Source organism: Oncorhynchus keta, chromosome 26 (genome assembly GCF_023373465.1).
Source record: "Oncorhynchus keta strain PuntledgeMale-10-30-2019 chromosome 26, Oket_V2, whole genome shotgun sequence".
NCBI lineage: Eukaryota > Metazoa > Chordata > Actinopteri > Salmoniformes > Salmonidae > Oncorhynchus > Oncorhynchus keta.
The window spans coordinates 38935340-39005931 of NC_068446.1; the positions used below are offsets into that span (position 1 = coordinate 38935340).

Here is a 70592-nt window from a genome sequence, read left to right on the forward strand (position 1 = left end):
TTTCCATTTTCAAAGTGTATGCAAATAGCTTATCGGCGGCGTGAACGAGGAGAGCAACACGACTCCCACGTGAAGTAGTACTTTCTAGCCATGCTGGGTTCCCTGTGTATTGGTGTGACAAACGGTGTGAGCCCAGGGGTGTATTCACTAGGAACCAAACGGAATGAACAGGGAGGGGGACCTACCTGAATTTATCCAATAGATACTTAGTTTTTGTTCCAAAACGGTCACTATTTTGCTATGGAAACCGTTTACCGTTTCAGAACCAAATAGGGCGAAACCAGAGTTTCTACTGAACAAATTCAGATGTGTCCTTCTCCGTTTTGTTTGCTTCCCCTTAAACGTTTTGCAACAGAATCAGCGGAATGAATACACATCTAGTCTCCTGTGGCAGAGGCATCCATTCCATGACCCGTAGGTCCACGGTAGCGTTTTGAAACCTGATTGGCTGAAGGCGTTATGCAACATCCAGGGACTAGCATTGGTGGTCATCTAAACATTTGTCATGATAAGACAAGGCATGGTTATTTCTGTATAATGAAAGGAGTGATTCGATTCTGCGTCCAGGGACATATTCTGGTTTGACATTGTAAGATGTCCGTCTTGTTTGGTAAATTATAAACTCTGTTGCTCTGCTGAAGATCAATATATGGTTCAGAGGTCAGATGAATGATATAACGTCATGATCATCAGTCATAAGGAGGAAACTGGGGCTACCTTCACCTGAAACGGTCTCTAAAATGGCCTGGAGAAAACTGCTGGAACTGCTGGGACCGCTAGAAAAGGTGGCTGTGAAGCCAGGAGACGGAAACTAGGGTCGTGTTCATTAGGACACACCGTAACAAAACTAAGCATTTCAGTGCCTCCCTGTTATTCCAGTTCTCTTTAAAAGCTTTCCACTGTTGAATTCACTAGACACAAAGCAGAAGCAAACAGGGGAGGTACTATTTGAATTTGTCCAATAAGAAAAACTTCATTTTCCGTTGCATTATGTTTTCATACGGTGTGCCCTAATGAATACGGCCCATGCCGTCTTGGAACTGTCAGGTACCTATCTTTTTCATTCAACTTGATCACTTTACAAGTCATAATGAACCATGTACATCATTAAGTTCCGGATTCCACAAAATAACTGTCAATGTCAGTTGTACAACTGATTTAATATCTCTGTAATAACAAACTTAAAAATTCCAGAGCACAATTACACTTCCACATGTGAGGGATACAACAAAATCCCATTCTTTAAAAATATAAAAATAAGACACTGGACACATGCTGTATGAAATGCAATAAATAGTTATAAAAATTAATGGGGAATAAAATGGGCTGTGTTTTAAAAGAGAGAATTTGAAAAACAGGAGTCCAGTCAAGATGGGCCATTTCTCCTCCATCTTCCTTCTAGTGTGACGCATGCATTATGATGCCTCAGAAACGGTGTGACCCAATGACTTTCTTGTGGGGGCCTTCTTCAAAAGGTTTCTGCTCCCAACTGAGGTTGAGCTACATTGCTACTGTTACAGCTAATGTCCGGTATCTGGTCTGCAAACGACTGTGTCATCCACTGGTCGTATGGCATGTGGTTCAATGGTGTAGCTTGGGCTTGGTCCTTACTGGGCATTGCTAAAAGGAGTATAAAAAACAAACAATTTATTCAGATGTAAAAATGGTATCCACGACTTCATCTAGATAAAGGGCTTCATCTGACTCTGGGTCAGTAGATAAAGGGCTTCATCTGACTCTGGGTCAGTAGATAAAGGGCTTCATCTGACTCTGGGTCAGTAGATAAAGGGCTTCATCTGACTCTGGGTCAGTAGATAAAGGGCTTCATCTGACTCTGGGGTCAGTAGATAAAGGGCTTCATCTGACTTCATCTGACTCTGGGTCAGTAGATAAATCTGACTCTGGGTCTTCATCTGACTCTGGGTCAGTAGATAATCTGACTCTGGGTCAGTTCATCTGACTCTGGGTCAGTAGATAAATCTGACTCTGGGTCTTCATCTGACTCTGGGTCAGTAGATAAGATTAAGGATTAAGGTCTTCATCTGACTCTGGGTCAGTGGGTCATCTGGGTCAGTAGATTAAGGTCATCTGGGTAGATAAGATTAAGGTCATCTGGGTCAGTAGATTAAGGTCATCTGACTCTGGGTCAGTAGATTAAGGTCATCTGACTCTGGGTCAGTAGATTAAGCTGACTCTGGGTCAGTAGATTAAGGTCATCTGACTCTGGGTCAGTAGTTAAGGTCATCTGACTCTGGGTCAGTAGATTAAGGTCATCTGACTCTGGGTCAGTAGATAAAGGGCTTCATCTGACTCTGGGTCAGTAGATAAAGGGCTTCATCTGACTCTGGGTCAGTAGATAAAGGGCTTCATCTGACTCTGGGTCAGTAGATTAAGGTCATCTGACTCTGGGTCAGTAGATTAAGGTCATCTGACTGGGTCAGTAGATTAAGGGCTTCATCTGACTCAGGGTTAGAAGGTAAAGGGCTTCATTGCCTAAATCCTGAAGTAACCCTTTAACAAACCAACAGCTGTATGAATAGTGATGACAAGTCATTCATCTTTAGGGTCTATTTTCCTATCAGCCGAGATGCACTAACGAAAGACGAAAAATAAACACTCTTCAGAAACTTGCTCTCACCGGTCTCTTTGGTGGAGGAAATGTTGCAGTAGCTTGTGCTTTGCCTTGCCTCCTCACGCTCCCCGTCGCAGGTCTCGTACGCAGGATCCACCTGCTCCTCCTTGATGGCCATCCTCTTAGCATCCTCTGTAGCAGTGGTACAGGAAATACAAGATTAGTGATCAACAACACTGCTCTTCAACACGATTGCCAATCTAGAGAGCACACCCTCATTTATCATTTGAACGTTCACCACATGACTGAATATAATTGGCGTAACATGAAGCGCCTGATGGCATCCTTATCAATGGCATTATATTCAGTATATATCAGAGATTCAGTTAACGGGTTTCTCATGTTCGTTCTGAAATAGCAGCGTGAACAAGACTTTGAAGTGTGGCAACGCTCAACTCCGACATGACCATTATTTTACCTTTGGCAAGTCCCAAGTCGAAGTGGTACTCAGTCTCTTGCACCTCGCGGACCACTGAGACCACACCTTTGATCTTGTCCCGTAGCTCCTTCAGCTTGATGTAGAAGTGAACCTTGTCCTGAGCGCGGGGGAACTGGGCACAGCGGGGGCTTGACGAAGGCATCAAGTAGCACACCTAGGATGTATGCAATGAGTGAAGACAATCGCAACGTTGCAGGTAGAAATGTTTGGAGACGACACGGCTCACAGCTCTACGTGACATAACGCTAAACTTGATCTACAATACATTTCTATCTGAATCTATAAAGATGTACCCTCTTAAACAGACCCCAAAACAACAGTAGGAACAGAAAATGAGAGAATGGATACAAACATGTGCGACTAGTTACTATACTGAACAAAAATATAAAAACGCAACATGCAACAATTTTAAAGATTAAGGAAATCTGTCAATTGAAATTCATTCATTAGGCCCTAATCTATGGATTTCACATGACTGGGAATACAGATATGCATCTGTTGGTCGAAGATACCTTGAAAGGGGGGGGGGGGTGGATCAGAAAACCAGTCAGTATCTGGTGTGACCACCATTTGCCTCATGCAGCGTGACATCTCCTTCAAAATAGAGTTGATCAGGCTGTTGATTGTGGATTGTGGAATGTTTTCCCACTCCTCTTCAATCGCTGTGCGAAGTTGCTGGATATTAGCAGGAACTGGATCACGCTGTCATACACATTGATCCAGAGCATCCCAAACGTGCTCAATGGGTGACATGTCTGGCGATTATGCAGACCATGGAAGAACTGCAACATTTTCAGCTTCTAAGAATTTTGTATAGATCCTTACGACATGGGGCCGTGCATAATTCAGTTTGTCAGGCAGGTTGGACACAAAGTTCTTGAGGTGAGCAAAGCTCTAGCGAACTCCATATTTCCTCGTCAGTATACGTGTCAAAGGGGTCAAGGTTTCATGCTGAAACATGAGGTGATGGCAGTGGATGAATGGCACGACAATCTCTGTGCATTCAAATTGCCATCGATAAAATCTAGTTGTGTTCGTTGTCAGTAGCTTATGCCTGCCCATACCATAACCTCACCATGGGGCACTCTGTTCACAATGTTGACATCAGCAAACTGCTCGCCCACCTGTCAGGTGGATGGATTATTTTGGCAAAGGAGAAATGCTCACTAACAGGGATGGAAACAAATTCGTGCACAACATTTTTAAGAAAGAAGCTTGTGTGTGGAACATTTCTGGGATCTTCTATTTCAGATCATGAAACATGGGACTAACACTTTCTTTACATGTTGCGTTTATATTTTGGTTCAGTGTATTTTGGTAAAACTACTTACTGTTTCGGTTTCTGGGATTTTGTACGGCTGTAAGCCAAACTCGAGTTTCTTTGCCTTCACTCCAAAGATCTCTTTGCTGAAAATTTCGTAAATACCTGCCGAAAAAGAGTAATTTAACCTTAATTCAACTAGGCAAGTCAGTTAAGAAAAAAATCTTATTTACAATGACGACCTACACCGGCCAAACCCAGACGACGCTGGGACAATTGTGCACCGGCTCTATGGGACTCCCAATCACGGCCGGTTGTGATACGGCCTGGATTTGAACCAGGGTGTCTGTAGTGACGCCTCTAGCACTGCGACGCAGTGCCTTAGACCGCTGTGATACAGCCTGGAATCGAACCAGACCGTAATGCAATGAATATCATCATTAAATTATGTGGGTCTAACTTTTGTCGAAATGACAAGTATTTCTGTTTTTATCTGTAAAAGACAAAACATAAACTATAATTGTAATTACTGATATCCTCTTTAAAAATGTGCTCACATTTTCCGTTGAAAGCTGCGATTAGTGGCTTGTATTTCTTCAGCTTCTCCACCAATTGCCGGCCTCCTTCACGAAACTCTTTGCTGTAGATATAGTAACAAAGTTAGCCTAGACAATGAACCAATAACCATGACAACTATGAACCAATAACCATGACGACAATTGTAACTAGAAAGAAAATGCATCATGGATGTTTAATGTTTTATTACTATAGGTTTGACACCTTGAGAGGTCTTTGCTTCCTGGCGTTGTCCTCTCCACCATGTTGGTAAAGCCAATGCCATACTTCTCCGGCAGGCTCAGATCGTGCATGTGGTTGAGCTGCTCATCAGTAAGACCAGAGAGGAACAGGCATTTCCCTAAGGTCCAAAACAAAAACAATGCTCAATCACTTTCATCATACTGTTACTAATAACGGGGGTTGTGTTCACTAGGCACGAAATGGAAGAAAGCGTTCTAAAACGAGTCAAAGAGAGGAGGTACCGTTTGAACTCGTCCAACAAGAATGGCTTGTTTTTTAATTTTCTTCCGCTGCACAATGTTTTGCTTTGTTGTGCCCTAATGAACATGACCCTAATCAGGCAGTCAGTATGTGGTATTACAGTACTCTGTATGTATGTATGGAAATTGAAGTGAGTGCTACATACAAAAATGGTTTCCTGGGTTTGGGTAATGTCGTCCCTTGTAGGCTGACAACAGTCCTGGATTGATACCAATCTGAGAAAGGGATCATAAATTATTATTGCAAAATGCTAGAGTCATTTTTGATTCGATTCAAATTCACAACACATACGTAGTACATGGGTTTAATCTAATGAAAAATTGTGTTTGATCCAATGGGCTATCATCATGGTAGAATGGTGTGTGTATTCCAGGAGCTATCATCATGGTAGAATGGTGTGTGTATTCCAGGAGCTATCATCAGGGTAGAATGGTGTGTGTATTCCAGGAGCTATCATCATGGTAGAATGGTGTGTGTATTCCAGGAGCTATCATCAGGGTAGAATGGTGTGTGTATTCCAGGAGCTATCATCAGGGTAGAATGGTGTGTGTATTCCAGGAGCTATCATCAGGGTAGAATGGTGTGTGTATTCCAGGAGCTATCATCAGGGTAGAATGGTGTGTGTATTCCAGGAGCTATCATCAGGGTAGAATGGTGTGTGTATTCCAGGGGCTATCATCAAATCAAATGTATTTATATAGAATGGTGTGTGTATTCCAGGAGCTATCATCAGGGTAGAATGGTGTGTATTCCAGGAGCTATCATCAGGGTAGAATGGTGTGTGTATTCCAGGGGCTATCATCAGGGTAAATGGTGTGTGTATTCCAGGAGCTATCAAGGGTAAATGGTGTATTCCAGGAGCATCATCATGGTAGAATGGTGTGTATATTCCAGGAGCTATCATCAGGGTAGAATGGTGTATTCCAGGGCTATCATTAAATGTATTTATATAGCCCTTCGTAGAATGGTGTATTCCCAGCCTAAAACCCCAAACAGCAAGCAATGCAGGTGTAGAAGCATCAGGGTAGATTGGTGTGTATATTCCAGGAGCTATCATTGGGGTAGAATGGTGTATTCCATGAGCTATCATTAGGGTAGAATGGTGTATTCCATGAGCTATCATCAGGGTAGAATGGTGTATTCCATGGGCTATCATCAGGGTAGAATGGTGTATTCCATGGGCTATCATTAGGGTATAATGGTGTATTCCATGGGCTATCATTAGGGTATAATGGTGTATTCCATGGGCTATCATTAGGGTATAATGGTGTATTCCATGGGCTATCATTAGGGTATAATGGTGTATTCCATGGGCTATCATCAGGGTAGAATGGTATATTCCATGGGCTATCATCAGGGTAGAATGGTATATTCCATGGGCTATCATTAGGGTAGAATGGTGTATTCCATGGGCTATCATCAGGGTAGAATGGTGTATTCCATGGGCTATCATCAGGGTAGAATGGTATATTCCATGGGCTATCATTAGGGTAGAATGGTATATTCCATGGGCTATCATTAGGGTAGAATGGTATATTCCATGGGCTATCATTAGGGTAGAATGGTATATTCCATGGGCTATCATTAGGGTAGAATGGTATATTCCATGGGCTATCATTAGGGTAGAATGGTATATTCCATGGGCTATCATTAGGGTAGAATGGTATATTCCATGGGCTATCATTAGGGTAGAATGGTATATTCCATGGGCTATCATCAGGGTAGAATGGTATATTCCATGGGCTATCATTAGGGTAGAATGGTATATTCCATGGGCTATCATTAGGGTAGAATGGTATATTCCATGGGCTATCATTAGGGTAGAATGGTATATTCCATGGGCTATCATTAGGGTAGAATGGTGTATTCCATGGGCTATCATTAGGGTAGAATGGTATATTCCATGGGCTATCATTAGGGTAGAATGGTATATTCCATGGGCTATCATTAGGGTAGAATGGTATATTCCATGGGCTATCATTAGGGTAGAATGGTATATTCCATGGGCTATCATTAGGGTAGAATGGTATATTCCATGGGCTATCATTAGGGTAGAATGGCCTATCATTAATAATGGTACAGATTTTTTTTTAATGGCCAAACTTTACATAAACAGCCCTACTCAACATCACCAGTCTGAAAATTTCACAAATTAAATTATGTTAAACTCACTATCAAAATGTCCAGGTTGTGGTCAATAATATCTGGCAGGGTTTTGGCCATAACCTCATCCACTGACATGCCATTGAAACGGTTAAGGGTCCTTTTGGCTTTCTTCAGGGCCTCTGCCTGATCGTAGTCCTCCTGCGGTTGGCCCTCCCCCGGCTTCTGTTTGGGAGGCCGACCTCTCTTTCTCTTCCCTGGCGTCGGAGCTAAAAGACAGAAAATTAACAAGTTTGCAGGGGAATCCATTTGAGACGAGGTGCAGAATCGCAACTCTTGATCACATGATGAGTGATTATCCGGGAAGCAAAAGGGGATTTATTTAAAAAAATCAGTGATCCTGTGCAGTCCGGCTGCATCGTAGTCAATCTCAGACACGCCCAATGATTCTGTGGAAGGTGCCAGACAAATATAATTGGATTGATTACTGGAACAGCACTAGGGTGAGGATAGATCAGTTCATGTTAACACCAGGGTGGTGGGGACTGGGGAAATGTGTACGCAGAGAAGAGAGCGCACAACAAATAGAGCTGTACAAATATTGACCACGCAAACATGTCAGACGGCATGGCTAAGTAAGGGGGGGAGGGGGAGGGTCATCACATACCTTGTGATGTATCCACAGGCTGATCGTGTTGGACGATTGGCTCTTGATGGAAGTCGTGATGGAAGTCCAGCTCTTGGTGGACAGGGAGGTCCTGGTGGACAGACAGCTCCGTCATGACCCGGTCCTCTCTGGATCCCTCCATGTAATGACCCATATGGCCCGTGTTATGGTACTGCATCACATGTTGAGCTTGGGGGTGCTGCTGGGTGGACTGGTACCTACAGGTCCATAAGACAAAAGAAACAGACTGGGGTGACACCATCTTCTTTTGTTTTCAAATGGGGTTTGTCCAGAGAGGTGACAAACCGGAAGACAAAGAAATGACTGAGGGTCCATAGAGAAACTGTTCATGCTCCTAGAATACATTTCACACACACATTGGTTTGATGTCTCATGTTTCCTGGTCAGAAAACATTTCATGGCCCAACTTTTGGATTTTTACATGGGTGCGTGTGCTATTAATGATCATGTTGTAAGGATGCATATGTTTTAACGTCTAGGATTACTTTAGTTAAATGTAAATGGCCTATCAATGACATGTCACCTCACTCTGCATCCATAGAGTAACTTCGCATATAAACTTCCAATTAGTTTTTTTCTTTGCAAATCATTATTTAATCATGTACATTGTACCATGTAGAAATGTCTGCCTTCATGCCAGTCTGTCTTCACAGGATCATAATTGTTTCTTAATTTAAAAAAGTACAGTGTTGAGGGGGGGGGGGCATGCTTTGTCTAATAATGACATTAATACATAGCCTGCTGTAGGCCATGGCGATAGAAACTGTTTTGACAGTTGTTGCAGAATTAGCTTTATTTAAAACATGTTGATTGACACACTGACACTCCACAACAATTGTATTTTATGCAAAAACCTCCCAACACCCAACGCGTTCGGAGGACAACTCACCACTGTTGGAGATAATCCGTAGGAACCGTCAGTGACGTATACTGCTTTTCTTCCATCTTTACGAGGATTTACTTAAATAAATTAACATTCATGTTGCTGTTAGCTACAGTGATATGCCCTTTTACACTGTAATTTACCACAGTATGAGTATTGGCAAAACTATCGGCCTTTAGATTTGGCAAACTGATTGTTATCACAACACCACAAAGACGTTTGGTGGTAAGAAGGGTTACAGACAACTAACATTCATTCTAGCTACTAAACAAGCTTGCTGGGAAATTGCAAGGGGAGTATATAAACGTGCTAATACAAGAGATGTTGACTAGCGACATACCTGTTATACATATGTTTAGAATTCCTTTTTCACAAAATGTACCGATTGAGGGCGATCAATGGACCCAAAACAAAGACCATTTAGGAACATTGGGGTGAAGCGTCTTTTCAGTTTATTGTTAGCTTTACCGTAACAAAAGTATTTGCGTTGTCGCCGCCTACTGGGTTGGAGTGTGGAGCTCACATCATTAATCCATTCAAAATTAAATCAAATTGTTTTGGTCGCGTACACATATTTTGCAGATGTTATCGCGGGTGTAGTGAAATGCTTGTGTTCAACAGTGCAGTAATGCCTAACAATACACCCGAATACCCCAAATAAATATAAAATAATTAAAATTAGAACGAGCAATGTCAGAGTCCGGACTATAAATATATATGTATATGATGGTGTGTATAGACATTATGGACAGTATATGAATAAAAACAATTGTGTACAGCAGCAGTTATAGGATGAGCCTTGACTAGAATACAGTACATACATATGAAGTTTATTATTATTATTAATATTGTTAAACCTTTATTTAACCAGGAAGGGCTCATTGAGATTTAAAATCTCTTTTTTTAAGAGTGTCCTGGCCAAGATCAGCAGCACCAAGTCATTACAAAAATTACAGACAAGCAACATGAAAAACTTCTGAACAATAAAAATGCCCAAATAAAAATGTAGTAAACCCAAAATGGCTTTGTAAATAAAAGTATACCAGTGACTGAGCCTACGAGTGACTAGAGAAGGCCAGTCAACCCTGATATACAAAGTGCAGTGGTGCGTAAGGGATTTGCAGTCTAAAATAAATCTCAAAGTGCCATGGTAAAGGGTGTCAATTGATCTCAAACACTGAGTGGAAGCATTCATATATAAAATATCCGCATACTCGGGTAAAGGCATAAATGTAACTAATACTAGCCTCCTTCTGGCTTCAAAAGAAAAACAGTTGGTAAAATGCTATGTAAACACTATTAAAGTGACGAGTATTCAATGATAAATGTCCATAGGGCAGCAGTCTCTAAGGTGCAAGGTCTAGGTCAAGGCCCTGCGGTTAAAGATGCCTTACCAGGTGGTGATACAGCCCAACAGGATTTTTTATTTTACTAGGCAAATTTGGCCGGGATTGGGGAGTGCCATAGGGCAGCGTACAATTGGCCCAGGGTTGGCTGGGGTAGGCTGTCATTGTAAATAAAAATGTGTTTTTAAATGACTGCCCTGTTCTAAGCCAATTGTAATTTTCCTAAGTCCCTCTTTGTGTCACCTGACTACACGACTGAACAGGAATCAAGGTGCGACAAAACTAGGGCCTGTAGGACCTGCCTTGTTGACAGTGTTGTTAAGAAGGCAGAGCAGCGCTTTATAAGGGACAGACTTCTCCCCATCTTAGCTACTGTTGTAAACATTTTTGACCGTGACAGTTTACAATGCAGGGTTATTTCAAGCAGTTTAGTCACTTCAACTTGCTCAATTTCCACATTATTTATTACAATATTTAGTTGAGGTTTAGGGCTTAGTGAAAGATTTGTCCCAAATTCAATACTTTTAGTTTTCGAAATGTTTAGGACTAAACTTATTCCTTGCCACCCATTCTGAAACTAACTGCAGCACTTTGTTAAGCGTTGCAGTCATTTATGTCGCTGTCGGAGCTGATGTGTATAGTGTTGAGTCATCTGCATGCATAGAAATACTGGCTTTACTCAAAGCCAGTGGCATGTCATTAGTAAAGATTGAAAAGAGTAAGGGGCCGAGGCAGCTGCCCTGGGGAATTCCTGATTCTACCTGGATTATGTTGTAGAGGCTTCCATTAAAAGAGCACCCTGTGTTAATGTATAATGAATACATCACTGTCCATCTCTCTCCTGTATAGGTAAGTGATTGGTCCTCTCGGGCTGATTTTAAGATGCCTGCCGGTGTATCTTGACCTCGGTACCTGCGGATGTTTGGTGCCAGTGTACTATCCATGTTCGCCAGAACAGAGGTCATCAGTACTACAGACCCGATCTAGTAAGCACGGGAACAAGCACCCTATCCATCTCTGTGTGCTTTTTATATTATATGACCACAAAATTAAAAGGTCCACGTTGTCTTTGTGTTTTGCATACTTGTTGATAAAATCATACATGGAAATGTATTGCTTGAAAATGTTGCTGAGACTCCAATGTAATGCATACATGTTTAATTTCCCTTCGCCAGACTATTCCAGAAACCTGGCGAGTTGAGGACAGAACTGCTGGGCAGAGAAGAGGCTGCTGCTGCTGAACAGAGACAAGGACCCTTTCGGTGTTTTTTCATACAGTATCTTACTCCAGAGCAATCCATGTACATATTGTACATGCTCAAACCACAACAAAGAGACAATTATGACTAGAAAATAGGATGTCCTTGTGCGTGTGTATCACATATGTAATGGAATATGACATTTGGTGTAAATGTACCTGTGCCAATTTTATTTATTGTGTTTATGCTTTAATAGATTATATAAATCAGGTCCACACATGTAAGAATTCTGAGAAAGGGTGTCTTTCACCAAATATTTTCAAAATGTGAGTTTCATTATTTATTCATAAAAAATGATTATCATCATCATTCTGATCAGAGCATAAGAAGAGCAGCTCCCACATGATAGAAATATAATTAATTATATTTCTGTGTCCATGACCACCTGGCGTATCCATAGCAATCAATGTAGCAAGCTAAATATTATTTTCACACAAGTATGGCAATGCCAGGAGAGCCAGTATGGCAATGCCAGGAGAGCCAGTATGGCAATGCCAGGAGAGCCAGTATGGCAATATCCAGGTGAACCCTTGGATAATTGAACAAGCATGCTCGTCTTTTACAGACCAGTTTAGACTTATTTTTAATTATTTTCTTCCTTTCATGTTTGCTGGTTTAAAGTACAAAGAAATGTAAGTTGGCCTGCTGCTGCTAACGCTAACTGCACTGATGGCTTGACGGACTAAGGCTGGAGAGCGGGACTTCAGAACAAAATACACTAGTATCCTCTTTGGCAACATTAGTTAACGAATTCACCCCCCAAATCATGTTTTTTCTTTCACCTTCTCGTGTTTTGTACTCTTCTAATACTACAGTGTTGTTTTTCACCCAGGATCTACTTGTTTGATGAATAGAAGGGTTGAAGCATACGAGTATGACTTTGTGGAATATTGACACATGAGATACACTACTGGTTTTTAGAACACCTACTCATTCAACAGTTTCTTTATTTTTACTATTTTCTTCATTGTAGAATAATTATGAAATAACACATTTGGAATCATGTAGTGACCAGAAGTGTTAAATATATTTTATATTTGAGATTATTCAAATAGCCACTCTTTGCCTTGATGATAGCTTTGCAAACTCTTGGCATTCTCTCAACCAGCTTCACCTGGAATGCTATTCCAACAGTCTTGAAGGAGTTACCACATATGCTGAGCACTTGTTGGCTGCTTTTCCTTCACTTTGCGGTCCGACTCATCCCAAACCGTCACAATTTGGTTGAGGTCAGGGGATTGTGGAGGCCAGGTCATCTGATGCGGCACTCCATCACTCTAATTCTTCAAAAAATTGCCCTTACACAGCCTGGAGGTGCCTTGGGTCATTGTCCTGTTGAAAAACCATCCGTTCACCCACACCGGATCATCCGTTCACCCATACCGCGTCTCACAACAGCGTTTGGAACCAAGATCTCCAATTTGGACTCCAGACCAAAATACACATTTCCACCGGTCTAATGTCTATTGCTCGTGTTTCTTGGCCCAAGCAAGTCTCCTCTTATTATTGTTGTTTTGTAGTAGCGGTTTCTTTGCAGCAATTCAACCATGAAGGCCTGATTCATGCAGTCTCCTCTGAACAGTTGATGTTGAGATGTGTCTGTTACTTGAACTCTGTGAAGCATTTATTTGGGCTGCAATTTCTGAGGCTGGTAACTCTAATGAACTTATGCTCTGTAGCAGAGGTAACTCTGGGTCTCCATTCCTGTGGCGGTCCTCATGAGAGCCAGTTTCATCATAGCGCTTGATCGTTTTTGCTACTGAACTTGAAGAAACTTTCAAAGTTCTTGAACTTTTCTGCATTAACTGACCATGTCTTAAAGTAATGATGGACTGTCGTTTCTCTTTGCTTATTTGAGCTGTTCTTGCCATAATATGGACTTGGTCTTTTACCAAATAGGGCTATCTTCTGTATACCCCCCCCCCCCTACCTTGTCACAACACAACTGGTTGGCTCAAACCCATTAAGAAGGAAAGAATTTCCACAAATTAACTTTTATCAGGCACACCTGTTAATTGAAATGCATTCCAGGTGACTACCTCATGAAGCTGGTTGAGAGAATGCCAAGAGTGTGCAAAGCTGTCATCAAAGCAAAGGGTGGCCATTTGAAGAATCTCAAATATAATATAGATTTGTTTTCTTTAAAATATTTTTGTTTACTATATGATTCCAAATGTGTTATTTCATAGTTTTGATGTCTTCACTATTATTCTACAATGTAGAAAACAGTCAAACATTTAGAAAAACCCTTGAATGAGTAAGTGTTCCAAAACTTTTGACCGTTAGTGTACATATCTTTTCCCATCCTCTGTGCTGTTCCTACTACAGAGAGACCAAGAGAGTTATATCACACATCTTGAACAGTTAAGAATGTCCAAAATCCGGTCCCTGGATTACCCAAGCCTGTTCAATGACACAAACTTGAATTCCGTTTTTGGAATCTTTGACCCTACCAAATAAGGGCACATCACTTTTGTTCACTACATGGGGGAGGAGTCACGGAAATGGTTCCTTTGATCATTTGCATGGCAATGGCCCAGAAACCATTTGGATGGGAAAAGACAGTGGGACAACTACCTACCGTATCAGATAAGTGCATCAAAAACAAGTGGGGAGAATGAGATTCATGCAAAAGTTCGGGGGCATACCGATGATTCGGCCCTATATAAAAGTCTATACATAACCTCTAGTTGAGAGACACAAGTAACATATCTGACGCAATTACGCAAAATTTTACTTCTGGGTTTCTGAGATTAGCCACCCCAATGTTTACAATATTTCATCACTCCTGAAGAAAAACACTCACTCAACATACTATGCATGATTTTGTTCCGCAGCATTAACCACTCAGGGGATAATGAAGTTTAATGAGTATCCTGAAGGTGTGGCCAAGGGCAAGGTATCGCAGGAAACCTTCGAGAGAGAGAAGTAAAATGGATCTCTTTTCAGTCCAACATAAACCAGTTACTTATTCACTGGATTAAATGTTTATTATTGTGAGATAGTCATCACAGATTATCTTTCTGTATTTTTCCTCATTCTTTTACAGAGAAGCTCAGCAACATTTATGTCAAAATAGTGTGTGGTATTTTGATTGATATGTCTATGATGGCTACATGAACTCTTCATTAATTAAAGTAATTTCTTTATTTTTTATGTAACTTTTTTATAACTAGGCCAGTCAGTTAAGAACAACTACCAAAAGGCAAAAGGCCTGGGATTAAAAATAAAATACAAATATAGGACAAAACACACATCACGACAAGAGAGACAACACAACACCACATAAAGAGAGACCTAAGACAACAACATAGCAAGGCAGCAACACATGACAACACAGCATGGTAGCAGCACAACATAACAACAACATGGTAGCAACGCAACATGGCAGCAGCACAAAACATGTTACAAACATTATTGGGCACAGACAACCACATAAAGGACATGAAGGTAGAGACAACAATACATCAAGTAATAGTGAAATTGGGTTAGTGCTACAGGCAGACTTATGTTGTCTGGACCCAGTATGGTCACATTCTTGAATGCAAGTTGTCTCGGCTTGTCCACCATCCATCATGCACTTGTTTGAAAAGTCCTACACAAATCCAAGTACATGTTATCATATAATGATAATTAAGCAAAGCTTCAGTTTTGAAAATATGAATCTCTCTGCCTTCAATAGGTTTTACGTGTACACTATTGTTTTGTGTTTACAGTAACCAGCTGTTGTCAAAAATGTTAGTTCCCGAGTGGTGCAGCGATCTAAGGTCACTGCATCTCAGTGCAAGAGGTGTCACTACAGTCCCTGGTTCGGATCCAGGCTGCATCACATCCAGTTGTGATTGTGCGCCTTCCTATGGGACTCCCAATTGGCCCAGCTTCATCCGGGTTAGAGTTTGGCCGGGGTAGGCCGTCATTGTAAATAAGAATCTGTTCTTAACTGACTTGCCTAGCTTAATAAAGGTTCAATCAAATAAATGCAATACGCTGTGAAACGTTGACATCTTGAATACACCCAGGATGAGTTGGGGGTGTGGTTTGGATGGTGTCATGGCTTCCCCCGTCCACGAAGCTACATCTTTATTGAGCCGAGCGTGAATTAAATGTCCTTTAATTTCGTAAAATAAACACCAACATTTGAAGGACTACACATTCAATTCCTTAATCATGGGCACCGTCCACGCGAGGGTAAGGATAACTGCTCAAAATGCAAAGGGTGACAGCATGACCTCTGAGTGTAGTAGCCAATAGCTAGCTTAGTATAGCTAGCTGTCACGTACAGCGAAAGGGGCCCAGTTGGACAGCTTGCCAACTATGGAAACGAGCTGAACTTCAGATACATGAACTGTCGATGTCAGTAAAGGAAATTAACATGATCATAGTTGCAACAACAGCATTGGTGAACATTGCTCGTGCAACGGGCGCCCTACACGTTCACGGATCTTAAATAGTGATCATATGGGTTAGCCCTTGGATCATGACACGAGTCATTGGACGAAGGCGCCTTCTGTAGGAAGGACTTTTGCTGATATCAGATGTCAATCACCTGAAGCGCAGAACCATGTAAACACGTGCATGAGCTCGGCAAATATGCGTGCGTCTTCTGTGTGTATTATTTATCTTGTGTGCATGCTTCTGAACACACTACCAGCGCTTCGAAAAGTTGATGTAATTATACTTTCTTGTGGGTATATTGTCTCACATTCCTACAGTCAAAAGGACCAACCGCACGGACAACCGGTAAAGCGCGTTAAAATATGATTGTATTCAACATTCTGTCTTGTAGAGGACGTGATAGTAAACTTACTGATTCAAACACTCATTTCTGTCTGATGTTGAATTCAACAGTGGTGGAAAAAGTACTCAAAGGTCCTACTTGAGTAAAAGTAAAGATACCTTAATAGAAAATGACTCAAGTAAAAGTGAAAGTCACCTGGTAAAATACTACTTGAGTAAAAGTATTTGGTTTTAAATATACTTAACTATCAAAAGTAAAAGTATAAACCATTTCAAATTCCTTATATTAAGCAAACCTGATGTCACCATCAAAAATAAAAACATTTGATGCATAGCCAGGGGCACACTCAGACATTAATTTATAAACAAAGCATTTGTGTTTTGTCAGTCTGCCAGATCAGAGGCAGTAGGGATGACCAGGGATGTTCTCTTGATAAGTGTGTGAATTGGACAATTTTCCTGTCAAAATGTAACAAGCACGTTTGGGTGTCAGGGGAAAATGTATGGAGTAAAAAGTACATTATTTTCTTTAGGAATGTAGTGAAGTAAAAGTTGGCAAAAATATGAATAGTAAAGTACAGATACCCCCCCAAAAAAACTACTTAAGTAGTACTTTAAAGTATTTTTACTTAAGTACTTTACACCACTGGAATTCAATGCAATTCAACATCTGGTTTCCAGGCAACGATTGAGCATGCTTCCAACACCTATGTATAATTTTAACACGGGAAGTGTAGTTTTGTTGGATGGAGTTACCCATAGTTGTATATATGTGTTTAATTTGAAGGCTTCTTTCTCACTGATGAAAGATAAGGGCTATATGTTTCGAAAGCCATATTGCCAAGCAATGATTATTAACCTAAATGCTAAAACATGGTGTCTGGATTGTAGTTCACATGAGGCAGTTGTGGGTCGAAGCTAATGGCTGACAACAGTCTGGAGAAGGCAGAATGCTGCCTACAGAACTAATGCATGGGGTTGCATCATCAAATCAGACAATCTGATCAGTGGACACGCATGGCAGTTTCTTCCCAGTGTCCGAGATTAGGACCTGGTCCTGGGTAAGCAGTATGTCTTGTGCCTTTGACTCATTGATGTAGAAATCTTCATCCAAATCGAGGATAGTGATCGCTTTTATGATGTCCAGAAGAAGAAAAAAAAGAAGAAACACAAAATAGCAGAATTGGACAGGAGCCTGCAAAACAGCCTCTATACATTTCAGTGCCATTCTCCAGTGCCGTCATGCGCTTGCTTAGATGCTTACAACCACATTCTGAAATTTCCACTAACTTCAACTAATGACATTTTGAAGAATGACTTGTACAAGTTCATCTCAATATGGTATTTACCAACTACCTTTATCCTAATAACCAAACCACTAAAGCCACCTAACTGCCATTTTAGCTATTGGGTTTTGTACAGATAACTAGCTTTACAATACAAGAAGTATCCTGGTAAGTCATTGATTCATCACAATCTCTGTTGTGTTGCAGAGTCTTGACCCTCTGCCAATGCAGGGACCTGAGTTGGGGGTTCATGCGGATGACATCGAGACACCAGAAATGGAGCAGGAATCAAAACAAGAGGTTCTTGAAAACAAAGATGTACGGCTCAAGTTGTTTCTTAGTTCATCTTTTCTGTGTGGTTGAATGTAAAAGTGACCTTTTTATTGTTGCCTGTCAATTTTGATTATAACTCTATATTATATTTGTCCTATAGGTCATAGTCCAGCATGTTCACATAGATGGTCTGGGAAGAACCAAGGAGGATTGCTTAACATACGAGATTGCTGGTGTCTTCAGAGCAAAGAACTTGATTGACGTGAGTGAATCTATCAGTACAGTAGGATACAGACCACCGATTTTAATGCGTGGAGACGGTATGCAGTGTTTTCCACAAGCACATGGAGTAGCCAGCCAAATAGAAAAAGTAGCCAGCCAGGCTCCCTTGGGCTGGGGGAGGGGTTTAGACAGTAGCCAGCCAGGCTCCCTTGGGCTGGGGGAGGGGTTTAGACAGTAGCCAGCCAGGCTCCCTTGGGCTGGGGGAGGGGTTTAGACAGTAGCCAGCCAGGCTCCCTTGGGCTGGGGGAGGGGTTTAGACAGTAGCCAGCCAGGCTCCCTTGGGCTGGGGGAGGGGTTTAGACAGTAGCCAGCCAGGCTCCCTCTTATGTTCCTGCAGTGAGGAGGATTCACCAACTTCATTGAATGTTTTTGATAGTTTATCTGCTGATAATTGCCAAAAAGTCTACCAGTATGCAAATAAGCCAAATTAACAGCTCTCTTACCAATGCAATTCGGAAGGCTACTCATGAGTCACTCATTTTAAATGTCACTGTCTGGCAAGCATGGATGAACTTCATATCAAAATACAAGACAAGGTTTACTTGTCCCGATGCGATACCATGGACAGATAACTACATTGTATGAATGGCAAGAATATATGAGATGGACTTTATTCAGTCAGTTCGACACCTTTTATAAACTAGTCAGTCTTGCTGTTCATCAGTCAAAGCACAGTAAATAGCCTATGTGCCACCACGCCGGGGCTGCTTCAGAAATGTGCCAGGGCCCAACGTTACATTTTTTCCTCACTGGCCAGGACATGGTGTAGTTCTTAAATGCATTCTAGATTAACTTGTGGATTCCATTTATATCTTTGTGTGCAGTTTAAATTAAGTTGCTAACTAGCGCAATTGCTAACTAGCATTAGCGCAATAACTAGAAGTCCATGGGTGTCTGCTAACGCTAGTTAGCATTGGCTCGCAAAACTACCTCAAACTTTCTTCTTTCTGGACACAGAGACATACAAATTGTATCCCTTTTAATGTCTGACCCGAAAAGGAATGTGCTCCAAAACAATAGACTAAGTGGATGTTGACTTGTCGTTCCCACATTATATGGGACATGCAAATTCATGTTCTCTAATGAAAGATGTTAACATATATTCATGATTTTTTTTATATCAATAATTGTATTTTTCCATAAATAATTTTAATTGTTTATCCAAAAAAAATCTAATTTTCTTTTTATTTATTTAAAAAAATGCAATAGATTTAGAATAGATTTATGGATATAAAACAAAATCATGAATATATGTTAACGGCTTTCCATATGCTTTCTCCATACCTGTAAAGAAATTTGACTGCAACTTCAGCGCACACACCCAGGTACCGAGAGTCGGGACAGACAGCAGACTGAAACCAGCAGTGTTTCCCTGTCTTCGCTCGCTTTGTGATTTACAGGCAGATGTCGTGTCAATAGATCGCTAGAAGGTGCATATCGTTCATTCTAGCAGGAGAGGGTTCTTCAGACCTTTCTTTTCCTGACTAGCCAATTGAAAAGTAGCCTAGTCTATTTCAGTGAGGAAAAAGTACCTGTCTGAAAATGAGTCTGTAATCGGCTGTATAGTCAACAGCTGGAGCTAGTGGGGAAACGCTGTGTATGGAGACGCTGTGGAGACTGTAGCAAAAGTATAACTTACTTTGTTTATTTATTTATTTTAAATTATTTTTTTGTAGGTAATGAAGAGAGCCCACGAAGCCAGACAGAAGCTCCTCCGTCTTGGTATCTTCAGACAGGTGGAGGTTGTCATTGATACCTCACAAGGTACTGTGGTTAGAAAGATGATCCGTTCTTAATCCGAACAGTATCACTACCAAAGTTTTGCATATTACATTGGGAAAATAATAAAAATTAATGGGGAAAGTGGTTAAAACACACAAAAAATACAAAAAAATGTTAAAAACACTTCCTTTCAGGGGTGGATGCGCTGCCTAACGGACTAGATGTGACGTTTGAAGTGACTGAGCTGAGACGTATGACTGGTAGCTATAACACCATGGTTGGAAATAACGAAGGCAGCATGGTGAGAACTCCTGGAGCTCTATCTCAAGTCATCTTGTCGTGAGTCCTATCTCCTTCTAAATTGTATTGGAGGAGAAGGACCCAGTGTCCCTCCATTTGGACCAGTGTTTCCCAAACTCGGTCCTCGGGTCCCCAAGGGGTGCATGTTTTAACCTAGCACTACACAGCTGATTCAACTAATCGTCAAGCTTTAATAATTTTAAGATCAGCTGTGTAGTGCTTGTGGGAAGAACAACAACAACCTGCATCCTTTGGGGTCACGAGGACGGAGTTTGGGAAACACTGCCTTGGACCAAATTCTCCAATGTGTTTTGAGAAGGAAGCGAGGAGAGAGGAAATTAGAAATCAAGGACAGATTAATTTATAAAGAGCTATGGTGGTGATTACATATGCTATAGGAGGTACCATCCTCCGCTGTGGTCAGGTTTTTGACTAGTTTTCCCTCCCTCTTACTGCAGGTTCTTGGTCTGAAGCTGCCCAATGTTTTCGGTCGTGCGGAAAAGCTTACATTCCAGTTCTCCTACGGCACCAAAGAGACTTCCTATGGGCTGTCTTTCTTCAAGCCTCAACCTGGTCACTTTGAGCGCAAGTATGAGAACAAAAACCTGCCACTTATATTATAAGCAGTGCTGTAAATACACAGATTTACATTTAAAGGTGCTACACCGGATTTTTATTTGATACTTTTTCTGATTTGTAATTTCTGAAAATGTTTATAATATATCTGCAGTAATAGTGGAATGATCGTGTTTCACAGTATTACTCAACCCGCCAATCCTGCCAGGTGCGGCATCTGAAGGAAAGCTGTTTTTACTTTGGCTGTGTTATCTAGTGGAAATCAGTTTGAGAAAACGGACACGGAATAGTGGAGAGAATCATTGTACCATCTAAATTGCTGTGAAATATATTATCAATTAAGCTGGTGAAACAAAACCAAAAGTAAAAGGCTCAAGCACGAGTCTCTGCCATTGTTGCCGTGGATACGGGGGAGATTTGTTTAGAATGGAGCCTTGTGCTGTTGCAATTCACTTAGTATTTCTCTGAATGTTTTCCTCTATGTGTAGCACCTTTAAGTTGTTCATTCTATAGATCCCTGGGCTCTTTGTTCTTCTTCTAATTGACTTGCTCTTGCTGTTGCAGTTTCGCTGTTAACTTTTACAAAGTCACAGGCCAGTTTCCATGGAGCTCGCTGAGAGAGACTGATCGTGGAGTCTCCACAGAATTCAGTGTAAAGAACATTTTTCCATTCATCCATCTATCATTACTATCGAGTTCTCATTTACTGTTGTTATGCTCACTGCGATGAGTAGAATTGGAACTTCTCAGCTATTTTATTTTCGAACTAAATTTCATCTTACTGTAATGCACTTGCAAGTGGTTGATCCTCTCTCTTCTTTCTCCCTCTCTGTTTTGCAAACAGTTCCCTCTTTGGAAGACGAACCACACCCTGAAGTGGGAGGGTGTGTGGCGAGAGCTGGGATGTCTGGCACGTACCGCCTCGTTCGCAGTCCGGGAGGAGAGCGGCCACTCCCTCAAGTCATCACTCTCGGTACCGGGACTTGAGTTTCGCTTCACAACACCTCACACAACTACCCTTTTTTTAGTCCAAGGGATTAAGACATTGTGGTAATACATTGAGGCCCAAACTCCTGTTCTGAGATCTGTACACTTCATTTAGGCTTTTGTGTAAATCTTCCATTGATGTCAATGGGAAATTTGTGAGAGAAAAAAAAACTTTGCTAACGTGGATCTCGAGTTAAGATTCGGTCCTACTTAGACACTTGACTTTTTCCTCAACATTTTGCTCTTTTCTCCTTGGCCCTCATAGCATGCCATGGTCATCGACACCAGAAACTCCACAATCCTTCCCAGGAGGGGTGCCTTGCTGAAAATCAACCAGGTGTGTAGGTTAGGTGAACATTACCTGGCCCAGTGTTGTATTCAATGGTAATACCTTAATAAAACCATTTTCCCCAGACCATTTTTGAACCAACAACTCATTCAGCTGATGCGTTGTTGTGATTTTGTAGGAGTTGGCTGGCTACACTGGAGGAGATGCCAGTTTTCTGAAAGAGGACTTTGAGCTCCAATTTAACAAACGTCTTTTCTGGGACTCGGTGAGAAACTAAATTGTCCTATTTTTCAAGAAGAAATTTGTGCGAAAAACTTTAGTTATACACACATGAATCATAAGTTGGATCACAGTCTGAGTATTGAACGGGTTCTGGAACATCTTTATAGTAAACAAGTTATAACCATCAATCAATCAAATGTATTTATAAAACCCTATTTACGTCAGCAGATGTCACATTGCTTATATAGAAACCCAGCCTAAAACCCCAAACAGCAAGCCATGCAGATGTAGAAGCACGGCGGCTAGGAAAAACTCCCTAGAAAGAAACCTAGAGAGGAACCAGGCTCTGAGGGCTGACCAGTTCTCTTCTAGCTGTGCTGGGTGGCGATTATAAAATGAAATGGTCGTTAAGGCCAGATAGTTGTTCAAGATGTTAAAACGTTCAAAATGTTAAAACGTTCAGATAATAATCACAATGGTTGTATAAGAGGGCAAAAGGTCAGCACCTCAGGAGTAAATGTCAGTTGGCTTTTCATAGCCAATCATTCAGAGTTTGAGACAGCAGGAGAGGGAGAGCCTGAGCCTATGTAAACAGCTTGTTGATGGAGGGTTGACAAATGGATTTGACCAGGTTGGAAAAAATGTGGGATAAAAGAGCACATTTGTTGAGACCTCGTCCACTATCTTCCAGGTCCTGTCTGCATCTCTCTGGGGCGGATGCCTCCTGCCCATTGGAGATAAGCCAACTTGCATTGCTGACAGGTAAGACAATACTTCTCTCCGTTTCACAAAACCATATTTGAAACGCAGGGGTGTCGAACATGGCACGCTAGCTGATTTTTAATGTGGCCCTGCCAATGTTGTCTTTATACTGTATAGTCAGGGGTTAAAGTTCGATGGATTTCTGTCATATGGATTCTGGAGAGGTCGTTTTTTGAGATCTGTGTAGATCCAAAATAAAAGTTTCTGGTTTGGAGATGACATAGAAAATAAACGCTTCAGTGTTAGGCTATGAAATATATTCCCAAATATTTAATGTTCTCTGTTAAGCTGTGTGCACTGAACTGACATGCATGATTGTTGCTGTCACTGATGTTCAGATGAAGGGAATGAAATGGTCTATAATGGGCCGTGGCGCTCAACTCAGACGGTGGTGTCTAGTCTACTGTAGCGTCATTCAAAGCCTCAACTTTATCACTGAGGTCAGGACTTTCCAGTGCTACTATTTCTCACCATGTCATGTTATTAACACAAAAATCAGACAACCAACCTAGTAGAACAGTTGACCTATTGATGGGTTCTGACTTTTTAGATATGAAATATAGATGTCACTGAGGGAGACGGGGGAATGTATAACGTTTACATTCTGTCAGGATATGTTTTTGTTGAACATCCAGGGATCCTGTGGGGAGGAGTGAGGAATTTGGGGTCGAGGTCAGATGAAGTGAGGAAGAATATAATCTTATAGCAACAGAGATGTATTGGCTGTTTAGATGTGTAAGGAAGGGGCTCAGCATAGGAGAAAGGGTCAAAATGTAGGTGCTTGTATGAATATGTTCCTTGTCTTATGCAGCTGTATGACCCAGTGGATGAATAGACTTGGTTTAAGCTTTACTAAGCTTCCCGTGAGTGTGTTAGAACCTAACACCGTTTCCCTGGTCGGCTTGTTGTTGTGTGTTAGAAGCTAACACCGTTTCCCTGGTCGGCTTGTTGTTGTGTGTTAGAACCTAACGCCGTTTCCCTGGTCGGGTTGTTGTTGTGTTTTACAACCTAACACCGTTTCCCTGGTCGGCTTGTTGTTGTTGTGTGTTAGAACCTAACACCGTTTCCCTGGTTGGCTTGTTGTTGTTGTGGTGTGTTAGAACCTAACGCTGTTTCCCTGGTCGGCTTGTTGTTGTGTGTTTGAACCTAACGCTGTTTCCCTGGTCGGCTTGTTGTGTTTTACAACCTAACACCGTTTCCCTGGTCGGCTTGTTGTTGTTGTGTGTTAGAACCTAACGCTGTTTCCCTGGTCGTCTTGTTGTTGTGTTTTACAACCTAACACAGTTTCCCTGGTCGGCTTGTTGTTGTGTGTTAGAACCTAACGCCGTTTCCCTGGTCGGCTTGTTGTTGTTGTGTGTTAGAACCTAACGCCGTTTCCCTGGTCGGCTTGTTGTGTTTTACAACCTAACACCGTTTCCCTGGTCGGCTTGTTGTTGTTGTGTGTTAGAACCTAACACCGTTTCCCTGGTCGGCTTGTTGTTGTTGTGTGTTAGAACCTAACGCCGTTTCCCTGGTCGGCTTGTTGTTGTTGTGTGTTAGAACCTAACGCCGTTTCCCTGGTCGGCTTGTTGTTGTGTGTTTGAACCTAACGCTGTTTCCCTGGTCGGCTTGTTGTTGTGTTTTACAACCTAACACTGTTTCCCTGGTCGGCTTGTTGTTGTGTGTTAGAACCTAACACCGTTTCCCTGGTCGGCTTGTTGTTGTTGTGTGTTAGAACCTAACACCGTTTCCCTGGTCGGCTTGTTGTTGTTGTGTGTTAGAACCTAACACCGTTTCCCTGGTCGGCTTGTTGTTGTGTGTTAGAACCTAACGCTGTTGTTGTTGTGTGTTTGAACCTAACTCTGTTTCCCTGGTCGGCTTGTTGTGTTTTACAACCTAACACCGTTTCCCTGGTCGGCTTGTTGTGTTTTACAACCTAACACCGTTTCCCTGGTCGTCTTGTTGTTGTGTGTTAGAACCTAACACCGTTTCCCTGGTCGTCTTGTTGTTGTTGTGTTTTACAACCTAACACCGTTTCCCTGGTCGGCTTGTTGTGTGTTAGAACCTAACGCTGTTGTTGTCGGGTTGTTGTTGTTGTTGTGTGTTAGAACCTAACACCGTTTCCCTGGTCGGCTTGTTGTTGTTGTTGTGTGTTAGAACCTAACGCCGTTTCCCTGGTCGGCTTGTTGTTGTGTGTTAGAACCTAACGCTGTTGTTGTCGGCTTGTTGTTGTTGTTGTGTGTTAGAACCTAACTCTGTTTCCCTGGTCGGCTTGTTGTGTTTTACAACCTAACACCGTTTCCCTGGTCGGCTTGTTGTGTGTTAGAACCTAACGCTGTTGTTGTCGGGTTGTTGTTGTTGTTGTGTGTTAGAACCTAACACCGTTTCCCTGGTCGGCTTGTTGTTGTTGTTGTGTGTTAGAACCTAACGCCGTTTCCCTGGTCGGCTTGTTGTTGTGTGTTAGAACCTAACGCTGTTGTTGTCGGCTTGTTGTTGTTGTTGTGTGTTAGAACCTAACACCGTTTCCCTGGTCGTCTTGTTGTTGTGTGTTAGAACCTAACACCGTTTCCCTGGTCGTCTTGTTGTTGTTGTGTTTTACAACCTAACACCGTTTCCCTGGTCGGCTTGTTGTGTGTTAGAACCTAACGCTGTTGTTGTCGGCTTGTTGTTGTTGTTGTTGTTGTGTGTTAGAACCTAACACCGTTTCCCTGGTCGGCTTGTTGTTGTGTTTTACAACCTAACTCTGTTTCCCTGGTCGGCTTGTTGTGTTTTACAACCTAACACCGTTTCCCTGGTCGTCTTGTTGTTGTGTGTTAGAACCTAACACCGTTTCCCTGGTCGTCTTGTTGTTGTTGTGTTTTACAACCTAACACCGTTTCCCTGGTCGGCTTGTTGTGTGTTAGAACCTAACGCTGTTGTTGTCGGCTTGTTGTTGTTGTTGTTGTGTGTTAGAACCTAACTCTGTTTCCCTGGTCGGCTTGTTGTGTTTTACAACCTAACACCGTTTCCCTGGTCGGCTTGTTGTTGTGTGTTAGAACCTAACGCTGTTGTTGTCGGGTTGTTGTTGTTGTTGTGTGTTAGAACCTAACACCGTTTCCCTGGTCGGCTTGTTGTTGTTGTTGTGTGTTAGAACCTAACGCCGTTTCCCTGGTCGGCTTGTTGTTGTGTGTTAGAACCTAACGCTGTTGTTGTCGGCTTGTTGTTGTTGTTGTTGTTGTGTGTTAGAACCTAACTCTGTTTCCCTGGTCGGCTTGTTGTGTTTTACAACCTAACACCGTTTCCCTGGTCGGCTTGTTGTTGTTGTTGTGTGTTAGAACCTAACGCCGTTTCCCTGGTCGGCTTGTTGTTGTGTGTTAGAACCTAACGCTGTTGTTGTCGGCTTGTTGTTGTTGTTGTTGTTGTGTGTTAGAACCTAACACCGTTTCCCTGGTCGTCTTGTTGTTGTGTGTTAGAACCTAACACCGTTTCCCTGGTCGTCTTGTTGTTGTTGTGTTTTACAACCTAACACCGTTTCCCTGGTCGGCTTGTTGTTGTGTGTTAGAACCTAACACCGTTTCCCTGGTCGGCTTGTTGTTGTGTGTTAGAACCTAACACCGTTTCCCTGGTCGGCTTGTTGTTGTGTGTTAGAACCTAACACCGTTTCCCTGGTCGGCTTGTTGTTGTGTGTTAGAACCTAACACCGTTTCCCTGGTCGGCTTGTTGTTGTGTGTTAGAACCTAACACCGTTTCCCTGGTCGGCTTGTTGTTATGTGTTCCATATGAAAGGTTTTCCGCTCGAGGTGCATTCAGGTTGTGATAGGGAGGGAAGCATATACTCTGTCAATGCACAACAATTATTAATGCCATCGCGGGAAAAGCCTTTTTGAAAGCAGTTTTGGCCTTTGTTAAACCAGAGAGGCGTCAGTTTGCTACCATTTTATTTCTTTACTCCTTCAAGTGGCATCTTTTTACAGATTCAGTTACAACTGTTTCTCCTTCAGGTGGTGTCATTTAACAGATTCAGTTACAACCAGAGTTTCAAGCATCCTGGCAACAAATCTCAAAGGAGAAATTTGTCTTAAATGGAACAAATATATATAATAGTAATTCAAGTGAATAATTAGTCATTATTTATACAGTACCAGTCAAAAGTGTGGACACAGCTAGTCATTCACCTGTTAATTGAAATGCATTCCAGGTGACTACCTCATGAAGCTGGTTGAGAGAATGCCAAGAGTGTACAAAGCTGTCATCAAGGCAAAGGGTGGCTACTTTATTTTTTAAATTTCATCTTTATTTAACCAGGTAGGCTAGTTGAGAACAAGTTCTCATTTTCAACTGCGACCTGGCCAAGATAAAGCATAGCAGTTCGACACATACAACAACACAGAGTTACACATGGAATAAACAAAACATAGTCAATAATACAGTAGAACAAAATAAAAAAAAGTCTATATATAGTGAGTGCAAATGAGGTAAGATAAGGGAGTTAAGACAAGAAATAGGCCATGGTGGCGAAGTAATTACAATATCGCAATTAAACACTGGAATGGTAGATGTGCAGAGGATGAATGTGCAAGTAGAGATACTGGGGTGCAAAGGAGCAAGATAAATAAATACTGTATGGGGATGAGGTAGGTAGATAGATGGGCTGTTCACAGATTTGCTATGTACCGGTGCAGTGATCTGTGAGCTGCTCGGACAGCTAGTGCTTAGATCTAGTGAGGGAGATATGAATCTCAAGCTTCAGAGATTTTTTTCAGTTCGTTCCAGTCATTGGCAGCAGAGAACTGGAAGGAAAGACGACCAAAGGAGGAATTGGCTTTGGGGGTGACCAGTGAGATATACAGTGCCTTGCGAAAGTATTCGGCCCCCTTGAACTTTGCGACCTTTTGCCACATTTTAGGCTTCAAACAAAGATATAAAACTGTATTTTTTTGTGAAGAATCAACAACAAGTGGGACACAATCATGAAGTGGAACGACATTTATTGGATATTTCAAACTTTTTTAACAAATCAAAAACTGAAAAATTGGGCGTGCAAAATTATTCAGCCCCTTTACTTTCAGTGCAGCAAACTCTCTCCAGAAGTTCAGTGAGGATCTCTGAATGATCCAATGTTGACCTAAATGACTAATGATGATAAATACAATCCACCTGTGTGTAATCAAGTCTCCGTATAAATGCACCTGCACTGTGATAGTCTCAGAGGTCCGTTAAAAGCGCAGAGAGCATCATGAAGAACAAGGAACACACCAGGCAGGTCCGAGATACTGTTGTGAAGAAGTTTAAAGCCGGATTTGGATACAAAAAGATTTCCCAAGCTTTAAACATCCCAAGGAGCACTGTGCAAGCAATAATATTGAAATGGAAGGAGTATCAGACCACTGCAAATCTACCAAGACCTGGCCGTCCCTCTAAACATTCAGCTCATACAAGGACAAGACTGATCAGAGATGCAGCCAAGAGGCCCATGATCACTCTGGATGAACTGCAGAGATCTACAGCTGAGGTGGGAGACTCTGTCCATAGGACAACGATCAGTCGTATATTGCACAAATCTGGCCTTTATGGAAGAGTGGCAAGGAGAAAGCCATTTCTTAAAGATATCCATAAAAAGTGATGTTTAAAGTTTGCCACAAGCCACCTGGGGGAGACACCAAACATGTGGAAGAAGGTGCTCTGGTCAGATGAAACCAAAATTGAACTTTTTGGCAACAATGCAAAACGTTATGTTTGGCGTAAAAGCAACACAGCTCATCACCCTGATCACACCATCCCCACTGTCAAACATGGTTTGGGCCTGCTTTTCTTCAGCAGGGACAGGGAAGATGGTTAAAATTGATGGGAAGATGGATGGAGCCAAATACAGGACCATTCTGGAAGAAAACCTGATGGAGTCTGCAAAAGACCTGAGACTGGGACAGAGATTTGTATTCCAACAAGACAATTATCCAAAACATAAAGCAAAATCTACAATGAAATGGTTCAAAAATAAACATATCCAGGTGTTAGAATGGCCAAGTCAAAGTCCAGACCTGAATCCAATCGAGAATCTGTGGAAAGAACTAAAAACTGCTGTTCACAAATGCTCTCCATCCAACCTCACTGAGCTCGAGCTGTTTTCCAAGGAGGAATGGGAAAAAATGTCAGTCTCTCGATGTGCAAAACTGATAGAGACATACCCCAAGCGACTTACAGCTGTAATCGCAGCAAAAGGTGGCGCTACAAAGTATTAACTTAAGGGGACTGAATAATTTTGCACGCCCAATTTTTCAGTTTTTGATTTGTTGTTGATTCTTCACAAAAAAATACAGTTTTATATCTTTATGTTTGAAGCCTGAAATGTGGCAAAAGGTCGCAAAGTTCAAGGGGGCCGAATACTTTCGCAAGGCACTGTACCTGCTGGAGCGCGTGCCACGAGTGGGTGCTGCTATGGTGACCAATGAGCTGAGATAAGGCGGGGCTTTACCTAGCAGAGACTTGTAGATAAACTGTAGCCAGTGGGTTTGGCGACGAGTATGAAGCGAGGGCCAACCAACGAGAGCATACAGGTCGCAATGTCGGGTAGTGTATGGGGCTTTGGTGACAAAACGGATGGCACTGTGATAGACTGCATCCAATTTGTTGAGTAGAGTGTTGGAGGCTATTTTATAGATGACATCACCGAAGTCGAGGATCGGTAGGATGGTCAGTTTTACGAGGGTATATTTGGCAGCATGAGTGAAGGATGCTTTGTTGCAATATAGGAAGCCGATTTTAGATTTAATTTTGGATTGGAGATGCTTAATGTGAGTCTGGAAGGAGAGTTTACAGTCTAACCAGACACCTAGGTATTTGTAGTTGTCCATTTATTCCACGTAGTTGTCCATGTAAGTCAGAGCCGTCCAGAGTAGTGATGCTGGACTGGCAAGCAGGTGCCGGCAATGATCGGTTGAATAGCATGCATTTAGTTTTACTTGCATTTAAGAGCAGTTGGAGGCCACGGAAGGAGAGTTGTATGGCATTGAAGCTCGTCTGGAGGTTAGTTAACAGTGTCCAAAGAGGGGCCAGAAGTATATAGAATGGTGTCGTCTGCATAGAGGTGTACCAGAGAATCACCAGCAGCAGGAGCAACATCATTGATGTATACAGAGAAGAGAGTCAGACCGAGGATTGAACCCTGTGGCACCTCCATAGAGACTGCCAGAGGTCCGGACAACAGGACCTCCGATTTAACACACTGAACTCTATCAGAGAAGTAATTAGTAAACCAGGCGAGGCAATCATTTGAGAAACCAAGTCTGTCGAGTCTGCCAATAAGAATGTGGTGATTGACAGAGTCGAAAGCCTTGGCCAGGTCGATGAATATGGCTGCACAGTAATGTCGCTTATCGATGGTAGTTATGATGATGTTTAGGACCTTGAGCGTGGCTGAGGTGCACCCATGACCAGCTCTGAAACCAGATTGCATAGCGGAGAAGGTACGGTGGGATTTAAAATGGTCGGTAATCTGTTTGTTAAGATACTTCAAAGTATCTCATATTTTATATTTATGGTTACTATATGATTCCATATGTGTTATTTAATAGTGTTGATGTCTTCACTATTATTCTACAATGTAGAAAATAGTAAAAAATAAAGACCCTGGAATGAGTAGGTGTGTCCAAACTTTTGACTGGTACTGTATATTTAAAAATAATAACATTCAGAATGTTGTGTCCAGTAAGGTAAATGCAGATGGACAGACCCCATGCTTCAGCCTATGTACATGTTATAGCCGCTATGCAGCATCAGTTGGCTAGAGGTGATAATGCCTATGACTAATAGAACATCTGACATGGTACAAATAATTTAAACATTTTTACCAATATTTTTTGGGGGCTCATTTCTGGAGGTGGAAATTGTTTTAGATGGTGTTTGAATATATATCTATATATACACTCAAGTCACCACAACTGAGCTTCTCAGTCCTTCTATATAAAAAAAATATCCCAGGTCGGACCACATACCCCCTAAACAAGGGGACTGGAATTGGCCCAACTCTGTTTTAATACATGTACAAAATGATCCTCTTTCCCTGGAAGCATGATTGTGATGTAGCTGGAATTCTGTTTTTATGGTTTGTTTTTAGGGATGGTTTCTATGGTTTCTACCGATATGTCTCTTTAGGTTCTATCTCGGTGGTCCTACTAGCGTCAGAGGATTCAGTATGTACAGCATCGGCCCACAGAGTGAAGGTGAGATGTTATCTTCTGTCCGTTTGAATGAAGTCCGATTTTTTTATTTTTTATAAAAATATATATATTTTTAAAGATGGTTAACTTTCTCACATCGTGTGGTTTCATTGTCTGAATGACCAGGTGACTACCTGGGAGGTGAGGTGTATTGGGCTGGAGCCGTCCACCTGTATACTCCACTGCCCTTCCGTCCAGGCAAAGGGGGATTCGGAGACCTCTTCAGGACCCACTTCTTCCTCAATGCTGGGAACCTGTGTAACCTCAACTATGGTGTGTGTTTTAAAGATGTAATTGAACCCCACGATCTATGTGGAAGTGTCAGATCTTCTGAGATGATAGATTCAGCTTGTAAAGATGATATTACAGCTATGTTCAAATTCATCAGTATGAGAAATCCAGGACTTCATCATGTGTGTGTGTGTGTGTGTATGTATGTATGTATGTATGTACAGTGCCTTGCGAAAGTATTCGGACCCCTTGAACTTTGCGACCTTTTCCACATTTCAGGCTTCAAACATAAAGATATAAAACTGTATTTTTTTGTGAAGAATCAACAACAAGTGGGACACAATCATGAAGTGGAACGACATTTATTGGATATTTCAAACTTTTTTAACAAATCAAAAACGGAAAAATTGGGCGTGCAAAATCATTCATCCCCCTTAAGTTAATACTTTGTAGCGCCACCTTTTGCTGCGATTACAGCTGTAAGTCACTTGGGGTATGTCTCTATCAGTTTTGCACATCGAGAGACTGAATTTTTTTCCCATTCCTCCTTGCAAAACAGCTCGAGCTCAGTGAGGTTGGATGGAGAGCATTTGTGAAAAGCAGTTTTCAGTTCTTTCCACAGATTCTCGATTGGATTCAGGTCTGGACTTTGACTTGGCCATTCCATTGTAGATTTTGCTTTATGTTTTGGATCATTGTCTTGTTGGAAGACAAATCTCCGTCCCAGTCTCAGGTCTTTTGCAGACTCCATCAGGTTTTCTTCCAGAATAGTCCTGTATTTGGCTCCATCCATCTTCCCATCAATTTTAACCATCTTCCCTGTCCCTGCTGAAGAAAAGCAGGCCCAAACAGTGGGGATGGTGTGTTCAGGGTGATGAGCTGTGTTGCTTTTACGCCAAACATAACGTTTTGCATTGTTGCCAAAAAGTTCAATTTTGGTTTCATCTGACCAGAGCACCTTCTTCCACATGTTTGGTGTGTCTCCCAGGTGGCTTGTGGCAAACTTTAAACAACACTTTTTATGGATATCTTTAAGAAATGGCTTTCTTCTTGCCACTCTTCCATAAAGGCCAGATTTGTGATATATATACGACTGATTGTTGTCCTATGGACAGAGTCTCCCACCTCAGCTGTAGATCTCTGCAGTTCATCCAGAGTGACTGCATCTCTGATCAGTCTTCCCCTTGTATGAGCTGAAAGTTTAGAAGGACGGCCAGGTCTTGGTAGATTTGCAGTGGTCTGATACTCCTACCATTTCAATATTATCGCTTGCACAGTGCTCCTTGGGATGTTTAAAGCTTGGGAAATTTTTTGTATCCAAATCCGGCTTTAAACTTCTTCACAACAGTATCTCGGACCTGCCTGGTGTGTTCCTTGTTCTTCATGATGCTCTCTGCGCTTTTAACGGACCTCTGAGACTATCACAGTGCAGGTGCATTTATACGGAGACTTGATTACACACAGGTGGATTGTATTTATCATCATTAGTCATTTAGGTCAACATTGGATCATTCAGAGATCCTCACTGAACTTCTGGAGAGTTTGCTGCACTGAAAGTAAAGGGGCTGAATAATTTTGCACGCCCAATTTTTCAGTTTTTGATTTGTTAAAAAAGTTTGAAATATCCAATAAATGTCGTTCCACTTCATGATTGTGTCCCACTTGTTGTTGATTCTTCACAAAAAAATACAGTTTTATATCTTTATGTTTGAAGCCTGAAATGTGGCAAAAGGTCGCAAAGTTCAAGGGGGCCGAATACTTTCGCAAGGCACTGTATGTATGTATGTATGTATGTATGTATGTATGTATGTATGTATGTATGTATGTATGTATGTATGTATGTATGTATGTATGTATGTATGTATGTATGTATGTATGTATGTATGTATGTATGTATGTATGTATGTATGCTAATCTTATTTGTTTTTAACAACAAAAAACGATTTCAGAACAATCTGACATGGTGGGTGTGGAAATCCGCTTTCTTGTGCTTTGGAGGTGTCATGACCCCTCAGGCTGAGGTGTGTATGTGTGTTGCTCCAGGTGACGGGCCTCGAGCACACCTGAGTAAGCTGGCAGAGTGTATCCCCTCAGGCTGAGGTGTGTATGTGTGTTGCTCCAGGTGACGGGCCTCGAGCACACCTGAGTAAGCTGGCAGAGTGTATCCCCTCAGGCTGAGGTGTGTATGTGTGTTGCTCCAGGTGACGGGCCTCGAGCACACCTGAGTAAGCTGGCAGAGTGTATCCGCTGGTCCTATGGAGCGGGAATCGTGCTACGACTCGGAAACATCGCCCGGCTGGAGCTCAACTACTGCATTCCCATGGGCGTCCAGAGTGGAGACAGGTAGCCTATTATCTGCCCTTCCTGTTATCAAACCATGACATGATAGTCCATAGCTTAGAAACTATACTATATGGTTCATATAGTGTTTTCGTAAAGTATTCAGACCCCTTCACTTTTCCACAGTGGTATGTTACAGCCTTATTCAAAAATGTAATAAATACATGTTTTCCATCAATTTACACACAATACCCCATAATGAAGCAAAAACAGGGTTTTAGAAATGTTTGCAAATGTATTAAAAAAAAATCTTATTTACATAAATATTCAGACCCTTTGCTATGAGACTCGAAATTGAGCTCCAGTGCATCCTGTTTCCATTGATCGTCCTTGATGTTTCTACAACTTGATTGGAGTCCACCTGTGGTCAATTTAAATTGTTTGGAGATGATTTGGAAAGGCACACACCTGTCTATATAAGGTCCCATTGTTGACAGTGCATGTCAGAGCAAAAAACAAGCCATGAGGTCGAAGGAAATGTCTGTAGAGCTCCGAGACAGGATTGTGTCAAGGCACAGATCTGGGGAAGGTACCAAAACATTTGTGCAGCATTGACGGTCCCCAAGAACGCAGTGGCCTTGGTCAGGGAGGTGACCAAGAACAAGATGGTCCCTCTGACAGAGCTCCAGAGTTCCTCTGTGGAGATGGGAGAAGCTTCCAGAAGGACAACCATCACTGCAGCACTCCACCAATCAGGCCTTTATGGTAGAGTGGCCAGACGCATGCCCCCCAGTAAAAGGCACATGACAGAAAGGCACCTAAAGGACTCTCAGATCATAAGAAACATTCTCTGGTCTGATGAAACCAAGATTGAACTCTTTCGCCTGAATGCCAAGCGTCATGTCTGGAGGAAACCTAGCACCATCGCTAAGGTGAAGCATGGTCGTGGCAGCATCATGCTGTGGGGATGTTTTTCAGCGGCAGGGACTAGGAGACGAGTCAGGATGGAGGGAATGATGAACGGAGCAAAGCACAGAGAGATCCTTGAAAACCTGCTCCAGAGCGCTCAGGACTTCAGACTGGGGCGGCGGTTCACCTTCCAACAGGGCATAGACGCTAAGCACACAGCCAATACATTGCAGGTGTGGCTTTGGGACAAGTCTCAATGTCCTTGAGTGGCCCAGCTAGAGCCTGGACTTGAACCTGATCGAACATCTCTGGAGATACCTGAAAATAGCTGCGCAGCAACGTTCCCAATCCAACCTGACAGAGCTTGAGAGGATCTGCAGAGAAGAATGGGAGAAACTCCACAAATACAGGTGTGCCATGCTTGTAGCGTCATACCCAAGAAGACTCGAGGCTGTAATCGCTGCCAAGGGTGCTTCAACAAAGTACTGAGTAAAGGGACTGAATACTGAGTGGCAAGAAAAAGTATGTGAACCAATTGAAAATACCTGGATTTTTGCATAATTTGGTCATAACATTTGATCTGATCATGTAAGTCACAACAATAGACAAACGCAGTCTGCTTAAACTAATATCACACTTATGTCTCTATTGAAAACATTGTGTAAAGATTCACAGTGCAGGGTGGGAAAAGCATGTGAAACCTTAGATTTAATAACTGGTTGACCCTCCTTTGGCAGCAGTAACCTCAACCAAACGTTTTCTGTAGTTGCGGATCAGACCTGTACAACAATCAGGAGGAATCTTGGACCATTCTTCTTTACAAAACTGTTTCAGTTCACCAATATTCTTGCCATGTCTGGTGTGAACCGCTTGAGGTCATGCCACAGCATCTCAATTAGGGTTGAGGTCAGGACTCTGACTGGGCCATTCCAGAAGGTGTATTTTCTTCTGTTGAAGCCATTCTGTTGTTGATTTACTTCTGTGTTTTGGGTCGTTGTCCTGTTGCATCACCCAACTTCAGTTGAGCTTCAATTGGCGGAAAGATAGCCTTACATTCTTCTGCAAAATGTCTTGATGATCTTGGGAATTCATTTTTCCATCAATGTTAGCAAGCTGTCCAGGCCCTGAGGCAGCAAAGCAGCCCCAAACCACAATGCTCCCTCCACCAGACTTTACAGTTGGGATGAGTTTTTGATGTTGGTGTGCTGTGCCTTTTTTTCTCCACACATAGTGTTGTGTGTTCCTTCCAAACAACTCAACTGTAGTTTCATCTGTCCACAGAATATTTTGCCAGTAGCGCTGTGGAACATCCAGGTGCTCTTTTGCGAACTTCAGACGTGCAGCAATGTTTTTTTTTGGACAGCTGTGGCTTCTTCCGTGGTGTCCTCCCACGAACACCGTTCTTGTTTAGTGTTTTGCGTATCGTAGACTCGTCAAGAGATGTTAGCATGTTCCAGAGATTTCTGTAAGTCTTTAGCTGACACTCTAGCATTCTGCGCTGTCCTCTTGCAGTCATTTTTGCAGGACGGCCACTCCTAGGGAGAGTAGCAACAGTGCTGAACTTTCTCCATTTATAGACTATTTGTCTTACCGTGGACTGATGAATATCAAGGCTTTTAGAGATACTTTTGTAACCCGTTTCAGCTTTCTGCAAGTCAACAATTCTTATGTCTTCTGAGATTTCTCAGATGTAAATGTGATATTTCTGTTTTTTTTCTTATAAATTAGCAAAGATTTTGAAAAACCTGTTTTTGCTTTTTCGTTATGGGGTAGTGTGTGTAGATGGACGAGGGGGGACTATTTAATCCATTGTAGAATAAGGCCTGTAACGTAACAAAAAGGGGTCTGAATACTTTCCGAATGCACTGGAGATGAGCAGAAGACTTATGTCTGATTCACCATAAAGGGCCAACTCAAACCGTACTGGCTTGGTTCATTTATTTTCCTGTGTCATTTCCATAATGGTTTCAGCAAATGTGGTGGTTGTGTAACCAGGCCAGCCCAGTACAGCTAGATGTTTGGCTCAGTATTGTGAAAAGGGTATTGGGTTACTGTTAAGAAATGACACTTTGGTCTTTGTTTGTTTTAGGATATGCGACGGGGTCCAGTTTGGAGCTGGAATCCGATTTCTGTGATGTTGTCTTGCTGCATTGAATTGTGGAACACAGGAGTTTGTTTCGTTGGTTTTAGGAAGTGGGAGGTGATCTATAGGGGTCACTTTCAACACAGCGAAGGTTGCTGGGAATTAAATGTCTACTACAACCAAGCTATTGTAAGTAAAATGGACAGGGCATCAATGGGGATTTTCCTCCAGTACTAATGAATGATGACAGCCTCCAGTGCTCAAGATGTTAAAACTAGAGGCCTTCACGGGTTCAAAAAGTTGTACTTGTTCCGAAATGGACCTGGGGCTTTCCCGTCTGGACCCAATATGCCTACATTTATTTGTTAAATATAGAGACCCGTTCCGAATGGACACGAGGACAACTAGACCCATTCTGCATAGACCTGGTCGGATCCAGTCCGGATACGAGTGAGGGAATTCACATTATAAAGTCAATTTTTAAGCGACCGGAGGTGATAAAGCGAGGGAGAGGTAGAGCTCTAGCAGGACGTGTCAGCTAGTGACACGGGGAGCAGGGAAGAGGGAGGGAGAGGTAGAGCTCTAGCAGGACGTGTCAGCTAGTGACACGGGGAGCAGGGAAGAGGGAGGGAGAGGTAGAGCTCTAGCAGGACGTGTCAGCTAGTGACACGGGGAGCAGGGAAGAGGGAGGGAGAGGTAGAGCTCTAGCAGGACGTGTCAGCTAGTGACACGGGGAGCAGGGAAGAGGGAGGGAGAGGTAGAGCTCTAGCAGGACGTGTCAGCTAGTGACACGGGGAGCAGGGAAGAGGGAGGGAGAGGTAGAGCTCTAGCAGGACGTGTCAGCTAGTGACACGGGGCAGGGAAGGGAGGGAGAGGGAGATGAGCTAGTGACACGGGGAGCAGAGAGGGAGGGGAGAGGTAGAGCTCTAGCAGGACGTGTCAGCTAGTGACACAGGGAGCAGGGAAGAGGGAGGGAGAGGTAGAGCTCTAGCAGGACGTGTCAGCTAGTGACACGGGGAGCAGGGAAGAGGGAGATGAGAGGTAGAGCTCTAGCAGGACGTGTCAGCTAGTGACACGGGGAGCAGGGAAGAGGGAGGGAGAGACGAGAAACGGCAACCGACTAAGCCGACTCGCGCTATGGTAGAGTGAATAGCAGCCTAGCTAGCTGTGTTATTCTCGTCCTACACAGTTAGAAACAACTTCATTCAGAATATTAAGTAGCAGCCTACCTGTTGGCTCTTGTAGCCTATCCCTCTCCTTTAACTTCCATAATTTTAAATGAAATATTCCATTGATATTTCCTAACTTTTGCCACACATGAAGGCTCTATGACTATAGCCCAGTGTTTTCCAAACTCAGTTCCGGGGACCCTAAGCGGTGCACGTTTTGTTTGTTTGCCTTAGCACTACACAGCTGATTCAAATAATCAACGTTTTTAATGATGAGTTGATTATTTGAATCAGCTGTGTAGTGCTAAGTCAAAGAAGCAAAATGTGTACTGCTTAGGGTCCCCGGGACTGAGTTTGGAAAACGCTGTTCTAGCCTATTGCTGCTTTGATGACTTATGATTGGCCAACAACAAGCTAGACATGCCACTCCTGTGAAACGAGGGAGCAGCTTAAATGATATGATGATTTCTCTCTCTCTGTACTGCAGCAGATCTGTACGGGTACTTCCGGACAAGTCGGTTTTGGTATTTGGTATTTTATTAGGATCCCCATTAGCTGTTGCAAAAGAAGCAGTTACTCTTCCTGGGGTCCACAAAAAAAACATGAAACATTATACAGAACATTAATAGACGAGAACAGATCAAGGATAGAACTACATACATTATTTTTTTTTTAAGGCACACATAGCCTACATATCAATACATACACACAAACTATCTAGGTCTAATAGGAGAGAGGCGTGCCGGGTTGCTTTATCTGTTTTTTGAAACCAGGTTTGCGTGTTTATTTGGTCGTTAAAATTACACATACCCGTGACAATCATATCAGATCCGACCCAGACCTGTGACATTTAGAATTCTGGATCCGAACCCTCTCGGGTATTCAGTTACAGGTGGATCTGTGAAGACCTCTAGTGGAAACCTAAGAAAGGCAGACATCAGCCATGAGTCAAATATGTCAATGTGGTCTAAATGATTATGCTGATTTAATACATGTTATCATCTACAGTTATTAAAGATACACTGAGTCTCTATAGCATCCATTGCCTTCCGGTTGATTTTTGGTTTGTGTATTGAAACAACATGGATTAAACCATTTTCAGTGGTGTAAAGTAAATACGTAAAAAATACTTTGGAGTACTACTTAAGTCGTTTTTGTATCTGTAATTTACTATTTAGATTTGACAACTTTTAGTTTTACTCTACTACAGTCCTAAAGAAAATATGTACTCTTTACTCCCATAACTTTTCCCTGACACTCAGACTTACTCGTAAAATTCCCGAATGCTTAGCAGAACAGGAAAATTGTCAAATTCATGCACTTATCAAGAGAATGCGGGTCCTCGCTACTGTTTCTGATTTGGTGGGCTCACTAAACACAAGTGCTTCGTTTGTAAATTATGTCTTGAGTGTTGGAGTGCCCCATGGCTAATCATACATTGTTTATATATAAATAAATAATCTGGTTTGCTTCATATAAGACATTTGAAATTATAGTTTTCTTTTATAAGTATATTTAATACCAAATACTGTACTTTGAGACTTTTACTCAATTGGTATTTTACTCGGTGACTTTTCAATTTTACTTGAGTCGTCTTAATAATAATACATTTGAAAGTGTAGCAATTGGGTACTTTTTTCCACCACTGAACATTTTTGCATGAAGTTGATGTTAGACAAGCTTTTGGATGCGCTCGAGTTGGTCCGAAAGGTCCATTGTCCCTTATTTTATGTATAGGATGTGCGTTTGCCATCACTGTTATCAAATATATAACTTCACTCGGACAGTGTAAATTACTGTATTGTTGGGAAGACGAAGATGAGGAATCTTGTCCGCGCGTTCCAGAACGTTGGTGTGCGTCCCTGAAGGAAGCGCATGCGCACTAATGTACTTCCTGATACAAATTTTCGTAGCAAGGCTCGTCGTGTACATTGTTGGAGCGGACAACCGGGTTTCATTCGCAGCGTTCTAGAAATTTCCTCCCCCCCATCCCCTTGTCCAATACACATCACGTAATATTGTATATGTTTTTGGAGAAATTCTGGACTCAAAGGGAAGAATTTAAAGTCATATCGGTGGAATATTGTTTGTATTCTCATCTCGACAACACGCAGTTGGACGCACTCTGATGGCGGTCACTATCGAGGAGCTGTATCGTAACTATGGGATTCTTGCTGATGCCAAGCCGGAGGATCTGAGCCAGGTATGCAGGAGATGGATGACTACTTATCTAAGTAATTGAAGTATCTTCCAGAATAGCGCCATTTTTTTTAATTCTTCAAATAAGTTACAGCAGTGGAAGCCAGAGGTGAAAGTTAGGCCGAACCACACACATTGGTTAAGTATAGTAACTAGCTAGTTAGCATCTCATGTTAAACTAACGTTAGCTTGCTAGCAAGCTAAAATGGGCCTAACTTGATAGCTAATCCTGTTTCACTTGATTTACCCGGCGTGTGTAGCTTTCCATGTAACTCATGGAACTAATTTACATTCATAGCAAGCAAGGTACCTAGTTAGTTACTTGACGATGTTTTGTAATACATTTAAGTTGGCTTAGCGAAGTCAAAACAGAACACAGACCGCTAGCTAGCTTCATGCTAGCCAATTGATTTGACCTGACCCCTATCCCACTAGCTAAATAGCGGATAGCTAACTAACGTTAATTGTCTAAGATGGGTTATTGATTGCCTTGCACAGCTCCTGAAAAAAAGTAATTGAGCCATGGCATGACTTAACTTGTCATGCTGGTTAGATTTACAATGTAAAAATGAAAGGCGCTCTCTTACTATAGTGTTGTTAGCTAGGTAGCTACTACTACTGACAACTTGCTAGTATAATGCCAAGGGATTCAGGTATAACATGCTTGTTGGGCAGAAGTCTTATCTCTAGTCTAATCAGTATTTTGACCAACACTAAACTGGAAGCTTTTGCATTCATGTTTGACAGTGATGTCCTGATATTACAAACTTGTTAATGTATCAAATTGTTTGGATCTGTCCTCCAGCACAAAGATGCCTATCAGGTGATCCTTGATGGCGTGAAAGGCGGTCCTAAAGAGAAGCGCTTGGCAGCACAGTTCATTCCCAAATTCTTCAGCAGTTTCCCAGAGCTGGCGGATGCAGCAATCAACGCTCAGCTTGACCTGTGTGAGGATGAAGACGTCTCGGTAAGGATTTTATCCCAGTGGCACTATCATATCCATTTGGGTAATTCCATTGTGCAGAATGGAGAAGAAAGTTATATTTTAACCAATCATTTTAAATGAGTAGCTGTATATCTAATGCCTGGTTACAGTAGTCCTACTGCTCTGTTGCTTACCGGTTGTTGGTTCTTCGTCTTTCCTCCTGTAGATTCGGAGGCAGGCCATCAAAGAGCTCCCCCGCTTCGCAGCCGGGGAGAACATCGTCAGGGTAGCAGATATCCTCACCCAGCTTCTCCAGACGGGTACAGTACTCTTAAGCTAACCCTCCTAGACATTTTCACATGTGACTTGGTGTTGTTGTGATACAAACATTTAAATTTTGATACCAGGCCAAGTATCGCTTTTACCACATACGGGGGAGTGACCTAGTGGAATATACATGAATAATGATCTGCATGTCATTATGGCAGTAAGGGGAAATACTGCATGAAACCTTCTTTATTCCTCACTTATTTAACACACATCTAATCCTTCATAAACACACACACTACTCTCTCTCCCATAAACACACACTACTCTCTCTCCCACAAACACACACTACTCTCTCTCCCACAAACACACACTACTCTCTCTCCCATAAACACACACTACTCTCTCTCCCATAAACACACACTACTCTCTCTCCCATAAACACACACTACTCTCTCTCCCATAAACACACACTACTCTCTCTCCCATAAACACACACTACTCTCTCTCCCATAAACACACACTACTCTCTCTCCCATAAACACACACTACTCTCTCTCCCATAAACACACACTACTCTCTCTCCCATAAACACACACTACTCTCTCTCCCATAAACACACACTACTCTCTCTCCCACAAACACACATCTCCCTCCCTTCATCACACTCTGTTTCCGTCTCTCTCATAAATACACTGCTCCCAACTTTTAAAATGTTAGGCACCAAACGGAATTTATTTATTTATTTCACCTTTATTTAACCAGGTAGGCAAGTTGAGAACAAGTTCTCATTTACAATTGTGACCTGGCCAAGATAAAGCAAAGCAGTTCGACAGATACAACGACACAGAGTTACACATGGAGTAAAACAAACATACAGTCAATAATACAGTATAAACAAGTCTATATACAATGTGAGCAAATGAGGTGAGAAGGGAGGTAAAGGCAAAAAAGGCCATGGTGGCAAAGTAAATACAATATAGCAAGTAAAACACTGGAATGGTAGTTTTGCAATGGAAGAATGTGCAAAGTAGAAATAAAAATAATGGGGTGCAAAGGAGCAAAATAAATAAATTAATTAAATACAGTTGGGAAAGAGGTAGTTGTTTGGGCTAATTTATAGGTGGGCTATGTACAGGTGCAGTAATCTGTGAGCTGCTCTGACAGTTGGTGCTTAAAGCTAGTGAGGGAGAGTGTTTCTAGTTTCAGAGATTTTTGTAGTTCGTTCCAGTCATTGGCAGCAGATAACTGGAAGGAGAGGCGGCTAAAGAAATAATTGGTTTTGGGGGTGTCTAGAGAGATATACCTGCTGGAGCATGTGCTACAGGTGGGAGATGCTATGGTGACCAGCGAGCTGAGATAAGGGGGGACTTTACCTAGCAGGGTTTTGTAGATGACATGGAGCCAGTGGGTTTGGCGACGAGTATGAAGCGGGGGCCAGCCAACGAGAGTGTACAGGTCGCAATGGTGGGTAGTATATGGGGCTTTGGTGACAAAACGGATTGCACTGTGATAGACTGCATCCAATTTGTTGAGTAGGGTATTGGAGGCTATTTTGTAAATGACATCGTCAAAGTCGAGGATTGGTAGGATGGTCAGTTTTACAAGGGTATGTTTGGCAGCATGAGTGAAGGATGCTTTGTTGCGAAATAGGAAGCCAATTCTAGATTTAACTTTGGATTGGTGATGTTTGATATGGGTCTGGAAGGAGAGTTTACAGTCTAACCAGACACCTAAGTATTTGTAGTTGTCCGTGTATTCTAAGTCAAAACACAAGTATTTTAGAAAATAATACTTCAAATATTCTTGATTTTTTTTTTTTTAAAAGAAGAAAAAAATGTTAATAAAAAGATGCATAACAGACAGTGCAAGGAGGAAATAATTTGAAATACATTTATAATAGGGGGATAAAACTGTCAGAAAGGAATCTTTTTCAGAAAGAAAAAAAGATATCTCTGGTAATATGGGTCATCATTTTACCCGTTTAGGCTTGTGCTCAGTTTACCCTCTCTGGCACTCGGGAGGCTTCGTTACAGCGAACTTGTGCTCATTTGACCCTCTCTGGCACTCGGGAGGCTGCGTTACAGCGAACTTGTGCTCAGTTTACCCTCTCTGGCACTCGGGAGGCTTCGTTACAGCGAACTTGTGCTCATTTGACCCTCTCTGGCACTCGGGAGGCTGCGTTACAGCGAACTTGTGCTCAGTTGACCCTCTGGCACTCGGGAGGCTGCGTTACAGCGAACTTGTGCTCAGTTTACCCTCTCTGGCACTCGGGAGGCTGCGTTACAGCGAACTTGTGCTCAGTTTACCCTCTCTGGCACTCGGGAGGCTGCGTTACAGCGAACTTGTGCTCAGTTTACCCTCTCTGGCACTCGGGAGGCTGCGTTACAGTGAACTTGTGCTCAGTTTACCCTCTCTGGCACTCGGGAGGCTGCGTTACAGCGAACTTGTGCTCAGTTTACCCTCTCTGGCACTCGGGAGGCTGCGTTACAGTGAACTTGTGCTCAGTTTACCCTCTCTGGCACTCGGGAGGCTGCGTTACAGCGAACTTGTGCTCAGTTTACCCTCTCTGGCACTCGGGAGGCTGCGTTACAGCGAACTTGCAGTCTACTCAGACGGGCCTGTGCCCATAGTTATAACAGGCAATGAAATTATATAATGTATCAACTTTGCCCGTGCTACTCCGATGTAACAAATATAAGAGGACTCAAGGACTGCAGTGATGCATTGTTGTCTCTACCTTCTTTCCCTTTGTGCTGTTGTCCGTGCCCAATGTTTGTACCATGTTTTGTGCCGCTGCCATGTTGTGTTGCTGCCATGCTATGTTGTCATGTGTTGCTGCCATGCTATGTTGTCATGTGTTGCTGCCATGCTATGTTGTCATGTGTTGCTGCCATGCTATGTTGTCATGTGTTGCTGCCATGCTATGTTGTCATGTGTTGCTGCCATGCTATGTTGTCATGTGTTGCTGCCATGCTATGTTGTCATGTGTTGCTGCCATGCTATGTTGTCATGTGTTGCTGCCATGCTATGTTGTCATGTGTTGCTGCCATGCTATGTTGTCATGTGTTGCTGCCATGCTATGTTGTTGTCTTATGTCTCTCTTAATGTAGTGTTGTGATGTGTTGTCATTTTTTTTTTTTACAAAAATGTATCCCAATCTCCTCAGGATGCCTTTTGGTGCACTGTCATTGAGAGAGAGGAGGCGAGCGAGGGGTGGACGCGAGCGAGGGGTGGACGCGAGCGAGGGGTGGACGCGAGCGAGGGGTGGACGCGAGCGAGGGTGGACGTCTGCTAAATGACTTAAATGGTAATGTGATGCAGAGAGAGCGAGGGTGGACGCGAGCGAGGGTGGATGCAGAGAGAGCGAGGGTGGACGCGAGCGCGAGGAGGGTGGATGCAGAGAGAGAGTAATGGGGTGGACGGAGAGAGAGAGGCGAGAGAGGGAGAGGGTGGGGAGGACGGAGGCGTGGGGGGACGGGCGATGGAGGGTGGACAGAGAGAGGGCGGCGGGGGACGGAGAGAGGTTGGGGAGGGGAGGCGAGAGACAGGGAGGGGTGGACAGAGAGGGTGGAGGGGGTGGACAGGGAGAGGGGGTGGACAGAGAGAGGGAGGGGTGGACGGAGGGGGGCGAGGAGGGGTGGACGGAGGGGGCGAGGGACGGAGAGAGGGAGGGGGGAGGAGGGAGAGAGGGGCGGGGCGAGGGATGGAGAGGGGACAGAGGGGAGAGACAGAGGGAGGGGGGCAGGAGGGTGGACAGAGAGAGAGGCGAGGAGGGGTGGACAGAGAGGGGGGCGATGGAGGAGTGGACAGAGAGGGGGGCGGGAGGGGTGGAGAGAGAGGGGGGGAGGGGTGGACAGAGAGAGGGGGCGGGGGGTGGACAGAGAGGGGGGCGGGGGGGTGGACAGATAGAGAGAGGCGAGGGAGGGTGCACAGAGAGAGATGCGAGGGAGGGGGTGGACAGAGAGGGGGGCGATGGAGGAGTGGACAGAGAGAGGGGGCGGGAGGGGTGGAGAGAGAGGGGGCGGGAGGGGGTGGACAGAGAGAGGGGGCGGGGGGTGGACAGAGAGAGGGGGGGGGGGGTGGACAGATAGAGAGAGCGAGGGAGGGGTGCACAGAGAGAGAGATGCGAGGAGGGGTGGACAGAGAGGGGGAGAGAGGGATGGGTAGACAGAGAGAGGGGAGGCGAGTGAGGGGTGGACAGAGAGGGGGCGAGTGAGGGGTGGACAGAGAGAGAGGTGAGGGAGAGGGTGGACAGGGAGAGGGAGGTGAGGGAGGGGGTGGACAGGGAGAGGGAGGCGAGGGAGGGGGACAGGGAGGGGTGGACGGAGGGAGGGGGTGGACTGAGAGGGGGGTGAGGGGTGGACGAGAGGGAGAGGAGGACGCGAGTGAGGGGTGGACGGAGGGAGGGGAGGAGGAGCGAGTGAGGGTGGACAGAGGGAGAGGAGAGGGAGGAGGCGAGTGAGGGAGGGACGGAGGGAGGAGGAGGAGGCGCGAGTGAGGGTGGACGGGTGGAGGGAGGGGGGGACGGAGGAGGCGAAGGAGGGGTGGACGGAGGGAGAGGAGGAGGCGGGGAGAGGGAGGAGGCGGCGAGTGAGGGTGGACGGAGGGAGAGGAGGAGGCGAGTAAGGGGTGGACGGAGGGAGAGGAGGAGGGGGTGGACGGGTGGAGGGAGGGAGGCGGAGAGGGAGGGGGAGGAGGAGGCGAAGGAGGGGTGGACGGAGGGAGAGGAGGAGGCGAGGGAGAGGAGGAGGAGGAGGCGGCGAGTGAGGGTTTACAGAGGGAGGGAAGCAGGCGCATTAACGAGTGAGGGTGGACGGAGGGAGAGGAGGCGGCGAGTGAGGGGTGGACGGAGGGAGAGGAGGGAGGCGGCGAGTGAGGGGTGGACGGAGGGAGAGGAGGACGCGAGTGAGGGGTGGACGGAGGGAGAGGAGGAGGCGAGTAAGGGGTGGACGGAGGGAGAGGACGAGGCGAGTGAGGGGTGGACGAGGCGAGTGAGGGGTGGACGAGGCGAGTGAGGGGTGGACGGAGGGAGGGAAGCAGGCGCATACCAGTGGCTTGAATTCAACTGAATTTATTAACATTTTATAACAAGTGCAAGCAGGTCTTTAGATCGGTAGGGCTGAAAATAATCGGTAGCATCATATGAAACGTTACTGCGTTATTCTAAAACTGTTGGTATTGGGATGTTTTTGTAATGTACAATTACCATGGGAACGTTACCGGTATACCGAGCAACACTCGTACCTTGTATCAAACCTATGTAGCATGTGCCCTGTAGAGGGGAAATGTTTGTACTCTCCTGGGAGTGGACATTATGTATACCATGGTGTTTGGGTCGGTGTCAATAGGAGATAAGTCCCGTCTGGGATGCTGTTGGACTAATATTTATACTCTCTTCTACGTTGTTGTTTACAGAAGATTCGGCCGAATTCAACCAAGTGAACACAGCTCTGGTCTCCATCTTCAAGATGGACGCGAAGGGTAGGTGTCCATTTTTTTTCTTCAACATTTCAATTATATATATTTTTTATCTCATGTATGGGTAGGTTTTCAATTGTGAGATGACGGACAACTTCACGAGTCAACAGGCAGGATGCAGTGCCTCGTGCTCTTGTATACACTAGTGAGAAGGCAGGGCGCCCTGCCTCGTGCTCTTGTATACACTAGTGAAAAGGCAGGGCGCCCTGCCTCGTGCTCTTGTATACACTAGTGAAAAGGCAGGGCGCCCTGCCTCGTGCTCTTGTATACACTAGTGAAAAGGCAGGGCGCCCTGCCTCGTGCTCTTGTATACACTAGTGAAAAGGCAGGGCGCCCTGCCTCGTGCTCTTGTATACACTAGTGAAAAGGCAGGGCGCCCTGCCTCGTGCTCTTGTATACACTAGTGAAAAGGCAGGGCGCCCTGCCTCGTGCTCTTGTATACACTAGTGAAAAGGCAGGGCGCCCTGCCTCGTGCTCTTGTATACACTAGTGAAAAGGCAGGGCGCGCCCTGCCTGCGTGCTCTTGTATACACTAGTGAAAAGGCAGGGCGCCCTGCCTCGTGCTCTTGTATACACTAGTGAAAAGGCAGGGCGCCCTGCCTCGTGCTCTTGTATACACTAGGGCGCCCTGCCTCGTGAAAAGGCAGGGCGCCCTGCCTCGTGCTCTTGTATACACTAGTGAAAAGGCAGGGCGCCCTGCCTCGTGCTCTTGTATACACTAGTGAAAAGGCAGGGCGCCCTGCCTCGTGCTCTTGTATACACTAGTGAAAAGGCAGGGCGCCCTGCCTCGTGCTCTTGTATACACTAGTGAAAAGGCAGGGCGCCCTGCCTCGTGCTCTTGTATACACTAGTGAAAAGGCAGGGCGCCCTGCCTCGTGCTCTTGTATACACTAGTGAAAAGGCAGGGCGCCCTGCCTCGTGCTCTTGTATACACTAGTGAAAAGGCAGGGCGCCCTGCCTCGTGCTCTTGTATACACTAGTGAAAAGGCAGGGCGCCCTGCCTCGTGCTCTTGTATACACTAGTGAAAAGGCAGGGCGCCCTGCCTCGTGCTCTTGTATACACTAGTGAGAAGGCAGGGCGCCCTGCCTCGTGCTCTTGTATACACTAGTGAGAAGGCAGGGCGCCCTGCCTCGTGCTCTTGTATACACTAGTGAGAAGGCAGGGCGCCCTGCCTCGTGCTCTTGTATACACTAGTGAAAAGGCAGGGCGCCCTGCCTCGTGCTCTTGTATTCGTGCAATGCTCTAAAAAGAAAAGAGTAGTTCAAAATAAATGTGTTTTTTTCCAGGTGTTTTCATCCCTGACTGTATTCCATGCCGTCTATTGTGTAGAACTCTGAAACAACGCATTAGTAAACATGTAGCAGGCCTTAATCCCAAATGAATGGGTGAAATGGGCACCGGAATAGTTAAACATCTAATTAACCATCCTAGTTAGTGGATAGTCCTAGTTAGTAGGTAGTCCTAGTTAGTTGAGGTGAGCATAACATGGTTATAATACCCTTTTCTTTGCCTCGAGCCCCCCCCTCCCTCCCAGAGGCAGGACTTCTGCATAGCCTCTTTATGTCCTGCATTTCTCTATTCTGTCTCAGCTACACTAGGAGGTCTGTTCTCTCAGATCCTGCAAGGGGAGGACATAGTAAGGGAGAGGGCCATCAAGTTCCTCTCCATCAAACTGAAGACCATGCCTGAGGACGCCATGACCAAGGAGGTGGAGGACTACATCTTCACCGAGACAAAGAAGGTCTGTTCCATAGCACTCTGCTCTAGTAGCAACGATCCGTGTGGTGAACTAACTCACTGCTTGGGGCTGGTTAGTAGAGCTCTTTGTGAGAGGGCTTGGATAGATTAGAATTTGTTTTCATTATTATTAATTGACAAACTGAATACAAGAGCTCTGTAGGATGGATCTGTCACCTAGTTGGAGGTAGGATATATTGTAACTGGTGACCCGTGGGTCACGGTGACTCCTGGGTTATTTTCATTAGAGCACATCGTAGCAAAACGTCTTGAAAGCAAAAAATTACTTTCATGTTGGGAAAATCCTGGTAGTCCCTCCCAGTCAGTTTTCTTCTGTTTGGTGCCTACTGAACACGACCCAGCGCTGTGTCCCACGTTGACCCTGTGTCCCACGTTGACCCTGTGTCCCGTTGACCCTGTTGACCCTGTGTCCCACGTTGACCCTGTGTCCCACGTTGACCCTGTTCCAACCCCAGGTGCTGGAGGACGTGACTGGGGAAGAGTTTGTGCTGCTGATGCGGATCCTGATGGTGCTGAAGGGCCTGCAGACGATGAGTGGGCGGCAGCAGCTGGTGGAGCTGGTGGTGGAGCAGGCCTTTCTGGAGCAGGCCCTGAACCCCGCTGACCCCGACACTGTGGACCGCCTGCTGCAGTGCACGCGCCAAGCCCTGCCCCTCTTCTCTGTGAGTGATACACACACACACACACTATAACACACACACAGGCCATAATAATATACTCCACCTCTTCTCTGAGAGTGACACGCAGACATTCTAACATACTATACTCCACTTAGTGTCTTCCGGTACAGTGAGTTCATAGTCATTTTTGTGTGTCCCCTGTGGGACTTGAACCTGCGACCTTGGCTTTGCTAATGCCACACTCTTACCAACTGAAGCAACTGCTTATCTCCCACTCAAAACACACACGGTATCACCAAACACACTGGGGGAAATGTTGTTTTACAAAACTTACTATCACCATACACACACACTGTAATTGTTTGCAAAATGCTAATTGTGTTTTTGCCTTTACGTCTCATTTTTTACTTATGCGTGTTTGTTCAAGCTTCTGACCTCCCCCGAAAACAAATGTTCCTCAGAGACAAATGAACTTGAACTTCTTGAACTTGAAACTCATTATTTTTACGCTTCCAGAAAAATGTCCATTCCACCCGCTTCGTCACTTACTTCTGTGACCACGTCCTGCCCAACCTCAGCTCCCTGACCAGTCCTGTGGCAGAGCTGGACATTCAGCTGGAGGTCAGTTACCACCCTCCCCTGTACCAACCGTACAAAGTTCAGGCAACTAGTCCTCCATGTTGGCTCCAACATGCCGGGGACAATAGCATTGATATGTGGTGTGTGTGTGTAGGTGTTGAAGCTGCTTGCTGAGATGAGTCCATTCTGTGGAGACATGGAGAAGGTGGAGACCAACCTCACCATGCTGTTTGAGAAGCTGCTGGTAAGTAAAGCGCAGTTCAGCCTTCTAATGGGTTTAGGAGTGCTTTCACCATACTGGTATCTCTCTGGTACCTTCTAATGGGGTTAGGAGTGCTTTCACCATACTGGTATCTCTCTGGTACCTTCTAATGGGGTTAGGAGTGCTTTCACCATACTGGTATCTCTCTGGTACCTTCTAATGGGGTTAGGAGTGCTTTCACCATACTGGTATCTCTCTGGTACCTTCTAATGGGGTTAGGAGTGCTTTCACCATACTGGTATCTCTCTGGTACCTTCTAATGGGGTTAGGAGTGCTTTCACCATACTGGTATCTCTCTGGTACCTTCTAATGGGGTTAGGAGTGCTTTCACCATACTGGTATCTCTCTGGTACCTTCTAATGGGATTAGGAGTGCTTTCACCATACTGGTATCTCTCTGGTACCTTCTAATGGGGTTAGGAGTGCTTTCACCATACTGGTATCTCTCTGGTACCTTCTAATGGGATTAGGAGTGCTTTCACCATACTGGTATCTCTCTGGTACCTTCTAATGGGGTTAGGAGTGCTTTCACCATACTGGTATCTCTCTGGTACCTTCTAATGGGGTTAGGAGTGCTTTCACCATACTGGTATCTCTCTGGTACCTTCTAATGGGGTTCGGAGTGCTTTCACCATACTGGTATCTCTCTGGTACCTTCTAATGGGGTTAGGAGTGCTTTCACCATACTGGTATCTCTCTGGTACCTTCTAATGGGGTTCGGAGTGCTTTCACCATACTGGTATCTCTCTGGTACCTTCTAATGGGTTTCGGAGAGTTTTCACCATACTGGTATCTCTCTGGTACCTTCTAATGGGTTTAGGAGAGTTTTCACCATACTGGTATCTCTCTGGTACCTTCTAATGGGGTTAGGAGTGCTTTCACCATACTGGTATCTCTCTGGTACCTTCTAATGGGTTTCGGAGAGTTTTCACCAGACTGCATATTGTTATATCTAGTTGTTGATTTTGGACCAGCTTATGTAACGGTCTGTTTTATCAGACTGGTAAAAGGCCAATGGACCAAACAGACCGTGCCATGGTACGAGGCTGATGTTGGTTATGGCTGACTGGTCCGGACCGGTAGAAGGCTGACTGGTCCACCCTTCCTCCCTGTGTCTAGGAGTTCATGCCGCTGCCTCCAGAGGCGGAGGGTGAGAACGGAGAGAACACACTGAGCGACGAGCCCAAGCTGCAGTTCAGCTACGTGGAGTGTCTCCTCTTCAGCTTCCACCAGCTGGGCAAAAAGCTCCCCGATTTCCTCATTGACAAGATCAATGCAGAGCGCCTAAAAGACTTCAAGATCAGGTAGAGGAGGGTTAGCCCCGTAATGTTTTTAGGCAACGTTCGCTTGTCTTTTTGAAAAGTGTTGTGGCATTTACATTTATTTTGGTCCCCATTTTCATCAGTCACCTGCGTTTTGACCACACTTCTGTTTAATTTCTATCAGTCTACCTAGTTCATAAAGTCCTGTGTTGACCACATTCCTTCCTGGATAAGTCTTTCGACAGTCCGTCCAGTGTGGGAGTAGATGTGGGTGGGCGTCTTATTTGAATGAATCCGTTGGAATATACACCCATCACAAAGAAATCCACTATTAGATTGTTTTTGGCAGGTCCTAAAACACAAAACGAATCATGTATTTTCAAAAGATTAGAATAAGAGGTCGACCGATTATGATTTTTTTTTAACGCCGATGCCGATTATTGGAGGACTCCAAAAAGACGATACCGATTAATCGGGCAATTTTGGGGGGGGGGGGGTAATTTTTAAAATGTTATTTATTTTTAATAATGACAATTACAACAATACTGAATGAACACTTATTTTAACTTAATATAATACATCAATAAAATCCATTTAGCCTCAAATAAATAATGAAACTTGTTCAATTTGGTTTAAATAATGCAAAAACAAAGTGTTGGAGAAGAAAGTAAAAGTGCAATATGTGCTATGTAAGAAAACTAACGTTTAAGTTCCTTGCTCAGAACATGAGAACATATGAAAGCTGGTGGTTCCTTTTAACATGAGTCTTCAATATTCCCAGGTAAGAAGCTTTAGGTTGTAGTTATTATAGGAATTATAGGACCATTTCTCTCTACCATTTGTATTTCATATACCTTTGACTGTTGGATGTTCTTATAGGCACTTTAGTATTGCCAGTGTAACAGTATAGCTCCCGTCCCTCTCCTCGCTCCTACCTGGGCTCGAACCAGGAACACATCAACAACAGCCACCCTCGAAGCAGCGTTACCCATGCAGAGCAAGGGGAACAACTACTCCAAGTCTCAGAGCGAGTGACGTTTGAAACGCTATTAGCGCGCACCCCGCTAACTAGCTAGCCATTTCACATCGGTTACACCAGCCTAATCTCGGGAGTTGATAGGCTTGAAGTCATAAACAGCGCAATGCTTGACGCACAACGAAGAGCTGCTGGCAAAACGCACAAAGGTGCTGTTTGAGTGAATGCTTATGAGCCTGCTGCTGCTGCCTACCACCGCTCAGTCAGATAGTTGTATGCTTGTATGCTCAGTCAGATTATATGCAACGCAGGACACGCTAGATAATATCTAGTAATATCATCAACCATGTTTCTTTAACTAGTGATTATTATATGCCATTTAGCAGACGCTTTTATCCAAAGCGCTCTGTTTTGTTCATCACGTTTGGGTAAGAAAAAACCCGAAAATTAAGTCATTACAACGCAAACTTTTTTCCAAATTAACTCCATAATATCGACAGAAACATGGCAAACGTTGTTTAGAATCTATCCTCAAGGTGTTTTTCACATGTCTATCGACGATAAATCATTCGTGGCAGTTTGGTTTGTCTTCTGAAGAAAATGTAATGCGCATGGACCTGGAGATTATGCAATAATTTCGACGGAGGACACCGGGCGGACACCTGGTAAATGTAGTCTCTTATGGTCAATCTTCCAATGATATGCCTACAAATACGTCACAATGCTGCAGAAACCTTGAGGAAACGACAGAAAGTGCAGGCTCATTCCTGGCGCATTCACAGCCATATAAGGAGACATTGAAACACAGGGCATTCAAAATCTGGACCATTTCCTGTATGAAATTTCATCTTGGTTTCGCCTGTAGCATTAGTTCTGGGGCACGCACAGATAATATCTTTGCCGTTTTGAAACATCAGAGTTTTTTCTTTCCTAAGCTGTCAATTACATGCATAGTCACATCTTTTCGTGACAAAATATCTTGTTTAAAACGGGAACGTTTTTTATCCAAAAATTAAGATCGCCCCCTATCTCGAAGAAGTTGAACTACATAACATGCTGGCAAAATGTTCTGATCAATGCAAAATAATGAGCCAACTGGACAAGATAATCGTGACCAGCACTCACCTCAATTTAGCTAACATTTCCACAGCCTAACCAATATCCAAATGGCAGAGATTTGGTGAAAATCAAAGAATATTAACGTTTGTCTCAAAACAGTGTGAAACGGTGCTGAAATAGTGACTCCACACAGTTAGGTTAATGCTTTGAATAGTTTATAACAATTGAATGACTTTGGGAGTTTCAGTAAGCAACAATTTGATGCCTTCAATTGCATTTCCATATTTTCTTTGTCATTCAGTGATATTTATTCCCACTAAGTCTTTATGGATCCATCCAGTTGTGGTTGAGGAAACAACAGTGCGTGTGGTGGGCAACGCTACGAGATGGTTGAAGTGACATGCCTCGCAAAGTTTACAACTGCCAGGATGATAGTAGTTAGCTGCCTAGCAACCACCAAGAGCGTGCCAATACCGCCTCAGCATTACGTCTACGGTTCATACTCGGCCGTACGCAGAACTTTCCCGAGATCATTACTAGGTCGGTTGGCGGAAATATATAACTAAAAGTTGGTGGGATGCTGAAGATGTCGAGGAAAAATGTCTTGGTTTGAAAGGTGTATAAACCCAAGTTTGTTATTTCTCTCCTGCCTCCAGATTACAGTACTTCGCCAGAGGGCTGCAGGTGTACATTCGCCAGCTGCGAGTTGCCCTGCAAGGCAAGACTGGAGACGCACTGAAGACCGAAGAGGTAGCTATGTATCATGGCTGTTGTTTTGGTCTCCAATGAGAAGTCACTAGTTTTGTTTCTTCTTGACAAGCCTCACAGTTGTTCTGATTTCAATGAAGCGCTGTAGACCGTTTTCTATTGTGAGTATTCCCTGATGGTTATATTGTCTTTCCATCTCAGAACAAGATCAAAGTGGTGGCTCTGAAAATCACCAACAACATCAACGTTCTGATCAAGGTGAGGCGTTCGAAACACTCGGTCGACCCTGAAACGCACTCGGTCGACCCTGAAACGCACTCGGTCGACCCTGAAACGCACTCGGTCGACCCTGAAACGCACTCGGTCGACCCTGAAACGCACTCGGTCGACCCTGAAACGCACTCGGTCGACCCTGAAACGCACTCGGTCGACCCTGAAACGCACTCGGTCGACCCTGAAACGCACTCGGTCGACCCTGAAACGCACTCGGTCGACCCTGAAACGCACTCGGTCGACCCTGAAACACTAACTGACATTCTCATTACTTTTCCCTTTCTTTGCAGGATCTCTTCCACAACCCGCCGTCGTACAAGAGCACAGTCACACTGTCCTGGAAGCCTGTCCAGAAGGCTGAGGCTGTAGCGTAAGCCTCTTTCAATGTTGTCACGGGGAATCTGGTGACCCAGAATATCGGGTTTCTGACGAGGTGTTCTTTAACAGTCTTAAAGATGCATTACGCTGTCAAAAATCTAAATGGGTCAGATGTTTTCAGATCTCCAAAAGTAGTCCGTCAGGGGGAGTTCAGTGCCAGGCCGTCTTGTTTTGTAAATTGGGAGTGTAATGTTCATTCATGGGATTCAGTCTCATCTCAACGGACCTGCCCATATCAATGACTGATGAATGGATTTGTAATGCATTATACAGGGACACTAGCAACTTGTTAGTGGCAAATCTTCAGATTTAAAACACCATTCGATCAGGTCACCTGGGGTCATAACACTGTGACCTTTGCCCTCTTTGCCCACCACAGTCTGAAGCGCCCGTCCGGGGAGGATATGGGTGCAGGCAGTACCATGAAGAAGCAGTTGTTCCCCCCCCTGCCCCGGAGGGACGCACGGCAGATCTACAACCCCCCCAGTGGCAAGTACAGCGCCACCATCGGCAACTTCTGTAACGGTGAGGGCGGCGAGGGTGGCACACTGAGCCATAGCTGGGTTTTAGGGGCACCGGGTGGAAGACAGACGTTGCGCAGACATGTGTTTTTTTTCTCATATTATCTGACATTTTGTCTCTTCTACGTAAGTAGAATGCTCTTGGTGTAACTTAGTCACTCTGGGTGAGATGATGTACTGACTGAACTGTGGTCATGTTTTGGGGGCCGACTGAGCCTCTCTAATGTGTGTGTTGGATATTGTTCACTTCCACCGTGTATTGTGCCACGTACACCCTTTCTGGTTACTTGAGTGACCGAGGTGCACATGCTAATGATTTGATGCTAGAATGTACCGTGTTCATAGGATAGTTATAAACTGGGTCCTTTGAGGCCTGAATGCTGATTGGCTGACAGCCGTGGTATAACAGACCGTATACCACAGGTATGACAAAACATATTTTTGTACTTAATGCGGAGTGCCTGGACACAGCCCTTAGCTGTGGTATTTTGGCCATATACCACAAACCTGAGGTGCCTTACTGCTTAATTAACCCAAATCAACCATTGTTTTCAAGCTGAGCCCTCTGTTTCATGTGAGCAGTTGAGAAATCTGCAACTGAATGGGAGGGAATGTCTCCATATTACGATCCTTTTGAGCTATGAAACACATGAAGTAACACTGTTAGTTTTTCCTTTTATAGGCTGTTGGATGCCTTCAAAATAAAGCCCAGAGGTTATTCCTGGCCAGGTCTAAAATTCAGGAAAATCTCCTGGCCCTTATGATTGTTCATACTGATCCCCTGTCTGTTGTGCCCGTCTTGTGATTCCAGAGCAGCGCGGAGGCTTCAGGGGCGGCCGGGGAAGAGGATTCGGAGGCAGGGGCAGAGGCCGAATCTACTGAGTCCACCATCACACACACACTACACACACTGAACTGCAGCACATCAGGATCCCTGCCGTAACCAAGGGGCCTCCATGACCACCGCTCCTCAACCTGTGTCCACTTGTTATTTTTCCTCCGCCTCCAAACACCTGTGCAAAGGAAGTAGTTTTTTTTTTGTCGTTTCCTGCCCTCAGAGTAAATCCACTTCAAGGAGACTGGGATTTGGACTTTCCTACCTGACATTTCCACCCTCACACTTTTGCCTGGTGAAGCGATTGTTCAAGTAGATCCTTGTGGTTTTAGTTTTTTATTAGTATTTTTGTGGAACCAGAGACTGACAAGTTGTACCTGATTTGATATTTTTGTCAGAAAAAAAAGTTTTATAAACTGTTGACAAATACATTCTCTTTTTATTTCTTAAAAAAACATGGAGCTTGGATTTGGATTGGTCTTCTCTCTTCACTACTTTGTATGAATCCAAATGTTTTCATCTGAATTTTTTTTTTTTAATCAAACTTGTATTGATGTCTCCACCACCATGCCCTTTTGTTTGTGTAAAACCTTTGTTAAAATAAGACAATTACATTGAAAACCAATGTATTCTGAATTTTTAGGTAGTAGGAAAAACTTGATTATTTCCTCTGCAAAACAGGCTGTGTGACGCCGAATAGATGATTATTAAAGTCAATTTATTTTATTGAACATTGGGTGTCTTTTGAATCAGCCAAGGCAGATTTAGGACATGGGAGTTCAATTTTAATTAACTCCCAAGTAACTTTTCTACGAAATTTAAATGAGTTTAGAGTCTCAATTTGAGTTTTCCATTCATGTTTTGCATGCTTTTATTATTTTTTTATTAAATATTTCTCCCCGTGTTATTTAAAACTTTTGGATTAAAAAAAGGAAATCAAATCTGATTGGTATACATGATCGATTTATTTGAGTATTTTTCTACCAAATGGTCCTTCAAAGCTTTTCCTCACTATGCAGTATACAGAAGTTGACCTGTGTTGTAGGTTCTCTGCTTTATAGTTGGTGGTGTATCGTCTATATAGTCAATCAATGCAAAAGACAAAACCGACTCCTGGGGTGCATTCAGGTTGAAGGAAACATAGCAACTGTTGATTTGAACGCAACCTGTGCTGTTCTGAATGCCGCACCCCTCCACACGCGGGAGCAAACATACCTCCAAGCTTGTGGTATTTGGGACATATGTGGTGTTTGATATCTACTGTTATTAATTGTTGCTACAAAAAAAAAGACCAACTGAACACAACCCCCTGTTTTAGCTTGTATTGAGCTTCACTTTGCTAGGATTTGTTCATTTGATTTGATTTAACTTTTTTTTTGTAAAAGAACTGGTGTTTTCTGAAGCCCAAGTGACCTTGCTGTCAAAGGAAGAGTGAGGTATCTTGAAGGAAATTACATCCCACTGTTTCCTGTGGATCTGAGCGGAATTAATATATATTCATGTTATGGTGGATTGCTTCGTCCTGCCATGTGATTTGCTGGGTAGAAATATTAACATATTGCTAACACCTAACCAATCCGCTCAGTTCCACAGCAGTGGAATTCAGCAGTGAAGTACTCCCTTTCACCCTCAGCACCACAGGAAGGAATGGCTTGACATGGTTTCTATAGAGATTTAATAATATTGTGTTAAATGTATTTCATTTTCCTAGCTAAAATATTACTGGTGACCTTTTATATCTAAAGGTGACACGAACATTTGTGCTTAGGTTGCTGATGATTCTGAAGCCTCAAGCTGCCCCCTAACCCTTTTCTTCAGCACCTTGGACAGGGTTTTGACTAGATACTATAGTATACAAAGTATGTCAGAATTGACTTTTCGTAGCAGGTTAGGAGAATTAACGTAATGGGTTAAGGTTGGGGTTAGCTTCAAAGCAAAAACAATATCTGCTTTTTGACATCTATTTGACCAACTCTAATCTATCCAGGCTTGGAGAGAATGACAGCAGCAAGGTGGAAATGGAAACTTGCAGAGGAAGACATGAAACGGCTGTTGGAGAGGCCTCCAATGAACACATGGCAGCTGTTGGAGAGGCCTCCAATGAACACATGGCAGCTGTTGGAGAGGCCTCCAATGAACACATGGCAGCTGTTGGAGAGGCCTCCAATGAACACATGGCAGCTGTTGGAGAGGCCTCCAATGAACACATGGCAGCTGTTGGAGAGGCCTCCAATGAACACATGGCAGCTGTTGGAGAGGCCTCCAACGAACACATGGCAGCTGTTGGAGAGGCCTCCAACGAACACATGGTAGCTGTTGGAGAGGCCTCCAACGAACACATGGCAGCTGTTGGAGAGGCCTCCAACGAACACATGGCAGCTGTTGGAGGGGCCTCCAACGAACACATGGCAGCTGTTGGAGAGGCCTCCAATGAACACATGGCAGCTGTTGGAGAGGCCTCCAACGAACACATGGCAGCTGTTGGAGAGGCCTCCAATGAACACATGGCAGCTGTTGGAGAGGCCTCCAACAAACACATGGCAGCTGTTGGAGAGGCCTCCAATGAACACATGGCAGCTGTTGGAGAGGCCTCCAACAAACACATGGCAGCTGTTGGAGAGGCCTCCAACAAACACATGGCAGCTGTTGGAGGGGCCTCCAATGAACACATGGCAGCTGTTGGAGAGGCCTCCAATGAACACATGGCAGCTGTTGGAGGGGCCTCCAATGAACACATGGCAGCTGTTGGAGAGGCCTCCAACGAACACATGGCAGCTGTTGGAGAGGCCTCCAATGAACACATGGCAGCTGTTGGAGAGGCCTCCAACAAACACATGGCAGCTGTTGGAGAGGCCTCCAATGAACACATGGCAGCTGTTGGAGAGGCCTCCAACAAACACATGGCAGCTGTTGGAGAGGCCTCCAACAAACACATGGCAGCTGTTGGAGAGGCCTCCAACGAATACATGGCAGCTGTTGGAGAGGTCTAGACCGAACACATGGCAGCTGTTGGAGAGGCCTCCAACGAACACATGGCAGCTGTTGGAGAGGCCTCCAACGAACACATGGCAGCTGTTGGAGAGGCCTCCAACGAACACATGGCAGCTGTTGGAGAGGCCTAGACCGAACACATGGCAGCTGTTGGAGAGGCCTCCAACGAACACATGGCAGCTGTTGGAGAGGCCTAGACCGAACACATGGCAGCTGTTGGAGAGGCCTCCAATGAACACATGGCAGCTGTTGGAGAGGCCTCCAATGAACACATGGCAGCTGTTGGAGAGGCCTCCAATGAACACATGGCAGCTGTTGGAGAGGCCTCCAATGAACACATGGCAGCTGTTGGAGAGGCCTCCAATGAACACATGGCAGCTGTTGGAGAGGCCTCCAATGAACACATGGCAGCTGTTGGAGAGGCCTCCAACAAACACATGGCAGCTGTTGGAGAGGCCTCCAACAAACACATGGCAGCTGTTGGAGAGGCCTCCAACGAATACATGGCAGCTGTTGGAGAGGTCTAGACCGAACACATGGCAGCTGTTGGAGAGGCCTCCAACGAACACATGGCAGCTGTTGGAGAGGTCTAGACCGAACACATGGCAGCTGTTGGAGAGGCCTCCAACGAACACATGGCAGCTGTTGGAGAGGCCTCCAACGAACACATGGCAGCTGTTGGAGAGGCCTAGACCGAACACATGGCAGCTGTTGGAGAGGCCTCCAACGAACACATGGCAGCTGTTGGAGAGGCCTAGACCGAACACATGGCAGCTGTTGGAGAGGTCTAGACCGAACAAAATATAGCAGGGCCTCTCCAAGGGCTTGTTGAGAAGAGTGAACAGAATCTTACAGCAACAAAAAGACTAGCAGAATATATGGTAGTCCAGTCGTTGTGTGTTATGTCAGGAAAACATGACCGCTATATAGATTGTAAGTAATCGTTTGCATTTGTGTGTGTGTGGTCAGAGAGCGATGTGGGTCTTTTTAAACCCAAAGTGATAGAAGGACAAGTGGAAAAGGGCAGCATAGACACCTGTATGCTTCTCTCCTCATCACTCCCTCCCTCCCTCTCAGTCTGTCCTGGACTCCTCCCCTCCACTTTTCACCTTCCCTCTCCCCCTCTGTTTAGTCCTGGCTCAGGCCCTTTCATCAACTGGAGAGGGGAGGAAGGGAGAGCTAATTTTAGCTAAGGTCCCGCTATCTGGGATCCACATTTTATATCCCCCCCCCATCTCTTCTCCTGTCAGGTTTGCTTGGTGCTCTTTTTCCCCCCCCTCTTTTGTCTCCCAAATGACACCCAGTTCCCTACATAGTGGTCAGAAGTAGTGTTCTGTACAGGGAATAGGGTACCATTTGGGATATATCCTGTCTCTATTCCTGCATCACCCCTTCTTTCTTTCCCTCCAGCTCCCCCAGCGTCGGGACTGAGTGGGGAGAACTGCTTTGAAGTAGGGAGAGTAGAATCTGGCGCCCAATAATTGAAGGAGCTAAAAATAGCGGCTGCCTTGTTAAGAAAGCTCTTTTATTTTACACACCCGGATGGAGTGCCGACTCTCTTGCTCACGCATCGCACACATGCTGGCTCGGTTCGACACGCGCTCACAGTGGGAGCTACAGGTCTGCATGTGGGGACACGTGTGTTGGAGGAGGGGGGCGGTTCTTTCTCTCCCTCATATTTCCGAATCGGGTGGTAGTGTCAATTCCTCACCTCTTTATCTGAATAGTTCGTTTTTCAGTGAAGCAGAAGACGACTTGTAGGAAATGCCCGACAACGAACTGATGAACATCAATACCAAGGTGGTTTATTGTGTTCATATTGTCAAGGTGTGGTTTCTATGGTTTAGATTTCTCAATTGAGCTAATGACTTTATCAAATGTATTATATTATCAATCATAGCCTCCTGAATGAAGAACTTCCTTGTGATTGAAATCAAACGAGTGTTGGCCGCCAGCTAGCTCTCTCTTTTACATGCTGTATCAATTAGCCTGAGGACCAGATCAATTAGCCTGAGGACGAGGTTTAGATCAATTAGCCTGAGGACGAGGTTTAGATCAATTAGCCTGAGGACGAGGTTTAGATCAACTAGCCTGAGGACGAGGTTTAGATCAATTAGCCTGAGGACGAGGTTTAGATCAATTAGCCTGAGGAGGAGCTTAAGGTCAAACTCATAATTTACAATAATGATATCAATCTGAAAGTAAATTATGAATTTGTTCTCACAATACACACACACAGGATACTCTTTAAGCGTTCATAGATTTCTAGTCTGTGGTTATTTGTTATTGAGTAATGGTAATTGTAATAGATTTCTAGTCTGCGGTTATTTCTTATTGGGTAACGTTGATTGTAGTAGCAAGGGTGCATCTCTTCCCCATTAAGTAGGAAGGTATAGGGTTCCATCCGGGCTGCGGCCATCAACATCCGGGCTGCGGCCATCAACATCCGGGCTGCTGTTGGCCTTTTGACATTGAACAATTGGGCCCATTTTTATAAAGTATCTCAGAGTAGCTGTGCTGATCCAGGATCAGGTCTCCCCTCTGTCAACCTAATCTTATTCATTATGATATAAAATGCTATGCTGCTCCTAGATCGGCACTCTAAATGTATTCAAATAGACCCTGAAATCCTCCACTAGAGGGCAACACAGACCAGTATTTTGTCCCCCCCTGCCCCTGAACTCCTGCAATAATAATTTAAAGTTTTTTGATTCTCTTTGCATTGCAGAATGCATTATATCCGTGTATGAGAAGCTTTGAGACTTGGGACGCACTCAATTCGTGAAATGTTTTATTCCTTTTTACAACGGTGTAAATAGAACATCACATTTTCCCCAAACTATGCTTACCATTCTTCAGCATTCTATAAGGTATGTTTTCTTATGTTTTGTGATCTATATGAGGGTGACCATTTGAAATCACACTACATGTCCACAACATCCCTCTGAACCATAATAACACATGTCCACAACACAACCACTCTCTGGAGCCACCATAATGACACTTAACAGTTTATCTTCTATTAAACGTTGCGGCCCATTGAACATGGCCCTGCTTGTCAGGTCGAGAGAATACCTTTCTCTTCAACCCAGAATGTAACAATTGTTCTTGGGAGTCAGAACATCATAAACCACCTTGGCTGACATTCCCATAACATGGCTCTAATGAACTGTAGATCTGAGATAAGTGAATACATCTTATTAAATGATTAGGGCTTGGGACTATGGTGACCTATTGAGGTCAACATGACTACCATGACATGGATGGCAAAAGAGGGGTGTGTAGCTGATTGGATGAGTATGCATTTGTCTCAGGCCGGGCTCCAGAGGGAGGCTGGTGTGATTATGGGGGGTCCAGAGGGAGGCTGGTGTGATTATGGGGGGGTCCAGAGGGAGGTGGTGTGATTATGGTGTCTCCGGAGGGAGGTTGGTGTGATTATGGGGGAGGCTGGTGTGATTACAGGGGGGTCCAGAGGGAGGTTGGTGTGATTATGGTGTCTCCGGAGGGAGGTTGGTGTGATTATGGGGGGTCCAGAGGGAGGCTGGTGTGATTATGGGGGGGGTCCAGAGGGAGGCTGGTGTGATTATGGGGGTCCAGAGGGAGGTGGTGTGATTATGGTGTCTCCGGAGGGAGGTTGGTGTGATTATGGGGGGGGGGGAGGCTGGTGTGATTACAGGGGGGTCCAGAGGGAGGTTGGTGTGATTACGGTGGGGTCCAGAGGGAGGTTGGTGTGATTATGGTGGGGGGTCCAGAGGGAGGCTGGTGTGATTACAGGGGTTCCAGAGGGAGGTTGGTGTGATTACGGTGGGGTCCAGAGGGAGGTTGGTGTGATTATGGTGGGGTCCAGAGGGAGGTTGGTGTGATTACGGTGGGGTCCAGAGGGAGGTTGGTGTGATTATGGTGGGGGGTCCAGAGGGAGGCTGGTGTGATTATGGGGGTCCAGAGGGAGGCTGGTGTGATTATGGGGGGGGTCCAGAGGGAGGCTGGTGTGATTATGGGGGGGTTCCAGAGGGAGGCTGGTGTGATTATGGGGGGGTCCAGAGGGAGGCTGGTGTGATTATGGGGGGTCCAGAGGGAGGCTGGTGTGATTATGGGGGTCCAGAGGGAGGCTGGTGTGATTATGGGGGGTCCAGAGGGAGGCTGGTGTGATTATGGGGGGTCCAGAGGGAGGCTGGTGTGATTATGGGGGGGTCCAGAGGGAGGCTGGTGTGATTATGGGGGTTCCAGAGGGAGGCTGGTGTGATTATGGGGGGGTCCAGAGGGAGGCTGGTGTGATTATGGGGGTCCAGAGGGAGGCTGGTGTGATTATGGGGGTTCCAGAGGAAGGTTGGTGTGATTATGGTGGGGTCCAGAGGGAGGTTGGTGTGATTACGGTGGGGGGGGTCCGGAGGGAGGTTGGTGTGATTATGGGGGGTCCAGAGGGAGGTTGGTGTGATTATGGGGGTCCAGAGGGAGGTTGGTGTGATTATGGGGGGTCCAGAGGGAGGCTGGTGTGATTATGGGGGGGTCCAGAGGGAGGCTGGTGTGATTATGGGTGGGGTCCAGAGGGAGGTTGGTGTGATTATGGGGGTCCAGAGGGAGGCTGGTGTGATTATGGGGGGTCCAGAGGGAGGCTGTTGTGATTATGGGGGTTCCAGAGGAAGGTTGGTGTGATTATGGTGGGGTCCAGAGGGAGGTTGGTGTGATTACGGTGGGGTCCGGAGGGAGGTTGGTGTGATTATGGGGGGGTCCAGAGGGAGGCTGGTGTGATTATGGGGGGTCCAGAGGGAGGCTGGTGTGATTATGGGGGTCCAGAGGGAGGCTGGTGTGATTATGGGTGGGGTCCAGAGGGAGGTTGGTGTGATTACGGTGGGGTCCGGAGGGAGGTTGGTGTGATTATGGGGGTCCAGAGGGAGGCTGGTGTGATTATGGGGGGTCCAGAGGGAGGCTGGTGTGATTATGGGGGTCCAGAGGGAGGCTGGTGTGATTATGGGGGGGGTCCAGAGGGAGGCTGGTGTGATTATGGGGGGTCCAGAGGGAGGCTGGTGTGATTATGGGGGGTCCAGAGGGAGGCTGGTGTGATTATGGGGGTCCAGAGGGAGGCTGGTGTGATTATGGGGGTTCCAGGGGAGGCTGGTGTGATTATGGGGGTCCAGAGGGAGGCTGGTGTGATTATGGGGGGGTCCAGAGGGAGGCTGGTGTGATTATGGGGGTCCAAAGGGAGGCTGGTGTGATAATGGTAATGATGTTTATCTCCTATTAAGGCCAGTCATCCAGGTCCTGAGGCAGTAAAGAATAGAAGGAACCATGAGTTCTGGATGCAAGAGTGGGCCTATATTCCTCCACAGCGATGTGAGAGACTGATCAACAATTACTGGAAGCATTTGGTTGGAGTCATTGCAGCTAAAGGTGGCACAACCAGTTTTTTGTATTTTTGTATTTATTAAAGATCCCCATTAGTTGTTGCCATGGCAGCAGCTACTATTCCTGGAGTCCAGTAACATTAAGACACTTATATACAATTTAAAATATTACATGACATTTCATGACACTTTACCCAATGTCGAGTGTATGGGGGCAATTACCTTTTCCCCATAGGGCCATTGGGTGTTGAAAATCTGATAACATTTAGTATTTAGAAGAAAAAATGCTAAATTAGAAAGGGGCAAATACTTTTTCACAGCACTTTATGTATCTACTAACATCCGTATATGCATGCATTTCTCCTTCCCATGCAGTAGGGGGTGACATGTTCTTAGCTAAACCTCCCCCCTGATTTATCGTGAACAGGTATTTCCCAAACCCACCATCCGCGGAGCCTGACACCAAAACACACACTGCCGAAAATAACCAGGAAGTGGAGGTGGAGCGTGTAGCAGCAGCACCAGGAATAGATTAGAAGAATAAACATCAGAAAGACTGAGCGTTGAAACGGTTCCTCAGTGAGTAGTCGACTTGAGCAGGAGAACTAGGTGATTCAACAACAAGAAAACATGAAACTCAATGAGCATTCAATAAATGGTTTACATATGTGACTATTGATGGTGGTAGTGTATACTAGAACCCTGATAGAGCCTATTGCTCCCCACTCTGGCTACCTGGGGTTGTATGTATCTAGCATATCAAAGTAGATCTAGGACGTGTTTTGGGCTTTTACATCACAATGAATAAGATTGCATGGACAACGTGGACCTGATCCCAGATCAGCACTCATACTCTGAACCGCTTTATGGATACAGTCCTGGTCGTGTACCAACCCCCCCCAAAAAAAAAAACCGCTATCTCATTTCGAAACCAAGTCTTTATCCTTACAGCAGTGGTCCCCAAATCTCTTCTCGGGAAATGTTGTTGTAGTCCTGAACAAACTCACCTGAACCAGCTACCTAGTCAAGGGCTTGCTTGACAAGTTGAATCAGGTGTGCTAGCTCTGGAATACATCAAATACATGGAGTGGTTAGCGGGTCACTGATTAGAGGGAAACTTGAATATCCTTATGTTTTAAGGCTCCAGATACATGTATTTTTTAATAAGACCTCGCCATGGTTTTACAAGGACTGAGAGGGGATTTTATACCATTCAGCGCCATGGGATAGCGGCATACAGATAATTACTTGATTCCCAGTGATTGATACATAAGTGATTAACTTATTGATGCAACAGTTTGCTATGCAAACGAAACAGACACCAGGACAAGAACGTACCTACACGGAGAAATGCATCCATTGTGAACAAAAACGTTGTATTCTTCCTTTTACGAAAGAAAAGCAACGCCCGCCCCCTCATGTACAACGCTGGGAATAGTAACAGCACGGCGATGAGTGCTATATATAGCAGCCAGTAAGCGCCAGAATGTCAACTTCAGCAGGAGAGCGAGGAAGTAGCTGCTACACGTGTGTGACAGTACTGAATAAACGCAGCTCGCTATAAACAGCAACCTCGCCATAAATTATACATCGAAAAAGATTTGCTGTTGTTACAACTCCATACAAATTCAATCGCACGTGAGATTGAGCTCAAAAGACAAACACACAACATGGCGTAAATGTTGCAGCCCTACGCCAATCTATATAAAAGGGATTTATTTGGTTATTTCTGACAAAAAGGCTCGGTTATATCGTTTTAGTTGTTGTTTTGATGTTATAGCTGATCGACGATTGATATAGCCTATACTGTATGGAATATACACCGAGTACACCAAATATTAGGAACACCTGCCCTCAGAAGAGTTTTAAATCTTCGGCTTGGACTCTACAAGGTATTGAAGGCGTTCCACAGGGATGCTGGCCCATGTTGACTCCAATGCTTCCCAAAGTTGTGTCTGGTTGGCTGGATGTCCTTTGGGTGGTGGACCATTCTTGATACACATGGGAAACTGATGAGCGTGAAAAATCCAGTAGTGTTGCAGTTCTTGACACAAACCGTGCGTCTGGCACCAACTACCATACCCCGTTCAAAGGCCCTTAAATAGTTTGTCTTGCCCATTCACCCACTGAATAGCACAATCCATGTCTCAATTCTCTCAAGGCTTAAAAATCATTCTTCAACCTGTCTCCACCCCTTCATCTACAGTGATTGAAGTTAATTTAACAAATTACATCAATAATGGATCCTAGTTTTCACCTGGTCAGTCTATGTCATGGAAAGAGCAGGTGTTCTTAATGTTTTGTATACTCAGTGTGTATATAAAGAATTTGGGTTTGAAAGCGATATGGGGGTTGTAGTGTATTTGTATCACCTGCAACATGCAGAAATAGCCAATAAATATAGACTTCAGTTCTCAACCGAAGACGCTTGTGCAGCGAACCGTGTCTTTATTTGTGATGGGAGGAAGACATACAGCTTCGTTATGTAATGTAGCATGTGAACGCGGCGAGAGACAACCAGTTGGAGGGGGTTTAGAAGAGTAGACCACCATGATATGTGGTCTATGCATAAAGCGCACCAAAAACGAATAACAAGGGAACACGGTGTACTTTTGTGTCCCCGAAGATTTGGGTGTTTGGCAAAGTACAAAATGTACTCAACGTCAGAAGAACAAGTGTATTCCCAAATTCATTCGTCGAGTCATTCGGGGAACTCGGGAGGAATTCTGTGAATGACTGGGTGAAGGGATGAATGAATGAACCCAATATGAGCGCGCGTGTGTGTGCGCGCAATCCTTGTCAATGGGTGCGTGTTGCAGTCAGCTACAGCTGCACCTTTGCGGGGGCGATATTGCACATAAAGGTTTCGGTTAAAATAATAATAAGAAAAAATAAAACATCCACCCACTCCAAACACACCCACGCACAAACTTTTTTGAAACGGGTGTTGCACAGTGGGTAAATGTAACAATGGCAGGACACCCGTCCGTTGATAAATATTCACCGCCTCTATTCATGCACACTCTTGTCTTGAGGTGGTTATTGTGCAGCAGCTCTGAACCACGTGATGCCGAGGGGTGGGTGGGGGGATGCTATAAATAGCTCCTATAGCTCTGCTTCCATTGACATCATTTAGGCAGGAGAGATGGAAAATAAACAGGGGGGAGGGTAGGGATCCTTAATCTGAGGTTGAAATTCAAACAAACCCCCACCATTAATCTCTTCCACTCCCCACATCCCATCCATGCCTTCCACCCCCCGCCCCATCCAGCTCTCGATAGTAAACAACCAAAATCCTGTCGATTTCCTAGAACGACTATGCGTCGCCCGATACGAGATGGAATGGAAACCCGAAGGCAGATGGGAGGGACAGCAAACAAATGAAAATGATCCCTGTATACACACACAGGCACATGTGGGAGACGAGGGGGCCAACCACAAGGCAAATGTTTTGCAGAGCTTCATAATAGAAATGGAAAATGAAACCATGTATTATTGACATGTTTAAAATCCTGCCGGTTTTAGATAGCGGCCGTATTCTAATTTCTTTATCAAGTCATATATGCTTCCGTTATGATGGAGGGAGAGTTTAAACAGGCGGAGAGAGGCGGAGATGGAGAGGAGGCGGGTGGAGTTGAGGTGACTTGTGTGTTTATGTTTTCATAAAGGAGGACAGCACTCTGTTTCCATGGTCGGTGGTTCTTAGTCACCTCCGGAATCGTTCTCTCCAGGCAGCCTTGGCTCTGACCCCTGAGTGCTGCTGCGTGACTCCTGATTGTTCCCGATGACGTCTTATGATCCATCTCTGGAAAGGCAAGGACGCGGACGACGACCCATTTGCTTTATGCCGAGAACACCCATATAGGCCTGTCACCCTTGACAATTTTATTGTAGATTTCATGATTTATGCAAGTAAATATAAACCTTGCTTATCATGTCTGACATTTGTGTTATTACATCATATGATTCTCCCCTTTTGATTCGACTATAGGTCGCCAATAAGCCGCCTAGCCTATTAGTTCATCGTTTACTTGACAATATCATTGCGAAAGAAAGACTATCATAAAACAGGCTAAGGAAAATCTAATTCACCTCCCATGATTTCATCTCAACAAATTGAGCAACTGCCCCTCAAAAACTACTTATCTAGTAGAAAATGGACTATGTGGCATCGATAAGAGTCAGAAACATCCATTCTACCATCAAAAGTGACTACAATGTGTAAATAGGATCATTTTGGCCATAAAGTCGGTCTCGTCTACAACTGAGTTTTGTGAGACATTTGGTCGTGACTACATCACAACGTAAATTAAGGTTGGGTTTAATTCAACCCTGCCCATATGCCCACAGCTGACATCACACAAGTTCGCATAATCATTCATTCGCGACAGAGATCATTATCCCTGTGGTAAATTCGGATTGATTTAGGATGTCGACAGGGATAGTTAGAGACCATCTGTAAATTACACAATGTACATGGGACAATATGTTAAGATTGCCAAATTTAAATAACTTAAAAACCTCAAACCAACTATAAATTGTAGAAATGTATATACAAATATTTGAAATAATTTAATGAGAGACCAAAAAAAGTGTGCAACATGAAAATTGGAAATTTACATTGTGTTCAACACATCTGGGACTCAATTAGTGCAAATATATACAAAAACTATTTCAGTAGATTTTGTGCGTTTTTATGAGGTTTGATTCTTCTGAAAATACACACATTTTGTGTGATTTAATTCATAGGAAAATACATTTTGGAAGGTAAAACTTCTGAACAATCTTTTGAAAGTTATTGGGGCAATGCATTTTGGGCAATGGTGTTCTACACTGCCTTTTTTGTGTCTGACATTTATATATATTGTATATAAAAAAACGTGTTAATTAACAACCTAATATTATTAATCAACCAGGTTGTCACCGAAATACTGATAATAGTAACGTTTTATTAGATTTTTATTAATGCCAATGTGGTTTTCAATGCTTGTTTTCGCTTAATTCTTTGAGATACTGGTGTCAGATTTTTATGAGGGTTGCCAGATTGGTGTGAGAAGCTGTATTCGTCTGTTTTTTGTTGTTGTGGTTTTGATTAAGTTATTTGATTGGGGAATGGGGATACATTTCATGATGGGAAATGAATTCATCAATAAATGTGGGGAAACAGAAGACCTGCAAAAAAAAAAATCTGTTTGGTTTAAATCCCCCTGGTGCAACTGCATGGTATTTGCCACTATAACGAGTCTGGACTATGATCAATTAAGACATATCTATAATGAGTCTGGACTATGATCAATTAAGACATATCTATAATGAGTCTGGACTATGATCAATTAAGACATATCTATAATGAGTCTGGACTATGATCAATTAAGACATATCTATAATGAGTCTGGACTATGATCAATTAAGACATATCTATAATGAGTCTGGACTATGATCAATTAAGACATATCTATAATGAGTATGACTATGATCAATTAAGACATATCTATAATGAGTCTGGACTATGATCAATTAAGACATATCTATAATGAGTCTGGACTATGATCAATTAAGACATATCTATAATGAGTCTGGACTATGATCAATTAAGACATATCTATAATGAGTATGACTATGATCAATTAAGACATATCTATGTAATACCATCTACTGTATGCTGCCCTGTACCATCACTCATTCATATATCCTTATGTACATATTCTTTATCCCCTTACACTGTGTATAAGACAGTAGTTTTGAAATTGTTAGTTAGATTACTTGTTGGTTATCACTGCATTGAACTAGAAGCACAAGCATTTCGCTACACTCGACATCTGCTAACCATGTGTATGTGACAAATACAATTTGATTTGATTTGATATATCGAGTCTGACTATGATCAATTAAGACATATCTATAATGAGTATGACTATGATCAATTAAGACATATCTATAATGAGTCTGGACTATGATCAATTAAGACATAAAAAAATATCTATTAAAATATCTATTATGAGTCTGGACTATGATCAATTATGACATATCTATAATGAGTCTGGACTACGATCAATTATGACATATCTATAATGAGTATGATCAATTAAGACATATCTATGTACTCGATACCATCTACTGTATGCTGCCCTGTACCATCACTCATTCATATATCCTTATGTACATATTCTTTATCCCCTTACACTGTGTATAAGACAGTAGTTT

The 70592-nt window shown here is 44.1% G+C and overlaps 3 protein-coding genes and 2 long non-coding RNA genes across 11 annotated transcripts; 2 read left to right on the forward strand and 3 right to left on the reverse strand.

Moving 5' to 3' along the window:
- Nucleotides 1-1141: 1141 nt before the first annotated feature.
- On the reverse strand, nt 1142-9570 carry LOC118374273 (G/T mismatch-specific thymine DNA glycosylase-like). The gene is made up of 11 exons (XM_035760659.2): nt 9406-9570; nt 9072-9142; nt 8162-8379; nt 7564-7763; nt 5537-5606; nt 5113-5248; nt 4890-4972; nt 4403-4497; nt 3051-3225; nt 2639-2764; nt 1142-1620 (listed from the first exon to the last, which is right to left on the reverse strand). The coding sequence occupies exons 2-11, from the start codon at nt 9125-9127 to the stop codon at nt 1469-1471; spliced, it is 1311 nt and encodes a 436-aa protein (XP_035616552.1). The 5' UTR covers nt 9128-9142; nt 9406-9570; the 3' UTR covers nt 1142-1468.
- A 6109-nt stretch (nt 9571-15679) lies between these two features.
- On the forward strand, nt 15680-38990 carry LOC118374272 (sorting and assembly machinery component 50 homolog A). Of its 5 annotated transcripts, XM_052480771.1 has the most exons (17): nt 15697-15858; nt 17299-17468; nt 17901-18011; nt 18127-18228; nt 19925-20012; nt 20165-20271; nt 20729-20859; nt 21411-21498; nt 21691-21819; nt 22099-22170; nt 22301-22387; nt 23036-23106; nt 31216-31283; nt 31407-31553; nt 33713-33854; nt 36790-37601; nt 37702-38990. In XM_052480771.1, exons 3-16 carry the CDS (start codon nt 17919-17921, stop codon nt 36833-36835), a joined length of 1371 nt encoding a protein of 456 aa, XP_052336731.1. In that variant the 5' UTR covers nt 15697-15858; nt 17299-17468; nt 17901-17918; the 3' UTR covers nt 36836-37601; nt 37702-38990. The 5 variants fall into 5 exon arrangements, with proteins under 5 accessions (XP_035616549.1, XP_052336731.1, XP_052336730.1 ...); XM_035760656.2 differs by lacking the exon at nt 17299-17468 and having other exon boundaries at nt 15680-15858; XM_035760655.2 differs by lacking the exons at nt 15697-15858; nt 17299-17468 and adding an exon at nt 16275-16410.
- LOC127912084 (uncharacterized) lies at nt 24585-31028 on the reverse strand. 2 transcript variants are annotated; one of them, XR_008080574.1, is made up of 3 exons: nt 26541-31028; nt 25992-26040; nt 24585-25552 (listed from the first exon to the last, which is right to left on the reverse strand). It is a non-coding gene; the product is annotated as an uncharacterized LOC127912084 (long non-coding RNA). The 2 variants fall into 2 exon arrangements; XR_008080573.1 differs by having other exon boundaries at nt 26498-31028.
- Nucleotides 38991-39836: 846 nt separating the features above from the next.
- Nucleotides 39837-57001, forward strand: LOC127912083 (apoptosis inhibitor 5-like). Its single transcript, XM_052480768.1, has 14 exons — nt 39837-40155; nt 40957-41118; nt 41303-41396; nt 46762-46827; nt 48415-48566; nt 49039-49245; nt 49720-49824; nt 49937-50026; nt 51163-51347; nt 53997-54090; nt 54250-54306; nt 54612-54691; nt 55079-55224; nt 56032-57001. Exons 1-14 carry the CDS (start codon nt 40081-40083, stop codon nt 56100-56102), a joined length of 1584 nt encoding a protein of 527 aa, XP_052336728.1. The 5' UTR covers nt 39837-40080; the 3' UTR covers nt 56103-57001.
- Nucleotides 57002-64238: 7237 nt separating this feature from the next.
- On the reverse strand, nt 64239-65960 carry LOC118374276 (uncharacterized). 2 transcript variants are annotated; one of them, XR_008081607.1, is made up of 4 exons: nt 65727-65960; nt 65396-65452; nt 64611-64993; nt 64239-64305 (listed from the first exon to the last, which is right to left on the reverse strand). It is a non-coding gene; the product is annotated as an uncharacterized LOC118374276 (long non-coding RNA). The 2 variants fall into 2 exon arrangements; XR_004823573.2 differs by having other exon boundaries at nt 64246-64993; nt 65727-65953.
- Between the last annotated feature and the right edge of the window lie 4632 nt (nt 65961-70592).

Coding starts and splice junctions, on each gene's coding strand:
- LOC118374273 (XM_035760659.2), bottom strand. CDS start 9,127: ATGGAAGAAAAGCAGTATACGTCACTGACGGTTCCTACGGATTATCTC. Junction 4,973..5,112: donor GGAAGCAAAGACCTCTCAAG/GTGTCAAACCTA, acceptor CTATATCTACAG/CAAAGAGTTTCGTGAAGGAG. Junction 3,226..4,402: donor AAATCCCAGAAACCGAAACA/GTAAGTAGTTTT, acceptor CATACATCCTAG/GTGTGCTACTTGATGCCTTC.
- LOC118374272 (XM_035760655.2), top strand. CDS start 16,300: ATGCTTCTGAACACACTACCAGCGCTTCGAAAAGTTGATGTAATTATA. Junction 22,171..22,300: donor CCTTGCTGAAAATCAACCAG/GTGTGTAGGTTA, acceptor GTGATTTTGTAG/GAGTTGGCTGGCTACACTGG. Junction 31,284..31,406: donor CATCGGCCCACAGAGTGAAG/GTGAGATGTTAT, acceptor CTGAATGACCAG/GTGACTACCTGGGAGGTGAG.
- LOC127912083 (XM_052480768.1), top strand. CDS start 40,081: ATGGCGGTCACTATCGAGGAGCTGTATCGTAACTATGGGATTCTTGCT. Junction 41,397..46,761: donor CACCCAGCTTCTCCAGACGG/GTACAGTACTCT, acceptor TGTTGTTTACAG/AAGATTCGGCCGAATTCAAC. Junction 49,246..49,719: donor AAGCCCTGCCCCTCTTCTCT/GTGAGTGATACA, acceptor TTACGCTTCCAG/AAAAATGTCCATTCCACCCG.